The 72,089-nt window shown below is 34.5% G+C and overlaps 1 pseudogene; it reads left to right on the forward strand.

The window, feature by feature from the left end:
• The first annotated feature begins 1,968 nt into the window (after window positions 1–1,968).
• LOC105771850 (nucleotide-sugar uncharacterized transporter 1-like) lies at window positions 1,969–54,862 on the forward strand (annotated as a pseudogene).
• Window positions 54,863–72,089: the final 17,227 nt, after the last annotated feature.

A 72,089-nucleotide genomic window follows, 5' to 3' on the forward strand; every position in this document is an offset into this window, starting at 1 on the left:
TATTTGAAAAAGTAAACAATCGATGGTTTCCACTAATGAGTATAACGACATATTTTTAAAATTAAGAGGTACGATGCTTTTAAAGAAAAAGATGGATTTCTAACTTTTCTTCATAACATCTCCAGATTCGGCCATAACATTTAGGTCGGGTTTAGGGTGTTACAATTACCTATAGTGCGGAAGCCTCAATTGAAATAGCAATAGCTCTAGGAGGCAATCGACAATAGTAAATTTTGGGATATTTTTTACTTATGGGGAAAAACAATTAAAAGAGAATCGTGCTGATAACGTGTTATAAAATAAAAAGACAGAAAGTAAAGAATAAAGAAAACAGAGAGCGTATTTTATTGATCAATCGGAATATTTATAAAGCTTATCGAAAGCTTTGGTAAATAATTTTTTCCTTCTACCATATTTATTCCCTTTTAGTTTAGGTTTAATTCATAAATTGGTACTTAAATTATATTTTTCTCATCTTGGTACTAAAACTTTTTTTTCCAAATTGGTACCTCCATTAGTCAAGTCGTCAAGTCTACTTTAAAAGAGTCTTAACCCACAAATTGGTACTTAAACTATGTTTTTTTTCCATTTTAGTACCTAATTTTTTGTTACAAGTTGTACCTAAACTAATTTTCCCAAATTGGTAGTTTTGTTAGTTCAATTGTTAGTTAAATTGTTAAGTATATTTTTAAAAAATGATAACCAATTAAAAATTGACATGTGGCAAAAAGATAAAAAATGTATTATTTTCTCTTATATATATTATTTTTCTCTTTTTTTTTAGAACTAGATCGGTGGTTAAACCAGTCAAACCATCAGTTCCCAATTTGATCAGTTCATCTGGCCCGATCAATTAAATTGTTAAAAAATTTATAAAATAAAAATATTTAACATAGAGAAAATTGGTTCAATTGATTTTTTAGCTAGATTCAATCTTTCTATATCAATTAACAAGTCAATCGGTTCAACCCCTATCTCTGAACCAATACCCCCGATTGGTTCCTGATCCAACCCATCCAATTCTAAAGACGCTTGTTTTGATCTATAAAATAACTTTTTTCGATCTCGTTAGGTAGAGCAAGCAAGCAGTGATGATCAAAACAAAATAAATTGCCAGTATCTCAACCTCGAGAGAGCAAATTTCGAGCATCGTGGTGTTGCTAGACATTATAAAGGAAGAAGAAAGAAAAAATAAAAGGGAGAAATAATGCAAAAGAAAAAATGAATTAAAATAATTTTAAAAAAATATTTTTTAAGTTTATATGATATGGTTGTTTATTATTTAGCTGTAATTTTTTTAATGGATATAACATTTTGGTGTAAAAATAGATAGCAGAAGAATAGCTTAGGTATCACTTGTGACAAAAAAAGTTTAAGTATCAACTTGAAAAAAAAGATAGAATAAATTAAGTAATAATTTGTGGATTAAATCATTTTAAAATAGATTCAATTGTTTAACTAACTGTTTGACTAGTAGAGATATCAACTTCGAAAAAATTGTTTAGATACTACCTGTAATAAAGAAAAATAGGTAGAAAGAAAAACGATGTAATTTAGGTGTGGATTAAGTAAAATAATTAAGAAAAGGACAGTTTTTAATGCATCATTAAAATAAAAGGACAGTTTTTAATGCAAATAGACCTCAAAAGCAAGAAAAGAATGCATTTGTTCCACGAGAACTTGAACATCTAAATCACTTATCCAAAAACTGTTCTCCTTCACCTATGAAATATCCGAGCTTATCATAATGGGCACGACAATTTCATGTTACTTTAAAGAAGACGAAATTTCTGACAACAAATACTTAGCTTTTCCATCTTTCAAATTATTGTCATCGTTTATTCTCTGCTTAATTTATCGTAAATCGTTTTCCAGAGTTAGGTTTATATATAGTTGTACATGAGAAATGGAAATAGATAAAGCAAAGCCAGATTTTTAGACAGATAAGATCAAACATTGCGGATAATAATGTTGTCAAGGCACCAAATTCTGAATTATTTGTTAAACAAGGATTTTAGGAGAGTGCTAAAGCGCAAAGGCAGTGATGCTAGCGAAACACGTATGTCATTATGAAAATGTATTTCCTTTACTTAATTAGCCAGAACAAAACGAAGTTGAGACTTTCAAAGACGAGTTTAAACTATTAGTAACTTAAAGTTTTTTCTATTAATATAAACAATATTATGGGGTTAGAACTATGAAAATAATCATATTACAACTAAGAGTTGTACAGATAAATAATTTCAAATAATATTTTTGAATATTTTTATAGAATAATTTTGAAATTACTACTAATGTTTTATATGCATTCTAATAAAGTTATACCTATTAAATTAACAAATATATTTATTGACTATAAAAGAAAATAATATTTAAATTTATATTAAAATGGAAAAGAAAATCCTCCAAGACACGTGTTTTTTTACGAGCTGCTTTCAATGTTGAATCTTTTAGATTGTATTTGGATGAAAAATTTGACAAATAAATTTTACTTTTACCTTTTTAAAAAAAAATTTCAAACGTAATTTAATTGTTTTAAATGAAAATATTGAATTTTCAAAAATTATAAAGTATTTTAAGAGTAGAATTGAGTCACTCATTTAATTTAATATTTAAATAATAATATTCGACACATTGTCGGTGCATAAGTTTTATATACTATTAATAAATAATGATATGACATATCATTATTAAATTAAACAAAGAATATAGAGAACTTGTAAATAAATACTAATAATTTTATTTAAACATAATTAAACATTAATCGTAACTATTATAATTAAATATTAATAACTCTCGATTTAGGATCTTGGGTTCAAGGGTTTAGTGTCTTTGATTTTAGAGTCTAGGGTCTTGGATTTAGAGTCTTATTATTAATTATGTTTAAATAAAATTATTAGTATTTATTTATAAGTCTCCACTATTTTTGTTTTATTTAATGATGAAGTGTCATATTATTATTCACTGACTGTGCATGAGACTTTTACATCGACAGTGCAAAAAATCTTCTCCCTTTATTTTAATTTATATATTTTTATATGTTTATATTATTAAAAAATTATATATTTTAACAAATCTAATATATATTTTATATTATCTACCTATCTATCTATTCAAGTGTTTTAACCTTTCTGGCTATATTTTCGGCTACTCCGCTCATTTCATAAAGTATTCTGCGCGGTTTAACAATAACTATCCAATACTCAGGAGATCCTTTCCCCGAACCCATATGTGTTTCTATAGGTCTTATCGTAACGGGTTTGTCTAGAAATATGCGTACCCTATATTTTTATAGAGTAACAAATATTATTTTGAAGGTAGTATTATATTTGTATATTTATTTTTATATAGAATAATACATATGCAAAATGAGATTTAAACTTGAGACCTCATTGCATTTATAAACTCGAGTTTATCATCTCATCTAAAACACATTTGGTTACTATTTCAACTAAAATCATGTTTGAAATTTATTTCAACTTATAAATTTGTTACATAATTTTTGTAATACCCGATTTTGGTCCGGGTAAAAAGGCCTAAATAAAACAATCCAATTACAATAAAGAGGGCCCAAACCCCAGATCCAATTTTTGTTAAAGAACAGTGGCCCAATTATATGTGGCCCAAATGCCCAAAAGTTACAGAAATCCCTAGGGTTTCTGAGGAAACCCTTTGCGCCGTAGCCACAAGCATCCTCGATCTTCATACCTGCGCGTCAAGAAAAAACAAAAAAGGAAACACAATCAAAGATTCGAAAATCAAATAAAGAAACAGATTTGTTTCTTCTTTAGATTTGTTTCATTCGGCTATAAAAAAGCCATTAATGCATTGAAATACAGATCCCGAATTCGAAAATCAATAAAAAAAGGGCTATTAGTTTCGCAAAACAGAGAGTTCAAATAGGAAAAAAGCAGAAATCATTCAAAGGTTGCTATTTACAGTTCATTTATCTACTGTTAGATCATATGTTTTATTTTTTACTTATTTGCATGCAAATAAACTAAGTAAAAAGAAAGAAACAACCTTTCTTTGATTCTGAAGCGATGTGGGAGCTACCCCTGAAGATCGGTGGCCGAAAACCGAGGGTTTTTCATGATTTCTTCGCGTCTTCTAATGTTTTTTGGAAATTTTGAGCCCGAATTCGGGTTAAGGGAGGCCGAAGAAATCAAAAAGGAAGCTTTTCCCTTTTCCGACCACCGCATATGGCGGTGCCGGCGTCAAAGATCGGCAGCCGGCGCGATGGCCGATGACCGACCGATGACCGCACCCTGGCCGGACGTCTAAGGAGGGGAGAGAACTTTTTGAAGGTTTTTTTTGTTTTTTTTTAAAAACAAACTGAAATGATTTTTTTTACTAAAGTTTGGTCTAAATAGCCCTTCAGAACGGCGCCGTTTTAGGCCTGGACCAACCCGAATCCGACCCGACTCGGTCTAGGATCCGCGTGTTTTTAAGCGGAGGGGTAAATTGCGCTTTTAGCCCCTCCGCCTTTTTTATATTTTACAATGAGGTTGTTTTTATTTTTTAAATTCGTCCTTTTATTTATTTTCAATTTCAATTTAACCCTACCTAAACGACGCCGTTTTAAAGGAGAAGGGAAAATTTCCCTTCCAGCCCCTCTATGTAATTCGCGTGTTCAATTTAATCCTTTTGGTTTTATTTTTTTACGGATTTGCCCCAGATTTTTCATATTCAGTTCAATTTAGTTTTTTTATATTTTTTAAATTAATTAACTTCCATAATGTAATTATTTTTATTTTTTTATCTGTAATTATTTTTTATTTATATATATATATGTTGTTTTTATATACATATTTTTTTATAAGTAATTTTTTATATTCATATATATACACGTATATTTATTTTTACATTGTAATTATTTAATATTTTTTACATATTTTTATGTACACTTATATATTTAGTTTTTAAGTAAATATTCTTTTATATCAACAAATACGTATATATCTTTTTATTTTATTTCTAAAATGCCTAAATACTTATTCATATTTTTTAAAACATATTATATATATATGCTTATTTTTTAAATACATTATATTTTTTTATAATCCAAAGATTTACATGTAAATCCACATGTAGGCCTCTATTCTTCATGTATATATTATATGATTTCTATTCTTTATTTGTTTTGTTTTCTTTGTCCGCTATTTATTTATGTTTACATTCATGTATTTTTTTTATCTTGCTCATTTATTTGATATTTTATATGTCATTAGTTATTTTTCTTTTGTATTAATTTAGCTTGTTTACTATCTATGTTATTACACCATTGATGTATTTATTGTTGTATTTGTTATTGTGACATTCATGCACACATACAATATAACATTACGTCATCTTTTTATTCGAATTTAAAAATGGAAATTTTCAAAATATAGATAATACTCGTATTGAGGATTTTCGAGATGATTGAAGCCCTAACGTATTGGGTTTCGATTTTCTTCGTTAAATCTAACAATCAAGAATTGCTCTTGAATCAAACAAAAATAAAACTTGTGATCGGGAATTCAATATGTTGTGTCCTAACGTATTGGATGTGACACGTTGATTTCTCGAGACATGGATTTTTTTTAAAAAAAATAAAGGAAATATTGAATGTTTGGGATTTTAGGAAATTGTGCCTTAACGTATTGGGCTGCGATTTCTTCATAAATTTTAAAAAAGTAGATATTTTCTTAAATTTTATTACACGAGTTTTTTTTGGACTAACCCATTTTGTAGAGAATAAAATGTTGTGCCCTAACGCATTGGGTGTGATACTTTTTTTTCCAAAATGAGAAAGTCTTAATAAATAATTTAACTAAAGATCGTATTTTTTAACTCTCGACTTTAAGACATAAATTAATCAATTTGGTACCAATTTTTGGGCGTTACGAGGGTGCTAATTTTTCCTCGAACGTAACCGACTCCCGAACCTGTTTTTTAAAACTCGTAGACCAAAGTCATTTTTAGGTGATCCAATCACACCTCAATAAAAGATTGGTGGCGACTCCAAATTTTTATCGACAACTAATTTTTGTTTTTTTCCAAAAATAAAAATGGTTTCGACAGCTTGGCGACTCCACTGGGGACTTTTTTAAAAAATAAGAGAGTCGAGCCACAAAGTTGATTAATTTTTGTCTTATGGTCAAGAAAATATTTTTTTTAAAAAAAATCATGAGATCCTTTTGCATTCATTATTTTCTTGCTTAATTGATCTTTACATTATACATTACATGAGTTGAATGATTTTACCCTTTTAAGTGGGAGTGAGAAACTATTCCTTCGTGAGGTTTTCACCTCCGTATAGGATAGTGGATCGCTTTCGGAATACATCGGTACCTATGCCTTTGTGAGATTATCATCTCCGTATAGTCATAGGGAAAATGTGTTCCCCTGAATCGAACTTGATCTATATGAGCCTATAATGGGTGAAGATCGAGGAATCTGCTGGTTCGGGTACCTTTACTTTAGAGCCAAACCGCATATAATGATCCTTAGGAGCTTGCCTTAGGTAGAACCACACTAAACCCTAGTAGATGTCCTAATAAACGTTTTACTCTTCCTTGATTATATGCTTATATTTGATACTGACTTTTGTGTTTTATTTTGATTGCATGACATGGCATTTCATTTCATCATAAAAGGCGTCAGTTCATATTCAGTTGCTAGATAGAAAGCTTGTCATGGAAAAAGGGTTTCTTGATAAAGTGGAGGACAATGCGGCTGTCCGAACTTGGTCTGAAATAATGCAGCGAGAAAAAAGGCGATAGTTTGGCCGATGGATATGTATCGGAATTATGGGACTTTACGCGCATCAGTGTAACTCAAAACAATTTGCAAGAATTGAAGGAAATTTGGGATCAGTGGAATGACGAGGTTAGACAGCTATTTTATAATAATTATGGGGATTTGCCTTATTTGCTTGACGTGAAGGTAGACAAGCATTTTTTTCGAGCCCTCACCCAGTTTTGGAATCCTGCTTACAGCTGCTTTACATTTGGGAAGGTCGATTTGGTGCCTACGATAGAGGAATATGTGGCTTTACTCCGATGTTCAAAGTTTCAAATAGACAGGGTCTACTCGAGAGCGGTAAATATGCCAACCTTTTCAAAGAAGTTGATGAGTATAACAGGAATGAGTGAGCAGTAGGTTGCTGCACGGATTAAGCAAAAGGGGGATAGTAAGTGCGTTCCTTGGAGAAGTTTGAAAGATGCAATTCTAACACACCTAGACGTGAGAAAGAGGTTAGATATCTTTGCTTTAAGTATATACGGCTTGGTTGTCTTCCCTAAAGCATTGGGGCATGTGGATAAAGCAGTTACTGATTTATTCGACCGGCTTGATAAGAAGGTTACATCGATTCCAGCAATTTTGGCAGAAACTTTCAGGTCATTGAGTGCATGCTGAAAGACGGGTGAAGGTAGATTTATTGGATGTGCACATCTTCTACTCGCATGGTTTAACAATTACTTTTGGAAGGTGGATAAGGTTTTGTATCGGGTTTTCTCTAAAAATTATTCACCACTAAAGGAGATAGTATCCACGTCGAGGAGAGATGATATTTAGTAGGAGAAGTGGATGGCAATTCTTCAAAATCTTCAGGAGGAGGACGTTGACTGGAGAGCTCCTTAGTTGCTTCCAGATGAGATCATGTATAGGTGTGGTAATTTTGATTGGGTTCCTTTGCTTGGTATTTGGGGAGCTGTTGGATATGCCCCATTATTGGTGCTAAGGCAATATAGGTCAAGGCAGTTTATACCTGCGACTCAAGGGATAGCTGATTGTGAATTTTCGTAAAAGGATGATGGTTATAGAAATAAGATTCAAGAGATGTCTAGTGCGTGGAAACAGACTCGCCAAATGAAGAGATTAGCTGTGGGTCCGATGACAACTCCTGAATATCATGAATGGTGGGTTAGGAGGATTAACGATAATACACCTAAGAGGAATCTTTGTGAGTCGTCCCTTTTGAGTTGGAAATCATAAGACAAGATTTTGAGAGAAGAAATGTGGATTTAGAAAATAAGATAGAGCAAATGGAGGAGGAAAAGATGAACTTGAGATTGGACATAGACGTTCAGAAGCTTGAAATTGAGAAATTAAAGAAGGAGAAAAACAAGGCTGAGGAGGAGCTGGGTAGTCTGAAGACGGATTGTAAAAAGTTGCGTCTGTCAATGAGAACTGTCGGGCTGGGAAAAAATTCAGAACAGTGGCGAGCAAAAATTCAAGAAGAAAAGGACAAAGTCGATAGATGGGAACAGAAATTCCAAGAGATGCAGAGGCAAAACGAGGCTTTAGAAAAGAGTTAGTCAGAAAGCGAAAAGGAAAATGGCGAGTTGAAGGATAGGGTGATCATGTTGGAAGGATGTCTTCGTCAGTATCGAATTCGAAATCTCGCGATAGAGTTGAAAGCAAGCTTGAGCAAGATTGAAGAAATGAAGAAAAGAATCGAAGAGCTAGAAACGGCGCTGGAAAATTTTGAGATCCAGATCAAGTACTTGAAAGCAAATGAAAGTCGTAATAATGAACAGCTCTACTACTTTTAGAGTCAAGTTAGGAGCAGAGATCATCTTATGGAGGAAGCTATGGTCCAGATTCGAGAAGTAGCTGATCATATACAGACTTTAGCAGCACAGGCTGACATTCTGAGTGTGAAGTATAAATTAGAATCGGATCGGGGACAAGAATTAGCTTTGTTACTTAAAAAGATTAGAGTTTTGGGTACTAGGGCAAAGTCTTATTTGTAATTCACTTTATGTAAAGGAATTTAATTTCTAGTAAAGTTTTCTTAAATGGAATTGAATTAAAATTGACGCCTTTTTGCATTCATTTCATGCATTGCATTGCTTCATATGCATTAAAAAATACATCAAAAGATTCTAATTAATTTAAATCACTCTTCAATTAATCTGGAAACCAATCAACCTACCAAACACCGCTATGGTACTCGTTCGAAAACTAAAGACATGGATCAAAGGCTAGAACAGTTCCAGAAGGAAATGCAAGATCAGCTTCAACAACAAATGAATGAGCAGCTTGAGAAGATTCAACAAAAAATGATCGATAAAATGATAGAATCTTAGGGGAATATTATGACTAAGTTGACTCAGTTGTTGACTGGAAGAGTTGATAAAGGAAAAAGCTCTGTGCTTAATGTTGAAGAATGAGACAATGAGGGACCTGTCTATCCTCCAGACTTTACCCCCCAGCAAGTCGAGATATACCCGCGCAGGTCCTCTGTTACCGTTAAGCCTCAGCAATTTTAGGACGACGCTGCGACGCTAATGAATCTTCAGGCTGGATCAGGCTCTAACCCCAAAGCTAACCTTGTTAATCCTGCTATCCCTGACTTTGATGAGATAGCTGGGAAGGAGAAAATGAATGATGAGTTACCAAAACGGCTAGAGGAAAAGTACAAATGGCTAGAAGAGAAATTTAGAGTGATGGAATGTGTGGAGAGCTACTATGGGATGGACGCTAAAGAATTGAGCCTGGTTCCGGATTTAGTACCCCCTTACAAGTTCAAAATGCTAGAGTTTGAGAAGTACAACGGAACTAGTAGCCCCGAAGCTCATATTACCATGTTTTGCAGACAAATGACTGGTAATGTCAATAACAACCAACTCCTGATACATTGCTTTCAAGATAGCCTTACAGGGGTAGCATCCAAGTGGTACAATCGATTGAACCGTACCCAGATTAATTCATGGAAAGATCTAGCACAGGCATTTATAAAACAGTACAGCCATGTGACTGACATGGTACCTGATAGAATCACTCTACAGAACATGGAAAAGAAACCCGGCAAAAGTTTTAGACAATACGCGCAGAGATGGAGGGAGGTTGCCGTTCAAGTTGAGCCATCTCTTCTAGAAAGAGAGATGACGATGCTTTTTGTTAACACATTGAAGGCCCCATTTATTACACATATGTTAGGAAGTGCTACTAAAAGCTTTTCTGACATAGTTATGAATGGTGAAATGATAGAAAATGCTATTAGAAGCGAGAAGATAAATGTTGGAGAAAATAGCAGAAGGTCGGTCTCGAAGAAGAAGGAAAATGAGGTCAACAACACAAGTTCATATTCAAAGACGATTACCGTGAATCAACCGAAAAAAGTGGTTGTTAACCAACGAGGATCAAAAAATGGGGATCTGACACAAGGTAAAATACAAAGAAGCTTCAATTTACGCCAATTCTAATGTCGTATAGGGAGCTATATCAGAATCTATTCAATGCACATGTGGTTTCCCCTTACCATTTGAAACCTCTGCAACCTCCATACCCTAAGCGGTACAATGCAAATGCACAATGCGATTATCACGCGGGAATCGTGGGGCATTCTATATAACATTGTACGACATTCAAGAAGCTGGTAGAAAGACTCATAAGCATAGGTGTCGTTAAAGTGGATGATTCGTCCAGTACAGAGACTCCGTTACCTAATCATAATGAAAATGGAGTGAACATGATAGGAGGGAACACGGGTAGAAAAATCAAGGAAAATATTGTAGAAGTGAAGATTCCTTTGAGATGGATCTGGAAGAAGATGGTAGAAAGAGGGCTGCTTGTTTTGGATTCAGAAAGAAGCTCTGAAGGGGTAGAAAACTACTGTGAGTTCCATCATGAGGAGGGACATGAGATTCAAGAATGCACAGAATTCAGAGCCTTGGTTCAAGGTCTGATGAATAACAAGGAAATGGAGTTTTATGAAGAAGTTAAGGAGGAGGGGAGTATCTGCACATCCAAATCCACAAAGGTTCCAAGAGTAGCGCAGCCTGTGGTCATCATCTCGCGACCAAAGAATGATGAAGTGAGAACGCCAGTAATGCCAAGAATCATAATAAAAAACCTGCAACCTTTTCTTACCCAGATAGTAGGAAGGTTTCGTGGAACTACGAGTGCAATACAACTGTCCCTAGAAAGGAGACTACAAAGGACCAGGGTGTGAGTGCCGATCTAGAACCTGTGAAAAGAAAGGCCGTAATAGTGGAACAAAAAGGGAAAATAGCTGAGCCTGTGCTATCTATCAATAAATTGGTGGAAGAGGAGGAAGTTGCAGAATTCCTCAAATTTTTGAAGCATAGTGAGTATAATGTCGTCGAACAGTTGCATAAACAACCAGCACGCATATCTGTACTAGCCTTACTTTTGAATTCAAAAATGCATCGAAGTGCGTTGATAAATGTGTTGAACGAGACTCATGTGGCCAATGATATTTCTGTTGGAAAATTAGGTTGGTTGGTCAATAATATCAGTACTGATAATTTCATATTCTTCAATGATGATGAAATACGACCTGGGGGCATAGGGTCTACCAAGGCTTTGCATATCACTACACGATGCAAAGGGTATACTTTGCCAGGAGTTATGATTGACAATGGATCAGCATTGAACGTGTTGCCATTGTCCACACTTAACAGGCTTCCCATAGACAGCTCGCACATGAAGACATGCCTAAATGTAGTAAGGGCATTTGACGGTACAGAAAGAAAGGTCATGGGAAGAATTGAGATACCCCTACTGATTGGCCCAACAGTTTACGAAGTGGATTTCATTGTGATGGACATCAAACCCTCCTACATTTTTTTATTGGGGAGGCCATGGATACATTCGGCGGGAGCTGTGCCATCATCATTACATCAGAAATTGAAGTTAATATCAGAAGGTCGGCTGGTGACAATAAACGCCGAAGAGGATATCATAGCAGTTGTATCCAATGAGGCGCCATATGTGGATACTAATGACGAGTCGGTGGAATGCTCTTTTTGATCTCTGGAGTTTGTGAATGCAACATTTGTTTCTGAGGGATGCAAGATTCTAGAGCCTAAAATATCCAAGACTACAGAGATGGGTTTGCGACTGTTGGTAGGAAAGTGAGCTCTACCTAGAAGAGGATTAGTGAAATACCTGCAAAGGGGAATTGAGGTTCTAGTGCTGAAAGAAAAACAAGACAACTTTGGCTTAGGGTACAAACCAGACAAAGGACAGAGAAAGAATGAGTTGGAAAGAAGACAGGAAAGAAGAAGGTCGCGTTTAAATAGGGAGGAGATCAAATGGGAGCCAATGATAATTCCCCACATATCCAAAACCTTCGTGTTTGAAGGTATTATCCACTTTGAAATAAGGAAATCAACTGAGGAAAGCATCGAGGAGATATTGGAAAATGTGCACATCAATGCCATTTGTGAGGGTATAATGGTAGAAGGAAGTTTGTCAGACATTTGCCCTTACGAGACTGGGAGTGTTTAAGATAATTGGACTATGGAAGAAATACCTAAAGTCTTTAGAACTGTCTCAGAGTAATATTCAGAACAAACTTGTTGTTTTAGCCTAGAAATAATAAGAACTCTTTTGTGAAAAAGGCTTACATTCAAGCATCATTATTTTAATAAAACACATCTTTGCAATTCTTCGAGCAAATATTCTTTATTCTTTCTATACGAGTAAATACCTTAAATTATTCTTTCATTTATAATCATATTGCACAAATAATTGTACATAAATTCATACATTCTTTTTTAACCATATTAGGTCCTTGTATATCAATGACGTGAATGACGCCGCTACAAACACAGAGTTTTCTTTTGAACGAAACATGTGTTTAGAGGGATCGCAGGAGTTTGAAGGTGACATAGATGGTGGTTTATCTTTGTATTTGATGAGGATGGTAGAATAGGAAGAAAAAAATATTGTACCTCACAAGGAAGCAATAGAAGTTGTGAGCTTGGAAGAAGGGAAAGAGGTGAAAATTGGAACTGAGGTCTTTGCAAAGACAAGACGAGACCTCATGAAATTACTCTAAGAATTCAAAGACGTCTTTGCATGGTCATACCAGGATATGTTCGGATTGAGCACTGACATTGTGGTACACCGCCTACTGATAAGAGAGGATTGTAGACCAGTTCAACAGAAGTTAAGAAGAATGAGGCCCGATATTGTGCTTAAAATAAAAAAGGAAGTCAAGAAGTAGTTTGATGCTGGGTTTTAACAGGAAGTCAAATATTCTGAATGGGTAGCCAACATCGTTCCAGTTCCAAAAAAAGATGGAAAAGTACGAATGTGCGTAGATTACAGAGATTTGATCAAAGCAAGCCCAAAAGATAATTTCCCATTGCCACATATCGATACTTTGGTGGACAATACGGCGGGATATTCACGTTTTCCTTCATGGATGGTTTCTCAGGATACAATCAGATAAAGATGCACCCTGAAGGTATGGGAAAGACTACATTCATTACTTTGTGGGGAACATTTTGCTACAAAGTAATGCCATTCGGATCAAAGAATGCGAGAGCAACATATCAGAGAATGATGGTAGCCTTGTTCCATGATATGATGCACAAAGATATTGAGGTTTATGTTGACGATATGATTGCCAAATCCAGAACAGAGGATAAGCATGTGCAGGTCCTGAGAAAATTGTTCTTAAGACTAAGAAAGTTCCAGCTCAAACTCAATCCAACAAAATGCACTTTTGGAGCAAGGTCAGGAAAGCTGTTGGGCTTCGTAGTTAGTGAGAAAGAGATCGAGATTGACCCAGACAAGGTTAGGGCAATACGGGATTTACCATCACCACGTACTCAGAAAGAAGTTCGAGGTTTCTTAGGAAGACTGAATTATATTGCTCGATTCATTTCACAGTTGACCGAGAAATGTGACCCCATATTTTACCTTTTGAAGAAACATAATCCCGGTGTTTGGAATGAAGAATGCTAGGAAGCTTTTGAAAAGATAAAGCAATACCTATCCAATACTCCGGTGTTGTCACCACCTAGCCCAGATAGACCCTTGATTTTGTATTTAACGGTGTTCGACAATTCCATGGGATACGTGTTGGGTCTACATGACGCGACTGGAAAGATGGAAAAGATGATATACTATCTCAGTAAGAAATTTACTGATTGTGAAATGAGATATTCGCCTATCGAAAAATTATGTTGCACATTGATTTGGACAACCAAGAGGTTAAGGCAATACTTACTCTATCAAACGACTTGGCTAATTTCAAAATTAGACCCTTTAAAGTATATGATGGAATCAACGGCATTGAATGGAAGAATGGCTAGATGGCAAATCTTGCTCTCTGAGTTTGATATCGTATATGTAAGTCAGAAGGCCATCAAAGGGAGTGCGATACTAGATTTCTTGGCTAGCAGAGCTTTAGAATATTTTGAGCCTCTAGACTTTGATTTCCCGAATGAAGATTTGATGTATGTGAAAAATGCTGAAGAGGATCCCTAAGAAAACCATTCTTGGAGATTAAACTTTGACGGAGCATCGAATGCGTTAGGCAATGGGATTGGGGCAGTCTTGGTGTCTCCGAATAGAGATTATCATCCTTTCACCAATAAATTGGACTTTGATTGCACTAATAACATGTCTGAGTATGAAGCTTGAATCATGGGTATACGAGCAGCCATAAAGCAAAAAATTAAGACACTAGAAGTGTACGGAGACTCAGCATTGATAATATACCAACTAAGAGGGGAATGGGAGACAAGAGACCCTAAGTTGATCCGTTATCGGAGATTGGTTCTAGAATTGATCGAAGAATTTGACAACATTACATTCTGTTATCTCCCACGGGAAGAAAATCAGATGGCTGATGCTCTGGCCACTTTAGCCTCCATGATTAAAGTGAACAGATTAGAGGACATGAAGCCCATTCAAATTAGTATTTATGAGATCCCAACCCACTGCTACAGTATTGAAGAAGTGGAGAATGATGATCATCCCTGGTACCAAGATAGATTGCTATATGTGAAGAATCGCGAATATCCTGATCAGGCAACGAGAATGAGAAGAGGACATTGAGAAGATTAGCCATTGACTATGTCCTAGATGGAGAGATTCTATACAAAAATGGAAAGGATCGAGTACTGCTGAGATGCGTGGATGTTGTGGAGGCTAAAAAAATTTTAGAAGAAATCCATGAGGGTATTTGTGGAACACACGCCAATGGATTCACCATGGCTAGACAGATCATGAGATTCAGATATTACTGGTCCACAATGGAAGGAGATTGCATCAGTTATGCCAACAAATGCCATAAATGCCAAATTTATGGGGATAAAATGCACGCGCCTCCCTCACCTCTTCATGTTATGACTTCTCCATGGCCTTTCTCCATGTGGGGAATGGATGTCATTGGGCCAATATCGGGAAGGCTTCTAATGGACATCGTTTCATTTTCGTGGTTATTGACTACTTCACTCAGTGGGTAGAGGCAGCCACATATGATAATGTCACGAAGTCAGCAGTCAGTAAGTTTTTGAAAAAGGAGATCATATGTCGATATGGAATGCCTAAAAGAATCATATCTGACAATGCGCTGAATTTGAATAACAGCACAATAGCAAAAGTCTGTAGCCAGTTCAATATTAGACACCATAATTCATCATCGTATTGTCCAAAAATGAATAGTGTAGTGGAGGCGGCTAACAAAAATATCAAGAAAATTGTGGCGAAAATGGCAAAAACTTACAAAGATTAGCATGAGAAGTTACCATTCGCTCTTCTTGCTTACCGAACATCTATCAGGACTTCTACTGGGGCAACACCTTTTTCTTTGGTTTATGGGATGGAAGCAGACCTACCCATTGAAGTCGAAATTCCTTCTCTCTGGGTATTAGCCGAATTAAAATTGGAGGAGGCCGAATGGATCCAATCTCGGTATGATCAGTTGAACCTGATAGAAGAGAAAAGACTAAAAGCTATTCGTCATGGTCAAATGTATCAGAAGCGAATGATGCGAGCTTATAATAAGAAGGTTCGTCCTAGAGAATTTCATGAGCGGGACTTGGTGTTGAAGAAAATTCTCTCTCTACAAAAGGATTTCAGAGGGAAATGGATGTCAAATTGGGAAGGACCTTATGTTGTAAAAAAGGCTTTTTCTAAAGGTGCTTTGATTTTGAGTGAGATGGATGGTAAAAATTTCCCGAATCCTGTAAATTTAGATTCAGTCAAGAAATATTTCACTTGAAAGAAAGGAGGAATCAAAGTGAAAACCCGTGAAGGGCGCTCTGATTTTCAGAAAAAAAAAAGGAGAGGCCAAGGTGAAAACCCGAAAAGGGCGCCCTGAGATCAAATGGGATTTGAGTTGAAAACCCGAAAAGGGCGCTCAAACACTGTCAAATTGGAGCATGTGGTGATCCTGCTACACCTAAGTCAACAAGAAAAGGATATACAACGTCTTGGGGCATCGACAAAGTACTGTAGATCCCCTAAACACATGTTAAATTCAAAATGGTTCTTAGTTTGCATGGAGAAGTTCAAGCTGCGATATCCAATGCACCTAGTCTTCATATAACTTGTACCGAGTTTGTTTGTTCTTGTAAATACTTTATTCTTTGCTGTTCTTGAATACTTTTTCTTTTCAAGACACTTGCTATCAATAAATTCCTTTTTTATTATTCAAGATATGACCTGAATTAATTCATCTCTTACTCAGTTTTTTGATATTTGTGAAAGCATGTCGCATTAGAATAATGATCGATGGACTAATAAACTTTCACAAAAGAAGTTTTGCATATTACTCTGGGAATTTCTAGATAATTTAGTAACCTGAAACAGGACTATTGTTTAGAACGCACCAAGTTTAAAAGTTTAAGAGCCTAAGAAGGAAAAAGTCTAAATTAAGACTGCTTTTTCAGATTTGGTTGTCTAAATATTGAATGAGATGGCAAGAAGTCTTGATTGAGTAGGAAGAAGTCCCCTATGGAAAGAAAACTCTTCATTTGTGTATGAGCATTTGGTAGGACACCCTGGGAATGGTGTAAAAGAGTTCCGTGGTCTGCATCCTTGAATTACGATAGAAGAGGATTGAGAAGGGTCAAATTTTCCTACCCTTGGATCACAGTGGAAGGAAGATGGTACAAATTCTGCGTCCTAGTGGATTGAGCTTTGAAGTTCACAATGGGGGGCAATTTGATTAAGTGTTTCTTTGGAGATGTCAGCCAAGCAAAAGGCGTCAGCGACAATACCTTAATAAACTTTAAGAAATGATAACTTGAGTGATAATTCTCAAAAAATGACATTCTGCATTCATTCAAATGTCATTCTTACATATCTAGTTAGGAGCATCGAATTAATTTTGATCATAACATCCTAATCACTAGGCATAATTAAGTTCATAGAGTGGATTTTTACAGGTCATGTTCCCTAGAGAACAGATCGGTGGCCGATAATCCTATCTCCCTGAAGTTGCAGTGAAGCAGATTAAAACCTTGGATCTTATCTCTCTGAAGATGCAGAGAGCAGATCGCATCTAGTCTTATCTCCTTAGAGTTGTAGTGGAGCAGACTAAGTAAGCTAGTCTTATCCTCCTGAAGCTGCAGTGAGGTAGACTGAAGATGGCAAATCTTATCTCCCTGAAGTTGAAGTGGAGCAGATTAAAGCTGATAATCTTATCTCCCTGAAGTTGCAATGGAGCGGATTAAAACCTTGGATCTTATCTCTCTGAAGATGCAGAGAGCAGATCGCATCTAGTCTTATCTCCCTGGAGTTGCAGTGGAGCAGACTAAGTAAGCAAGTCTTATCCTTCTGAAGTTGTAGTGAGGCAGACTGAAGATGACAAATCTTATCTCCCTGAGGTTGCAGTGGAGCAGATTAAAGCCGATAATCCTATCTCCCTGAAGTTACAGTGGAGCAGATTAAAATCTTGGATATTATCTCTCTGAATTTGCAGAGAGCAGATCGCATCTAGTCTTATCTCCCTGAAGTTGCAGTGGAGCAGACTAAGTAAACAAGTCTTATCCTCCTGAAGTTACAGTGAGGCAGACTGGAGATGGTAAATCTTATCTCCCTAAAGTTGCAGTGGAGCAGATTAAAGCTGATAATCTTATCTCCCTGAAGTTGCAGTGGAGTAGACCCAAGAAATAGAGCAGATCACATCAAATTTGTCTTTAAGTTGCTGCAGATCAAGTTGAAGCTATAAGTCTTATCTCTCTGAAGTTACAGTGGAGTAGATTGAAGCACTAATTCATATATCTCTGAAGATGCAGTAGGAAGGAATGAGGCTACTTGAAGAAGAAGAGTATCAATATCTAGCGTGACCGGGAAAAATCCGGTATTTTTAAAGTCTTTGCACTGTTTCTGTTACACGATAACGAGCAACGAAGGGCAGCTGTAATACCCGATTTTGGCTCGGGTAAAATGGGCCAAATAAAACAATCCAATTACAATAAAGAGGGCCCAAACCTCACACCCAATTTTTGTTAAAGAACAGTGGCCCAATTCTATGTGGCCCAAATTTCCAAAAGTTACAGAAATCCCTAGGGTTTCTGAGGAAACCCTTTGCGCCGCAGCCACAAGCATCCTCGATCTTTATACCTACGCATCAAGAAAAAACAAAAAAGGAAACACAATCAAAGATTCGAAAATCAAATAAAGAAACAGATTTGTTTCTTCTTTAGATTTGTTTCATTCGACTATAAAAAAGCCATTAATGCATTGTAATACAGATCCCGAATTCAAAAATCAATAAAAAAGGGCTATTAGTTTCGTAAAACAGAGAGTTCAAATAGGAAAAAAGTAGAAATCGATTCAAAGGTTGCTATTTACAGTTCATTTATCTACTGTTAGATCATATGTTTTATTTTTTACTTATTTACATGCGAATAAACTAAGTAAAAAGAAAGAAACAACCTTTCTTTGTTTCTGAAGCGATTGAGGAAGCTACCCCCGAGGATCGGTGGCCGAAAATCGAGGGGTTTTCGTGATTTCTTCACGTCTTTTGATTTTTTTTGGAAATTTTGAGCTCGGATTCGGGTTAAGGGAGGCCGAAGAAATCGAAAAGGAAGCTTTCCTCTTTTTCGACCACCGCATACGGCGGTGTTGGCGCCGAAGATCGGCTGTCGGCACAGTGGCCGATGACCAAACCCTGGCCAGACGTCTGAGGAGGGGAGAGAACTTTTTGAAGGTTTTTTTGTTTTTTTTTTTTAAATAAACTGAAATGATTTTTTTTACTAAAGTTTGGTTTAAATAGCTCTTCAAAATGACGCCGTTTTAGGCCTGGACCGACCCAAATCCGACCCGACCCGGCCTAGGATCTGCGTATTTTTGAGTGAAGGTGTAAATTGCGCTTTTAGCCCCTCCGCCTTTTTTATATTTTACAATGACGTTGTTTTTATTTTTGAAATTAGTCCTTTTATTTATTTTCAATTTCAATTTAACCCTACCTGAACGACACCGTTTTAAAGGAGAAGGGAAAATTTCCCTTCCAGCCCCTCTATGCAATTCGCGTGTTCAATTCAATCCTTTGGGTTGTATTTATTTGCAGATTTGCCCCAGATTTTTCATATTCAGTTCAATTTAGTTTCTTTATATTTTTTAAATTAATTAACTTCCACAATGTAATTATTTTTATTTTTTATCTGTAATTATTTTTTATTTATATATATATGTTGTTTTTATATACATATTTTTTATAAGTAATTTTTTATATTCATATATATACACATATATTTATTTTTATCTTGTAATTATTTAATATTTTTACATATTTTTATGTACACTTATATATATTTAGTTTTAAGTAAATATTCTTTTATATCAACAAATACGTATATATCTTTTTTATTTTATTTCTAAAATGCCTAAATATTTATTCATATTTAAAAAAATATTTTATATATATATATATGCTTATTTTTTTAAATACATTATAATTTTTTATAATCCAAAGATTTACATGTAAATCCATATGTAGGCCTCTATTCTTCATGTATATATATTATGCTTTCTATTCTTTATTTGTTTTGTTTTCTTTGTCCGTTATTTATTTATGTTTACATTCATGGATTTTATTTATTTATCTTGCTCATTTATTTGATATTTTATATGTCATTAGTTATTTTTGCTTTTGTATTAATTTAGCTTGTTTACTATCTATGTTATTACACCATTGATGTATTTATTGTTGTATTCAGTTATTGTGACATTCATGCACACATACAATATAACATTACGTCATCTTTTTATTCGAATTTAAAAATGGAATTTTTCAAAATAGAGACAATACTCGTATTGAGGATTTTCGAGATGATTGAAGCCCTATTGGGTTCCGATTTTCTTCGTTAAATCTAACAATCGAGAATTGCTCTTGAATCAAACAAAAATAAAACTTGTCATCGGGAATTCAATATGTTGTGTCCTAACGTATTGGATGTGACACGTTGATTTCTCGAGACATGGATTTTAAAAAAAAAATACAGGAAATATTGAATGTTTGGGATTTTAGGAAATTGTGCCTTAACATATTGGGTTGCGATTTCTTCATAAATTTTAAACAATTAGATATTTTCTTAAATTTTATTACACGAGTTTTTTTGGACTAACCCATTTTGAAGAGAATAAAATGTTGTGCCCTAACGCATTGGGTGTGATATTTTCTTTTTCCAAAATGAGAAAGTTTTAATAAATAATTTAACTAAAGATCGTATTTATTAACTCTCGACTTTAAGACATTAATTAATCAATTTGGTACCAATTTTTGGGCGTTACGAGGGTGCTAATCCTTCCTCGAACGTAACCGACTCCCGAACCCGTTTTTTAAAACTCGTAGACCAAAGTCGTTTTTAGGTGATCCAATCACACCTCAATAAAAGATTGGTGGCGACTCCAAATTTTCATCGACAACTAATTTTTGTTTTTTTCCAAAAATAAAAATGGTTTCGACAATTTTTTTCACACATCATAGGTGTGCCATAATCTAGTCTAGTATACTATATTTAAGAGGTTTACTAAGTTGGTGTTACATTTCAACTGGATCCCAACTGAGTTAAATAATTATTGAAACCCCTTGCTTTTATAAAATAATAACATTACTGTGTAAATATATTTGTCATTTCAAATCATATGAAATCTAGAAAAATGTAACTAATGGAACTCGAACCTAAAATACCATAATTTTCGATACCATTATTATTTCAACTAAAACTTCATTTAGCTTTCAAATCAATTTATTATTAAATTTATTTGTCACATGAATTTGTTTTGGCCTAAATGTGTGATAATCTAATTTAATTTTAATATCATTGTTCTTTTATAATTGTTAATATTATTTGCTATCTTTACTGTTCCTAGAACTTTACTTGTACAGTCCTTTGCTCGGCTTCATGTTTCCTTAATTTCTTCTCTTTTGGTATCATTTACGAAGGAAGAGCTCTGGAAGAGTTGCGAACCTCCATGTTTAGCAATTTTTCACCAGAAAAAGCAAAGAATCTGCAGCAACGTCTTTGCACTCCTAGCGTTGCTCTTACCTTCAACTTTGTGGTTGCTATTGGTATTATATTCATGAACAAATGGGTTAGTATTCTAGTTCTCACTCTAACCTCTTCAGTCTATACAAAATATATTGATTTCTACCAAATACAGATACATAATACGTTATAAATATGATTGATGATGACAATAATATTTTTATGTCAATTTTTAAGGAATATATTAAAAATTAATGTAAAAGAATATTGATTAAATTAAATTTGATTTATACAAATTTATATCTATATACTTATAGATTAAAGGAAGGTGACCTTCCCTATGACACGTGGCACACACCACAAGCTCTTTTTTGTTTCATTTAATGAAAATGGTTAATTTCTAATTTTGGTCCTTCTAATATGTTTAAATTTGAGATTTAATCTTTATATTTTAATTTTTAACATAATTTGATCTCTATATTTTTTTAGTTTTATTAATTAATTCAAATAGTTAATATCGTTGGCTTTTCAATTAAAATATTACATGGTTATATGTAATTTGAAAGGAGATTTTTAAATCCATAAAGTTGAGAGATTAAATTTTTAAAAATAAAAGTTGGAGGACTAAATTCCAAATGTGTGAAGTATAGACACTTAGGGCCCTTTGGATGGGCGGTGCGTTTACCTATAGTTAGTGTAAAAACAACAGTTGCAGTGAGATTAGATAATGTAGTGTGAAAGAAAAAGAAAGCTAAATGCACCATTTTTTGTAAAAACGGGGCCGACTTGGATTTTGAAAAAGAAAAAGAATATGGGAGTCGCCACCAATCCTTTTTGATAAGGTGTGATCGGATCACCTTAAAAAGTGGTTGTTTTTAATAAACGATTTAATTTTATTAAAACAACGATTTTGGTCCGCGAAATTCAAAAAAACGGGTTCGGGAGTCGATTACGTACAAGGAAGGACTAGCACCCTCGTAACGCCCAAAAATTGGTACCTAGTTGATTAGTTAATGTCTTAATGTCAAAAATTTAAAACTTTGAAGAATTTTAAAAATACGATCCTAAAAACTTTCAAACAATATGGGTTGAAATTTAAGATTCTCTTGTTCCGAAAGAATATCACATCTAGCACATTAGGATACGATACTTTAATCTCTCGAAACCAAGATCACCTTATGGTTTCCAAAACTCATACTTTGAAACTTTAAGAGGGTATTTGGCCATTTGGCTAAACGAGAAATCGAAACCCAACACATTAGGGCACGTTTTCTCGAATTTCCAAACTCAAAATATTGCCTTACTTAGAAAATTTTGTTTTTGAATTATGGTGTTAATATGCATAATGGATTAATTAACATGATAATGTGAATAAAAATAATATGAGCAAAAACGAAAAATAAATAAAAAATCAAATCAATCATGTATATACAATAACAAGTGAATAAAAACTAATAAATTAAAAATGTGGACGATAAATAAATTTATAAATTAACATCAATGGAAACAACAATAACAATAAAGAAAATAGATGTTTGTATATATATATACATATGTAAGAATTATAAAATATATAACAAATACATACATGTATGTATATATATATAACAAAGTTTGAATTGGAAGATATAAATGAGTAAATAATAATAATAATAATAATTTGAAAATACGAAAAGCTAGAAGTAAATAATGAATAATAAAATGATACAATAAGATAAATATGCATATATATATATATAACTAAAAACTAAACAAATAGAATATAAAATAAAAAGAGTAATGCAAAACTAATTTATATAATAATATAATAATAATGAATAAATAAATAAATAAAAGGGAAAATAAAAACTAATAATAAATAATATCACATTTATTGATAATAAAACAAATGAAATAACAAAATGACTAAATTAAACTTTAAAACAAAATTCGGGGTTTAAATATGTAAATAAATAAAAATAATGGCCCGGAACTGTTTTATTATTTGGTTTGGTCTGGTCTATTTTGAGTGTACTGGGCCCAGGCAAAAATGGGTTATTACAGCTACCCCTCTTTGCTCATTGTCGTGTAACGAGAATAGAGCAAAGACTTCAAAGAAAGACGAATTTTGCCCGGTTTCGCCGAGTCTGGACTTATTCTAGTGCCTTTCTTCTTCAGGTAGCCTCTTTCCAGTCCACTGGGTCTTGTTACTTCGATCCATTCCACTGCATTTCAGAGAGATACGGCTTGTAGCTTCAATCTACTTTGCCGCAACTTCAAGGCATGAGGTTTGTGGTTTTAGTCTACTCCACTGCAACTTCAGGGAGATAAGACTGGATGCGATCTGCTCTACTGCAACTTTAGAGAGATAAGATATGTGGTTTTAATCCGCTCCACTGCAACTTCAGGTAGATAGGATTGATTTCTTCTGTCCGCTCCACTGCAACTTCGGGGAGATAAGACTGGATGCGATCTGTTTTACTGTAACTTCAGAGAGATAAGATCTGTGATTTTAATCCGCTCCACTGTAACTTTAGGGAGATAGGATTGGTTTCTTTCGTCTGCTTCACTGCAACTTCAGGGAGATAAGACTGGATGCGATCTGCTCTACTACTGCTTAGAAAGATAAGATCTACAATCTTCAACCTACTCCACTGTTGCTCAGGGAGATAGGACTGGTGGCTTAAATCTGCTTCCTACTATCTCGGGAAGATAAGATTCGCCGTCTTCGATCTGCTCCACTACTACTTAGGGAGATAAGATCTACAATCTTCAACCTACTCCACTACTGCTCAGGGAGATAGGACTGGTGGCTTAAATCTGCTTCCTATTATCTCGGGAAGATAAGATTCACTGTCTTTAATCTGCTCCACTACAGTTTAGGGAGATAAGATCTACAATCTTCAACCTACTCCACTACTGCTCAGGGAGATAGGACTTGTTATGATGACTTCAATCCATCCCACTGCAACTTCAGGGGTATGGGTAACTTCATTGATTTGTTCTCTGGGAACATGACCTGCAAAATCCATTTCATGAACCTATTTATGCCTAGTGTTTAGAATATTATTATTGGAATGAATCAAATTTCCTAACTAGATGTGTATGAATGATATTTTCATGAATGCAGAATGTCATGAGAATGATCCATTTTTAATGTTTGGGTTGACATTCCTCGTTGTTCATCAAGGTTTTATCATTAATGCCTTCTTGTTTAGTCGGTATCTTTGACAGAAAAACCCAGAGAAATAGTCACAATTTAGACTATTTTTTCTCCAATGCTTCTAACCCTTAAGTTGGTTAGTCCTAAATAATAGCCCTGTTTCAGGTCCTCGTACTATTTAGAAGCTTCCAGAGTAATATGCAAAACTTCTTTTGCTTGAATATTATCAGTCCCGTAATCGTTATTTCAATGAAAAATGCTTGAAAAAGATTATCAAAATGGACAAGATGAAATTTTGTTGAGAGCAAAGCTCGAAATGAATGAATAAATCAAGATAGAAATTTTTGCTAGAATACAAAACAAGAATAAATTAATCAAGATGGCGTATTTTGTCAAAAATACAAAAAAATGAATAAAATGGAAATAGGTGCCCTAGATATCGTAGCATGAGCTTCTCTGCCCCAAACTTCTTGAGGACCCTTATGAACTTGATATGTGTTTAGAAGTCATAGAAGACTTTGTTGATGCCCCAAGATGTAACATCTCTCATTCTTATTAATTCAGAGAGAACAAAACTATCGCATGCCCCACCTTTGATCAAAATTTGAACTGCCTATTCCTGGGTTTTCAATTCAAAACCCCTTTGGTCTCAAGGCGCCCTTTGCGGGTTTTCACCTTGGCCTCTCCTCACTCTCTTTCTTTTTTTTTAGGTGAAGTACTTCTTGACTGAATCTGAATTCACGGGATTAGGCATATTCTTACCATCCATCTCGGTCAAAATCAACGCTTCTCTAGAAAACGCTCATCTAGAAAACGCTTTCTTTACCACATAAGGTCCTTCCCAATTTGGCATCCACTTTCCTCTAAAGTCTTTTTGTATGGGGAGGATTTTCTTCAGTACCAAGTCTCCTTCGTGGAATTCCCTGGGACGAACCTTTTTGTTGTAAGCTCGCATCATTCTCCTTTGGTACATTTGACCATGACGTATAGCTCGTAGCCTCCTTTCTTCGATCAAATTCTGTTGATCATATCGGGATTGAATCCATTCCGCTTCATCTAGTTTCAGTTTTGATAAAACTCGGAGGGAAGGAATCTCTACTTCAATGGGCAAAACTGCCTCCATTCCATACACCAATGAGAAAGGTGTTGCCCCGACAGAGGTTCTGATAGACGTTCGATAGGCAAAAAGGGCAAATGGTAACTTCTCGTGCCAATCCTTATACGTCTCAGTCATCTTTCCTACGATATTCTTGATGTTTTTATTGGCCGCTTCTACCGCGCCATTCATTTTTGGATGATATGGTGATGAGTTGTGGTGTTTGATCTTGAATTGATTACAAACCTCCGCTATCGTGTGTTGTTCAAGTTTAATGCATTGTCGAAGATAATCCTTTCTGGCAACCCGTACCGACATATGATCTCTTTTTTTAGGAATCTACTGACTGATGACTTTGTAACATTAGCGTAAGAAGTGACCTCTACGCACTTAGTAAAGTAGTCAATAACTACGAATACGAAATGATGCCCATTTGAAGATTTTGGCGAGATCGACCCAATGACATCCATGCCCCACATAGAGAAAGGCCATGGAGAAGTCATGACATGGAGAGGTGATAGGGGCACGTGAATCTTGTCTCCATAAATTTGGCACTTATGGCATTTATTGGCATATTTGATGTAATCTCCTTCCATGGTGGCCCAATAATATCCAAATCTCATGATTTGTTTGGCCATTATGAAACCATTAGCATGTGTTCCACAAACTCCCTCATGGACCTCTTCCAAGATTTGCCTGGCCTCTACAGCGTCTACGCATCTTAGCAGCACCTGATCTTTTCCTCTTCTATATAAGATCTCTCCATCTAAGATATAATCATTGGTCAGCCTTCTCAATGTCTTCTTTTCATTCTCAGTTGCCTGGCCAGGATACTCGCGATTCTTTACATATCGCAATATGTCATGATACTAGGGGTGATTATCCTTTTCTTCTTCATTGTCAATTTGTAACAATGGGTCGGAGCCTCATAAATGCTCATTTGGATAGGCTTCACATCCTTTTGTTTATTTATCTTGATCATAGAGGCTAATGTAGCCAATGCGTCGGCTATCTGATTTTCATCCCGTGGGAGATAACAGAAGGTAATGTCATCAAACTCCTCAATTAATTCCAGGACCAATTTTTTATAATTAATCAACTTGGAGTCTCTTGTCTCCCATTCGCCTTTGAGCTAATAAATTACCAATGCAGAATCCCTATACACCTCTAACACTTTGATTTTGCGTTCAATGGCTGCACGAATTACCATGATGCATGCTTCATACTCCGTCATGTTATTTGTGCAATCAAAATCTAATTTTCTAGTGAATGGGTAATGATCACCTTCAAGAGATACCAAGACCGTCCCAATCCCATTGCCCATAGCATTCGAGGCTTCGTCAAAATTCAGCTTCCAAGGATCGTCTTTTTGAAAGTCTTTTTCTGCGGTTACAACATACATCAAATCCTCATTCGGGAAATCGAAGTTTAGTGGCTCATAATCGTCCAACGCTGTACTGGCCAAAAAGTCTACTATTGCACTCCCTTTTATTGCTTTCCGGTTCATATAGACTATATCAAATTTAGACAGCAGAATTTACCATCGGGTCATTCTTTCATTCAGAGCAGTCGACTCCATCATGTATTTCAGAGGGTCTAGTTTAGAGATTAACCAGGTTGTATGGTACAACATGTATTGTCTCAATCTCTGAGTTGTCCAGATCAGAGCGCAACATAGTTTCTCAATTGGCGAATATCTTGTCTCGCATTCAGTGAACTTCTTACTGAGATAGCAGATCGCTCTTTCTTTTCGTCCTGACTCATCATGTTGGTCAAGCACGCATCCCATGGAATTTTAAAATACTACCAAATACAGTATCAGTGGTTTATTTGGGCAAGGTGGCATTAGCACTGGAGAGTTGGACAAGTAATGCTTGAATTTTTCAAAAGTTGTCTGACACGCTTCATCCCATACACCTGGATTGTGTTTCTTAAGGAGACAAAATATGGGGTCACATTTCTCAGTTAATTGTGAAATGAACCGAGCGATGTAGTTTAGTCTCCCTAGAAAACCTTGAACTTCTTTTTGAGTATGCAGTGGGGGTAGTTCTTGTATAGCCTTTACTTTGTCTGGATCAATCTCAATTCCTCTCTCATTGACCACGAATCCTAATAATTTTCCTGATCTGGCCCCGAAGGTGTATTTTGCTGGATTTAGCTTTAGCTGGAACTTTCTTAACCTTATGAAAAATTTTCTAAGGACTTGCACATGTTCCCCTTCTGTTCTAGACTTTGCAATCATGTCATCGACATAGACTTCTATCTTTTTGTGCATCATGTCATGGAACAAGGTTACCATGGCTCTCTGATACGTTGCTCCCGCATTTTTTAGTCCAAACGACATCACTTTGTAGAAGAATGTCCCCCACATCGTTATGAAGGTGGTCTTCTCCATGTCTTTAGGATGCATCCTAATTTGGTTGTACCCGAAGAAACCATCCATGAAGGAGAACAGTGAGTAACCGGTCGTGTTGTCCACTAAGGTATCAATATGGGGCAACGGGGAAATTATCCTTGGGACTAGCTTTGTTCAGATCTCTGTAGTCTACACACATTCGTACTTTTCCATCTTTTTTAGGAACAGGGACTATGTTGGCTACCCATTCTAAATACTTAACCAACTGTAAGAAACCAACATCAAACTACTTCTTAACTCCGTCTTTTATTTTCAACAAGACATCAGGTCTCATCCTTCGGAGTTTTTACTGAACTAGTTTACATTCTTTCTTTATGAGGAGTCGATGTACCACTATATCAGTGTTTAACCCGGGCATGTCTTGATAGAACCATGCGAAGATATCTTTGAATTCTTGAAGCAACTCAATAAGATCTCGCTTCGTCTCTGCGTCAATGCAAGCTCCAATTTTCACTTCTTTTCCCTCCCCTAAGCTCACAACTTCTATCGACTCTTTATAAGGTAGGATCTAATTTTCTTCTTGTTTACCAGTCTTAACAAATCAGGAGATAAGTTATAGCCTCGATCATCTTCAAAATACTGAGAATCCTCTATACTTATGTCTTACTCAAAAGGGGACTCTGAGTTAGTAACAGTGTTGCTCATATCATTAATATCTGGGGACCTATTATTGAGGTGAAGGAAGGTTCAAAGAAAAAGAATCTAAGAATAATTATATACACAATATGTTTATGAAGGAAGGTTCAAAATGAGACTGAATGATATATTTTATTGAAATAAGATTTTAGACATATGGCTTTTACAAAAGATTCTTGTTGCTCTCAGGCTCAAAGCAACAAGTGTGTTCTGAATATTACTCTGAATCAATTTTAAAAGTTACGGGGATCTCCTCGGTAGTCCAATTATTCAGAACACTTCCCGGCTCGTAAGGGCGAATACCTGATGAATTCCCTTCTTTCATCTCTTCCTCGTATATTGCATTGATGCTCAGATTCCCCAATATTTCTTCTGCAATTCCCTTTCTCGACGTCATCGGCTCAGAGTGAATAATTCCTCTTGATACAAAAGTTTTGGATATGTGAGGGATTATCATGGGCTCCCATTTAATCTCTTCTCCATCCAAACACGCTTTTCTCCTTTCTCGCTTCTTCTCCAACTCTTTCTTTTTTTGCTTTGTATCTGGCTTATATCCTAAGCCAAAGCAGTTCCATTTATCCATTAATCTGGGTACCTCCACCCTCCCTTGGAGGTATTTTCCCAGTCCTTTTCCAGGTAGAGCCCCTTTTCCAGCCATCATTTGTAGGCCCATCCTTGTTGTTTTGGATATTCTGGTGTGGGGATCTTATTCCCTTCAATAATGAAGGTTGCGTTTACAAATTCCAACAATCGGAATGAACATTCAATTGCTTCTTCTTCTGTCCCTATATACGGTGCGTCACTAGTTACAGCCACAATGATATCCTCCTCTGTATTGATCGTCACCAACCGACCCTCTGTTACCAACTTCAACTTTTGGTGCAGTGATGAAGGTACTGCTCCTGCTGAATGAATCCAAGGCCTTCCTAACAAACAATTATAAGAAGGCTTGATGTCCATTACCAGGAAATCTACCTCGTACGTGCTTGGGGCGATTAAGAGGGGTATTTCAATCCTTCCCATTACTCTTCTTTCAGTACCATCGAACGCCCTTACTATGTTCTGGCACATTTTCATATGCGAGCTGTCCATGGGCAACCTACTCAGGGTGGATAAGGGTAAGACGTTTAGGGCTGATCCATTATCAGTTAATACCCCTGGCAACGTATACCCCTTGCAGCGGGTTGTGATATGCAGAGCTTTGGTCGATCCCATGCCTCCCGGTGGTATCGTCTTTAAAGAAGATAAATTTATCAGCGCTTATGTTACCAACCAAAAGATTCAACTTGTTCATAGAGATGTCATTAGCGACGTAAATTTCATTTAATATTTTCATTAATGCGCTGCGATGTACCTCCGAGTTTAAGAGTAACGCTAATACCGAGATACGAGCTGGCTGTTTATGTAGCTGCTCTACGACACTGTATTCACTGTGTTTCAAGAATTTTAGAAACTCTCTAGCTTCATTCTCCGTTACTTGCTCGTTGACAGGTGATTCAAGTCGGACCGCCTTTTTCTTCTTCTGTTCGACCACCAAGGCTTTTCCTTTTACAGGTTTGACTTTTGACATTGCTAGGTCGTAACGCTTTCCACTACGTGTGTAGAAGCCATCATCATTGCTCTCTTCTGCGAGTCCCTCCTCTGAGGCACAGACCTCTCTTTATTCAAATCCCTTGATCTCTTCATAAAACTCTACCTCCTTATTATCCATCAAATTTTGTACCATGGTCCTGAACTCTTCACATTCCTGGATATTATGACCCTCCTTGGCATGGAACTCACAGTATGTTCCTGCCCCCTTTAGGCCTTTTATCCAAATCTCGCGTGATTAGACCCCTACCTACCATCTGTTTCCAAACTCATTTCATTGGGCTTCTTACCTACATCACGTCTGCCTTAATTCTCTTACTTCTACCCTCGGCTACCGTGTTTACCCGTTTGTCGGAATGATTAGGTACGTTGGGTCCAGAAGGGTCATCGAGCTTTATGATACCCATTTTAATAAATCTTTCACCCAACTTCTTGAACACGGTACGATTTCCAATCGAATGCCCCGTTATCCCTGCATGGCATTAGCACTGGGCATCTGCGTCATACCACTTAGGGAACGAGGGTTGCATGGGTTTCAGATAAGAATGGGCTACCACATGTGTATTAAACAGATTTTGATACAGTTCCCTATAAGTTATCGGCATAGGCGTAAACTGGGGTCTCTCTGACATCGAATTAGGATCCTATCTCGGAGGGCCTTGATGACTGGTTGCTACCGTCCTTATTGGGCCAACGGTAATTGTATTTGAATATCCCTTGTTGTATGCACTCACATTATTCACCTCGCCTTCTTTCTTCCTCGAGACCAGTCTTTTAGAGTTTTCCCCCGCCTCTATTTTACCACTTCTTACAGCATTTTCGATCATTTCACCTATCAGCACTATGTCCGAGAAGCTCTTAGTGGCACTTCCCAACATATGGTTGATGAATGGGGCTTTTAAAGTATTGATGAAAAGCATTGTGGTTTTTTTTTCCAGAAGAGGCGGCTGGACTTGAGTTGCCACCTCTCTCTATCTCTGGGCGTACTGCCTGAAGCTTTCATTTTGTTTCTTCTCCATGTTTTGTAGTGTGATCCTTTTGGGCGTCATGTCTGTTACGTGGCTATATTGTCTCATGAAGGCTTGCGCCAAGTCTTTCCATGAGCTAATTTGAGCACGATTCAACTGGTTATACCATTTAGCCGCAACTCCGATCAAACTGTCTGGAAACAGTAGATTAAAAATTGATCATTATCGATATATCCCGTCATCCTTCGACAGAACATGGTAATATGGGCTTCAGGACAAGTCTCATTATACTTTTCGAATTTTGGCATTTTAAACTTAGTCGGAAGAACTAAGTCAGGGACCAAACTCAGGTCTTTGGCATCGATCTTGCAACGGTAATCAGCAATTTCCATTGCTTTGAGCTTTTCCTCTAACCACCTACAGCTATCTTCAAGTTGCTTCGATAAATTAGCCTTTGCCTTCCCTACTTTCGCTACATCATCCAGATTAGGGACAACGGGGTTGGTTGGATTATCTCCTGGGTTAGAACCTGAGCCTGTGTGAAAGTTTATCGGTGCCGAGGCGCCAACTTGGTATTGAGCTCTGATGTGAACAGGCACTCTTTATGGACATATATCCAGTTGTGCCTGAGTGTTCGTTGGGGCGAAACCTAGAGGGTAAACAGGGTCCTCATGGTCAATCCCAGAATTGGTTATAAGGCTCTTTCTTTTGTCATTCCCTCCAGCCAATAATTGTGCGAGTTGGCTCATCAAAGTCTTTTGGGATTCTAGCACGTCCTGTTGGATTTTATCCAATTGTTCTTGAATCTTATCTTGCATTTCTTTTTGCATTTGTTCCAATCTTTCTAACCTTTGATCCATTGCCTTTGTTTTCTTTCTTGTGCCGTAAGGATGTTCCAGGATAACTGAAAAAAATTTATTCAATTAGGATCTTTTAATGGTCATTAATGCATATGATGCAATGCAATGCGTGAAATGAATGCAAAAAGGCGTCAATTCTAATTCAATTTCATTTCGAAAATTTACTAAAAAAAATCTTTACATAAAACATATTACATATACAGTTTTGCCCTAATGCCCAAAACTCTAATATTCTTAAGTAGTGAAGCTAGCTCTTTCCCCCGGTTTGATTCCAGTTCATATCTTACACTTAGTATGTCAGCCTGCGCCGCCAAGGTTTGTAAGTGGTAAGCTACCTCCTGAATCTGAGCCACGGCTTCTCCCAAATGTGATCTCTGTTTCTGACCTGGTCTGAAAAAAGCAAAGCTGTTCATTCTGACGATCTTCATTAGCCTCCAAGTACTCGATCCGGATCTTACAATTTTGCAATGTCATTTCTAACTCTTCTGTTCTTTCTTTTATTTCTTCAATTTTATTTAAGCTTGCTTTCAATTCTATCACAGAGTTTCGATTTCGATACTGATGGAGAGAGCCTTCTAACTCAGCCACTTTATCTTTTAGTTCGCCTTTTTCTCTTTGGTTCTCTGATAAACTCTTCACTAGAGCCTCATTTCGTGTCTGGAGCTCTTGGAATTTCCTTTCCCATCTATTAGCCTTGTTCTTTTCTTCTTGAATCTCTTCACGCCATTGCTCCGAAGTTTTTCCCAACCCAGCAGTTCTCATCGATCGGCGCAACTTCTTATAATCTGTCTTTAAGCTATCTAGATCCTCCTCGGCCTTGGTTTTCCCTTTTCTTTATCTTTCTGCCTCGAGTTTCTGAATATCCGTATCAAATTTCAAATTCATCTTTTCTTCTTCCATTTGCTCTATCTTTTTTTCTAATTCCGTATTTCTCCTTTCAAAATCTTGCTTTATAATTTCCAATTTAGAAGGGACAACTCGCAGATGCTTTTCTATAGTCTGGCTGTTTTCATTACCTGGCTCGGGGATATTGTCATTGACCCTCTTACTTCACCATTTATAATTTTCTGGAGTTGCTATTGCTCCTACGGTAAATCTTTTCATCCGGTGAATTTGTCTCCAAGTGCTAGACATTTCTCGAATCTTTCTCTTGTAGTTATTATCCTTGTAAGAAAACTCACACTGAGCCAGCCCCTGTGTTGCTGGTATGAACTGTCTTGATCTATATTGTCTTAACAGCTCCCCAAATTCCAAGCAAATGAACCCAGTCGAAGTCCCCACACTGGTACAAAATCTCGTCAGGTACCATCCAAGGAGCTTTCCACTCAACATCTTCATCTTGGAGATTTTGAAGGACTGCCATCCATCTTTCCTCTGTAATGTCATCACGTCTCGATGTCACTGCTAATTCTTTTAATGGAGAATAATTTTCAGAGAATACTTGATAAGAAACCTTATCCACCTTCCAGAAGTGTTTGTGGAACCAAGCCAACAGAAGCTGTGCACAACCAATGAATCTTCCCTCACCTGCTTTCCGATATGCACTTAAAAATCTGAACGTCTCAGCCAAAATTGCTGGGACAGGTGTGACCCTACTATCAAGTTGATCGAACAAATCTGTAACTACTTCATCTATGTGTCCTAACGCTTTAGGAAAAATAACCAGCCCATAAATACTCAAAGCAAAAACATCAATCTTTTTATTTGTATCAGGGTGTGCCAAAATCTGATCTCGCAAACTTTTCTAAGGGATACATTTGTTTTCCCCTTTTTGTTTGATCCGCGCCGTGACCCATTACTCGCTCATTTCGATGATTTTCATTAGCTTCTTTGCAAAAGTTAGAACATTGGCTGCTCTAGAATAAACTTTATCCACTTGAACTCTCGGACAATGAAGCAAAGCCGTATACTCCTCCACAGTAGGCACCATGTCTACTTTCCCAAAGGTGAAGCAGCTATAAGCAGAATTCCAAAACTGGACCAGAGCTCGAAATAAATGCTCATCTACCTTGATGTCGAGCAAATACGGCAAATTACCATAATTACAGTAAAATAACTGTTTGATTTCATCATCCCATTGGGCCCATATTTCTTTCAACTCTTGGAGATTATTCTGAGTTATGATAATACAAGTGAAGTCCCACAATTCTGATGTGTACCCCTTCGTCAGACTATCACCTTTCTCGAGTTGTATTTTTTCTGACCATATTTGGACAACCGCATTATTTTCTACTTTATCAAGAAATTTGTTTTCCATGATGAGTTTTCTATATAGTAACCAAATGTGAATCGACGACTTTTATAATGTAATGCCATGTAGTCAAAATGCCATGCAGCCAAAACAAAACACCACAAGTTAGTATCATGTACCACAATAAGATTCAATACAGATAAGAAATAACAAAGCACCTATTTGGGTAATTATTAGGGTTCGGCGTAGTTCTACCTAGGGCAAGTTCCTAAGGTTCACTATATGTGGTTTGGCTTCTAAGGCAAAGGTACCTGAACCAGCAGATTCCTCGATCTTCACCCATTATAGGCTCATGCGGACCAAGTTCGGTTCAGGGGAATACATTTCCCTATGGCTGCACGGAGATAAAATTCTCACAAAGACATAGGTATAGATGTATCCCGGAAGCGATCCACTATCCTGCACGGAGGTGAAAACCTCACGAAGGAGTAGCTTCTCACTCCCACTTAAAAGGGTGTGACCTACGGTCATGCAATGCAATGTGCAGAAATATCAAAAGGCTTGAACCAAAAAAGCAAACATATTAAATACCATAAAAATACGATAAAAGGATCGTAATTTTAAATCGAATTTACAATTTTCGCAAAAAAGACAAGAACTAATCAACTTGTGGCTTGACTCTCTTATTTTGTCCCCAGTGGAGTCGCCAAGTTGTTGACACCATTTTTTTGTAAAAACGGGGCCAACTTGGATTTTGAAAAAGAAAACGAATACGGGAGTCGCCACCAATCCTTTTTGATAAGGTGTGATTGGATCACCTTAAAAAGTGGTTGTTTTTAATAAACGATTTAATTTTATTAAAACAACGATTTTGGTACACGAAGTTCAAAAAAATGGGTTCGGGAGTCGGTTACATACGAGGAAGGATTAGCACCCTCGTAACGCCCAAAAATTGGTACCTAGTTGATTAGTTAATGTCTTAATGTCGAAAATTGAAAACTTTGAAGAATTTAAAAAATACGATCCTAAAAACTTTCGAATAATATGGGTTGAAATTTAAGATTCTCTTGTTACGAAAGAATATCACATTTAGCACATTAGGATACAATACTTTAATCTCTCGAAACCAAGATCACCTTATGGTTTCCAAAACCCATACTTTGAAACTTTAAGAGGGTATTTGACTATTTGGCTAAACGAGAAATCAAAACCCAGCACATTAGGGCACGTTTTCTCGAATTTCCAAACGCAAAATATTGCCTTACTTAGAAAATTTTCTTTTTGAATTATGGTGTTAATATGCATAATGGATTAATTAACATGATAATGTGAATAAAAATAATATGAGCAAAAACGAAAAATAAAAAAAATCAATCATGTATATACAATAACAAGTGAATAAAAACTAAGACATTAAAAATGTGGACGTATAAATAAATGAACATCAATGGAAACAATAATAACAATAAAGAAAATAGATGTTTGTATATATATATACATATGTAGAATTATAAAATATATAACAAATACATACATGTATGTATATATATATAACAAAGTTTGAATTAGAAGATATAAATGAGTAAATAATAATAATAATAATAATAATAATAATAATAATTTGAAAATAAGAAAAGCTAGAAGTAAATAATGAATAATAAAATGATACAGATAAATATGCATATATATATAACTAAAAATAAACAAATAGAATATAAAATAAAAAGAGTAATGCAAAACTAATTTATATAATAATATAATAATAATGAATAAATAAATAAATAAATAAAAGAGAAAATAAAAACTAATAATAAATAATATCACATTTATTAACAATAAAACAAACGAAATAACAAAAGGATTAAAATAAACTTTAAAAAAAATTCAGGGTTTAAATCTGTAAATAGATAAAAATAATGGCCCGAGACTGTTTTATTATTTGGTTTGGTCTGGTCTGTTTTGAGTGTACTGGGCCCGGTCAAAAATGGGCTATTACACATAATTTTTTTCACACATCATAGGTGTGTCATAATCTAGTCTAGTATATTATATTTAAGAGGTTTACTAAGTTGGTGTTGCATTTCAACTGGATCCCAACTGAGTTAAATAACTATTGAAAACCCTTGCTTTTATAAAATAATAATAGTACTGTGTAAATATATTTGTTATTTCAAATCATATGAAATCTAGAAAAATGCAACTATGGAACTTGAACCTAAAATACCATAATTTTCGATACCATTATTATTTCAACTAAAACTTCATTTAGCTTTCAAATCAATTTATTATTAAATTTATTTGTCACATGAATTTGTTTTGGCCTAAATTTGTGATAATCTAATTTAATTTTAATATCACTGTTCTTTTATAATTGTTAATATTATTTGCTATCTTTACTGTTCCTAGAACTTTACTTGTACAGTCCTTTGCGCGGCTTCATGTTTCCTTAATTTCTTCTCTTTTGGTATCATTTACGAAGGAAGAGCTCTGGAAGAGTTGCGAACCTCCATGTTTAGCAATTTTTCACCAGAAAAAGCAAAGAATCTGCAGCAACGTCTTTGCACTCCTAGCGTTGCTCTTACCTTCAACTTTGTGGTTGCTATTGGTATTATATTCATGAACAAATGGGTTAGTATTCTAGTTCTCACTCTAACCTCTTCAGTCTATACAAAATATATTGATTTCTACCAAATACAGATACATAATACGGTATAAATATGATTGATGATGACAATAATATTTTTTATGTCAATTTTTTAAGGAATATATTAAAAAATTAATGTAAAAGAATATTGATTAAATTAAATTTGATTTATACAAATTTATATCTATATACTTATAGATTAAAGGAAGGTGACCTTCCCCCCTATGACACGTGGCACACACCCACAAGCTCTTTTTTTGTTTCATTTAATGAAAAATGGTTAATTTCTAATTTTGGTCCTTCTAATATGTTTAAATTTGAGATTTAATCTTTATATTTTAATTTTTAACATAATTTGATCTCTATATTTTTTAAATTTTATTAATTAATTCAAATAGTTAATATCGTTGGCTTTTCAATTAAAATATTACATGGTTATATGTAATTTGAAAGGAGATTTTTAAATCCATAAAGTTGAGAGATTAAAATTTTGAAAATAAAAGTTGGAGGACTAAATTCCAAATGAGTGAAGTATGGACACTTAGGGCCCTTTGGATGGGCGGTGCGTTTACCTATAGTTAGTGTAAAAACAACAGTTGCAGTGAGATTAGATAATGTAGCGTAAGAGAAAAAGAACGCTAAACGCACCACACTAGAGGTAAACGCTAGGGGTGAGCAAAACTCGATTCGATTCGAAAAAAGTTTTGAATTTCGAGTTAATCGAATTATTTGAGTCAACTCAAATAACTCGATTCGAGTTTCGAGTTCGAGTTGAGTTGCATTTTACAATTCAAATAACTCGAATAATTCGAATAATAGATTAGTGTAAATACCCTTTTGGCCCCTATTAATTTTAAAAATAAGCAAATTGGTCACTCTCTCAACAAAAATTACAAAAAAATTCAAAATAATTTTTAAAATTAAAAATAATTATAAAAAAATAAAAATTTATATTTTTAAAAAAATATATAAAAATTCTAAAAAAATCTAAAATATATATAAAAAGTTGAAATTTTAAAATGTTTCTAAAATAATAATTTTAGGGACCTAATTAATGATTCAAATTTATCAAACTCAAGAATCTTATTATTATTATTATTATTATTATTATTATTATTATTATTATTATTATTTTGCTTGAATTTTTTAAATTCATATAGTTTCAAATTTATGTGCTCTAACATGGAAATAGTTATCTTGTAACAATATTTTTATTTGACATGGTTAACTTTTTTTTTAATTTAACTCGAATAATTTTACTCGATTCCACTCGACTCAAATTTCATTTCACTTGACTCAATCCGAAAAAATTTCAAATTGAGTTCGGATGATAAAATAGGACTCGTGAACTTGATTGACTAGAATTTTTTTCACTCGATTCGATCGAATGCTCACCCCTGATAAACACCCATCCAAAGGGGCCCTTATGGCAATTGTTTGAAGTGATAGAACCGGTCTTGATACTAATCTGGAGAGAGACATCAAATTGGTTGATCCGCGAACCAATACGTGCCAGTAGAATAAGGTTAAAAAATTGATTTAACTGGTTTTTTTATTTTTTAAAATATTTTATTTTTATGTTTTTTAATTGTTTATTTAATCCAACCATACAAACTAATAATCTAATAAAAACTTTACTTAAAATTTAATATTCAATTTTTTATTTTATAATTTGACATAAATAAATAATTAATCCAACACAAAAAATAAATTTACCATACTAATCTTTAACTAACACTAACGTCAAATAAGGTAGTGCTCAGATATCTTATCTCTCTTTGTACAAAAAGATTTATAATAATATAAATTCATTACTCGATAAAGAAATATAATAACTTATTAATATCCAAATAATTTTAAGTTAAAATATTGTGTATGGACCACCCCTCAACTAGTCCGGTCGCTGGACTCAAGCAATAAAATGCTACGAACAATTACCTCACAATTACAAACAATTTACAATTTAAAATAAAAAATAAATATTAAATAATCACACATGAGCATGTATAAATACATTAATGCATCTATTTCAGGTGAGTATTGAGTATATAGAAGCTTAAAAATAATTCGAGACTAAACAGAGATCAATTTGAATAAAAAATAGAAAGTTGAGAAAAATCTGAAATTAGGGGTCACACGGCCATGTGGCCAGGCTGTGTGACAGAGCCCAAACCATGTGTCCCTAAACATGGTTGTGTGGCCAAACCGTATAATAGACTATGCCCGTGTGAACCTGGGTTACACAACTATGTCACTGCCCAAGCCAAACCTGCACCAAAATATAATAGACCACACGGCTGTGTGGAGTGACCATGTAAGACACAAGACCGTGTGTTAGCCCATGTACACCTTAAGAAACTTAAAATTCAAGCCATTTCACCTATCCTAACTTAGACACCAAGCCATACCATTTGCAAATATCAATACCATTTTTAAAACACATCAAATTATGTCAAAACATGATAAATACCAATCAACCTAAGTGCCTAACCAATATGCCCATAATGGCACCTCAATTTACAAATCAAAACAACCATAAAGGATTTGATTAAACATGCCAAACTTGATCACCTAAGCATATAACCATTCGATATTTGCCTTGCATCATAACCTCACAACCTATACACAAAACTATCAAAATTATTAAGGTAAAAGTATAGTTATAACTTGACTACTACCCATTCCATACTAATATAATCAAGGCACAACATGTATCAACCAAATTCAAGCAATCATCAATCTTCAAGCCAAGCATGTAACTAACTCAATCGAGACCACATTAAGCAATTACCAAGCAACACAACTTTCAAGCCATTAACACTTTGATCATTACCAAAATACCTTACATATTTACATAATTATAAGGATATCAAGATTCAACTAGCCATCAACCAACACTCCAAACCTAAGACTCTTTAGGTACATGCCAACATTAAAATAAGAATTTCACCAACGCTTGAGTTCGAGATTCTCGTTGGATGTTGAATCGATGTACAAACTAAATAATACCTAACCTGTGCACGAACAAACGATAACGTACATCGAGTATAACTCAATAGTATTTCTATATCCAATATTAAATTATAATATAAATTATGTAATGCATGACTCAACAACAATATCTAATACAAATTAATATTGGAAAGTTGCATGTCATCATGCATCATTTAATATTACAGTTCAATTTACTTATAATAATTCAATCTAACATAATTGTAACACATATACATTTCTCCCTATAACAATCAAAATAATTTTATCACATCAATATTATATACACATTTCAAGACTTAACTCCAGTATCCTCTATTCAGGTTTCATTTATAATCAATGTCCCAAATCCATATCGTTATTTCATCCATCATACTTATATAGATATACACAATTATATTTATATATATATCACATATCAAAACATATTCAATTTCATATTTATATTATTATACGATATTTCCAAAACTATTCACTTTAATCCTTATCTCTAATAATAAATTTGATTGGATCAATTCAAATCTTTTTATTATTTATAGCTTACCTTATGATCTTCTTATGCAATACAATTTATAAATGCAACAATTGAAGTTATTCGGGTTATAGAATCACAAACCGTAAACTCTGAACTATTTATTAATGAACTTATCTTTTCCTCTCTTTAAGGAGGATTTGAGGTTGACGTTAGCAATTTTGAATTTGAAACTCTTTGAACCTAAGGCCGAATGCTCCTCCTCTCTACTCAATTTCGGTTTGCATGAAAATAGCATAAGGAAATGAGTTTTTGTTGTTTCATTCCCACTATCTATATTTTATTCATTATGTTATTTTATTTCAATATAAATTAATATAACATATATTTGTGTTAACATAATATATATAAATTATATATCATGACATTAACGACCGTCCATTCCAACTAAAAACAAAGGTATATTTGCCTTTCAAGTCCTTTAGTTATATTTTAGTTTATAATTTTATAATAATCACATTTTACCACTTAAGCGATTTGGTCCCTATACCCTAATTATAAACTAATTCAATAAAAATTTCTAACCGAAATTCAATTCGCTTCTAATATAACTCTGTAAGTATTGAATAAAAATATTTATGAGTTTGATTTACGAAAATGAGATCTCGATACCTCAATTTCCAAAACCACCGGCTTAGAGTTGATTCACTTGTACCTTATCTAACTTTCTAAATAACGAAAACTATTAAATCAAACTTCAATATAATACTGTAATACTCTTGTAAATATTAACAAATAATATTCACTGATTCTATCATCGGAAAATAGTATTTTGAAACTACTGTTTCCGACTCCACTGACTTACGGGTCGTTACAATGTAATTAAACCCCCAATTATGTTTAATATTTAACTCTATTAAAATTTTGATAAAAAAAATTTAGGTTAAAATTAAGTATAGCATGTCTTGATTTGAATGAAGCTATGGTTGAAGTTTTTGTTAGACATCCATTTGACACGAGTATGAATCGTGTTACTCTCATCTCCTACTTTTAGTATTGTATCAAAGTATAGCCTTATATAAATAAATAAAATCATGCTATTCCCATCCCTACCCTTAATATTATATCAAAGTATAACCTAATATAAATAAATTACTTGATGTTTATTTATTTATATCTTCTTTAAAGGAGAAGTTATTTTTGTTAAATAAGGAATTAAAGGTAACAAGTTAAGGTTAAAATATATCATAAGTTCATCTATTCTTTACAAATTTGAAATTTAGTTATTGTATTTTGTAGGAATTTAATTTCTCTACTTTTCAAATTTTAAAATTCAACCCAAAATTTGAACTTTATAATTTTATTAAATTCAAATTTATTATAAGATCAAAAATTAAAATATTAAAAAAATTTAAATTCTCAAAAATAAAATATAAAGATTAAATTTTAATTTTAATTTTACTAAAAAATAGAAAGATTTATGTGATATTTTAACTCAAGTTATATAGGAATTATAGCATTGAAAGTACACGGCACAGGGCAATTTACCAAAAAAAGCCAATTTTTTTTAAATTTATCGAAATGGGCTCGATATTTTTTTTAAATTTACCGGAATGAGCCCCTTTCCCCTAAATCGCGTCCATGTCAGCGCGATGTCAGGGGATGTGTCAGCAATGGGCGGCCATGTCAGCGCGCTTTGATGATGTGGCAACAAAGTGCGGCCTTGAGAGTGCGATTTGTTGCCACGTCAGCAAAGCACTCTGACGTGGCCGTGATTTGATGACGCGGCGCGTCCCTGGGGACACGATTTAGACCACACGTGAATAGTACAACGGTCAAAAATTTGACCGTTGCCCCCCCAACGGTAAAAAAAAAAATCCTATAAATACCCCCACCCCTTTTTTTTTCACAAACAAATCCTGTCTCAAATTTCCTTTCAATTTCCTCTCAATTTCCTTTCAAATTTCTCTCAAATTCATATTTAATCTCAATTAGCTCTCAATATCCTTTTAAATTTCTCTTAAATCCCTATTTTCAAATAATTTTAAAAAATTTTGATTTTTTGATGATGTGGCAACAAAGCGCTGCCTTGAGAGCGCAATTTGTTGCCATGTTAGCAAAGCGCTCTGACGTGGCCGCGATTTGATGACGTGGTGCGTCCCTGGGGACTCGATTTAGACCTCGCGTGAACAGTGCAATGGTCAAAAATTTGACCGTTGCTCCCCCAACAGTAAAAAAAAAACCTATAAATACCCCCACCCTTTTTTTTCCACAAACAAATCCTCTCTCAAATTTCCTCTCAACTTCCTCTCAATTTCCTTCCAAATTTCTCTCAAATTCATATTTAATCTCAATTAGCTCTCAATTTACTTTTAAATTTCTCTTAAATCCCTATTTTTAAATAATTTTAAAAAATTTTGATTTTTTTAAATCGAAAAAATTACTCTTAAATCCCTAATTTTTAAACCGAAAAAATTTGTACAATTTCAGTAATGGACGGAGGATTGACTCTTCTTGATAAGCACTACATATCCGTGGAACAAATGAAGATGGTAAGTGTTAAATTTAATTTTTAAATATTATTTAAGATTTTTTATTTATGCATTTTTAGATAATTATTAATTTATTATTTGTTATAAAAGTCTGTAGATCGGGTATTGGAATGCAATATCCAGAATATGCATGCTCCTCCATCACCGTTGCGGGAAGCGGGTTTTTGGCACGTGGCGACGGTAGGCCGGGAATGCAAGGTTGACCCGAAACTAATCAGTGCGTTGATCGAGAGGTGGAGACTCGAGACGCACACATTCTATCTTCCATTTGGAGAGTGCACTGTCACTTTGGAAGACGTCAGCCTGCAATTGGGATTGCCGGTGGACGAGTACCCAGTCATGGGGTCTGCCCTATCTAGCGATTGGCCAGCGGTGTGCTACAAGCTTCTGGGCGCTATTCCGGAGAAAATGGACGGAGGTAAGATCAAGATGGGCTGGTTACGAGACACATTCCCAGATCCGGATGAAGATTCAACTGAAATAGAAAGAATCTGATATGCTCGGGCATACATTCTTCAGTTAATTGGAGGTTATCTGATGCCGGACTTGTCACGGAGCCGCGTACATCTAAGATGGCTGCTGAAACTCGTTGATTTTAGAGCAGCCGGTGAATTGAGTTTGGTGTCTGCCGTCTTGGCCATATTATATCGGGAGATGTGCGGGGCGACGCGACCGAAGAGAGCAAAAATCGGAGGTTGTCTGTCACTATTGCAGTCATGGGCACGTTTTCGCTTTTCATTTATACGTCTTTGAGTGGACCACCCATATACATTCCAACTCATAACGAGGTAAATTTTATATTAGATTTTACAGTTATTATGTAGATATTTAAAAATAAAAGTATGCTAAAAGTTTATTTAATTAGGTGGAACCATCCGGTAAATCATGCTCGATTACCTACCAAACTTGAAGATATATGGCTTCTATTAGACAAACAGTCAGAAGCACATGTAAGTATTAAATAAAATTGATATTTCCATCATTTGCTAGTCGATTGGTAATTAGTATTTAGTATTTAGTATTATGTATATAACTAATATTTCTATAATGTTCATATAGTTTCAATGGACACCATACGAGGATCCGACAATTTGGGCAGTAATTTCGGATGAGTTCTTACAAAATCGAAACGCTTGGCACGTGAAAGTCACGTTGATCAACTACGCGACCGTAGAGCCGCACCAGTCGGACAGAGTGCTACGATAGTTTGGATGTAGACAACCGATTCCCGTGGAACCTGAGGTGTTTGACGATCAACACAAAGTTGACCTTCGACAATTGAATACGGATTGGCCGAGATACTGGTTCGAGTATATGGAAATGTGGGAAGATCGGTATGAATATATACCTATTCGGGAACCAATCATCGTTCCGGAGTTAGCGTGCTTCCGAAATACATGCCATGGTTTAGGATCCATGGCAAGCCGTATTTACTGACGCCAGAGGAGAGGCAGTGGCAAATACGTGTCCAAAGGGAAAGGCGCGGGCCTCTAAATCCAAGACGAGGAGACGACGACGCTGGCCCATCAACGAGGCCCAGACATTCACCCGGCCCATCATCAACGGCCATGCAATCACCAGGCCTAACGAGAGCACCGACACAGTCACCCGACCCAGCAGTTCAACCGATGATACCCATGCAACCGCCTTTTCAGATGATGCCAGGTGCGTTTCCTAGCCCTTTTATGTATCCTAACCCTTATATGTATCTTTTTCCCAGTCCTATGGTAGGTTGGAGCCAATGGCCCGGTTCAGCTCCATTTCCTGTTACGCCGAGTGGACCGCCGATGTATAGGCCAGCGGCGCACGAGGGATCGCAAGAGGGGCTATCGGGGAGCTCTTCTTTTTACCAATCCCCACCATCGTATGGGTTTCAAACACCGTCGCCGTTGGTGATGCAAACACCTCCACATTCACTATTCTTTCAAGGTGGATCATCGTCCCAACTCCGACAACCAGATGCCCTACCGGAAGAACCAGAATCCCCACCGGAGGAACCACAACCGCCACCGGAAGCTGGACAAAGAAGGAATCCAGCGCGTAACCGTCGACGGCCGCCATGTGGCACTGAATCTGGTGGGCACGAAGATTGATTTTTGTATTTAAATTTATTTGTACAAATATTTTAAATATTTTGATATTATTTGATGTAATAAAATAGAAATCTTATTGAGTTGTTACTTAAAAACCCTAAGCTAATTTATTAAAAATTTATAAATTTATAATTTATAATTAAATGCATAATTTAAATGACAAACCACAAACCCTTAAACTAAAAACCCTAACCCTAATCCTAACCCTTAACTTAAAAACCTTAACACTTAAATCAAAAAGGGTAACCCTTAACTTAAAAACCCCAAACCCTAAACCTAAAAACCATAAACTCTAAACATAAAAACCCCAAACCCTAAACATAAAAACCATAAACCCTAAACTTAAAAACCCCAAACCCCAAACTTTAAACCTAAAAACCTTAAACCCTAAACTTAAAAACCACAAACCCTAAACCTAAAAACCCTAACCCTTAACTTAAAGACAACAAAACCTAAACCTTAAACTTAAAAACCACAAACCCTAAACCTAAAAACCTTAAACCCTAAATTTAAAAACCCTAAACCCTAAAACCTTAACTTTAAAACCCTAACCCTTACGTTAAATATAATTTGATAATTCTACTAACCATTAATACAATTATAGTTAATATTCTTACATTCACATAATGTTAGATTTGAAAAAATGTTTTGACTGGTATTAACAATTAATAATTTGATATAATTTGATAATTTTACTAACAATTAATACAATTATCAATAAATAATTGAAAAAAATATAATTTATTTACAATTACATTCAACTATTCTGATTAGGGCATGATTGACTTGTATGTCCTGGATTCCTACACCATTCGCACAACTTCTGTTGACTGGTTGTTTCTCGGATATCCATATTGTTACGTATTCTAGTTGAGCAAGGTCGACCCTTTGGTTTACGACGTAATTCTCTATCCAGTAACAGCTTAAAAGGAGCAAGAGATACGAGCGGCCACTTACCTTCATCTGGGACCAGTGGGAAAACGTGTCTCCAGACGCTGTACATGTTTTCTAATTTGTACACTTCGTCCACATAGCTCATCGGATCTAGACGGAGATTCTGACAAGCTACAATAACATGAGCGCATGGATAACGAAGTGCATCAAATATCCCACAGTCACAAGTCCTATTTCGCAAGTGTACACGATATTGCCCGCCAACAACACCTTGGTGCGGTCTGTCAAACTCTGTCACGCAAAACCATAAATTGTCTCGATCGTGACATACTGTGTGCATGGTGTTTGCCCTCACCTTGGCCTTGTTAATTTCTTGAACTACCTTACTGCACCATACATGGCCTCCCTGCATCTGGCCTGCATAACTTGCTGCTTGCTTTAGAAATAGCGCCGCCAAACGAAAATGTCTCTCGCACAACCGATGTTATCGGTAGATGGCGCGTTCCTTTAAGAATAAAATTCATGCATCCAGCCAGGTTCGACATCATATGGCCATATCATAGGCCACTGTCGTATGCATGTGCCCACAATTCGAAACGTATGTTACAAAGGTAGTCCGCCCCTTCTCCGTTAATTGAACGTAAAATTGCCAACATCTCGTGAAAACGATCTTTATTTATTTCATACCCTGCTAATATAAGTTCATAGCGAATATTACATACCACTTCTACCAATAAAACTAATTCAAATTAACAAACGAAATAACACAGATATAGACTAAATACCCATGTTGGTCACTTGTCGTCATTCGCTCTTAAATGGATATTACCTATAGTAGTTCGAAGCAACGTGTCTTAGGCAATATCTATGGTGTGTGTGCTGCCATAAGCTTCCCTGTTGATCAAATGCATCTAGTATATCGGCGCCCCGATCTGAAATAACACAGATATCAGGTTGGGGACACACATGCCTCCTTAACCTAGAGAGAAAGAAATCTCAGTCATCAGACGACTCCCCCGTTGTTATTGCAAATGCAATTGGAAGAATTCTCCCACCGCCATCCTGTGCCACTGCAAGCAATAGCCGATGAGTATACCTACCGAACATAAAGGTACTGTCAATTTGTACCAATGGCTTGCAGTATGGAAATGAGTCTCGACATTGCATAAAGGTCCAAAACAAGCGTTTGAACACTTGGCATCCAAGTAGCAATCAGCCGTTGTAGTACGTATGTTTCGTTTCAAGGTCTGTGATGGCACCTGGGATGTATCTCTCTAGCACCTGACACCACTGCCATATTTCATTATATGAGGCGTCCACCCACTATGTATATTCTCCAACGCCTTTTGCTTAGCTATCCAAGCCTTGCGGTAAGAGGGCATGTACCTCATTTGTCTACGAATATTGGCAATTAACACCAGCATTGAACTCCTGGGATCTGCTTTTACTTTGGGCAGTATCAAGCTAGCTAACATAGCTGAATCCATCTTGGGATGATCTTGTGAAACACTTATAAATGGAGTACATTAAATAATGCAACATTACATAATAAAAGTATTATTCAGAAACCGTCAATACTGTACCTGCAGCACATGTATGTGGACCTTTTTACTTTTTAATCTCCCACAACCCTGTCCTTTTCCTTAACGAGGCGTAGATCTTCCATGAACATGTGTCATGTTGCACCGCACACTTCGCCTCAAACTTATCAGATTTGGATTTAACGACGTGGTAGTTAACGCCGTTTTTGATGCTATGTTGTTTCAAAGCACCAATAAAACTATCCTTGTTGGTAAACTGATTACCAACTTTAAATTCACCTGAATCTACCCCCGACCTTGTACGATCACGCAACCGGTGTAGTAGATCTAGAAACTCTAACGCATCATCTGCAGATAGATCGACATTATGCATGTGGGCTGGAGGTGAGTATGCTCTGAATCGTGGATTTTCTTCTTCATCTGTACTCTTTTCAGCATCTTCAGGTTCTGTTGGAATAGGCTCCGGTTCAGAAAATAAGCCAACGTCTGTACCATCGGGCCCGGGCTCTCGAGGTGGATCCACATCGGAGTCATCTTCTAACCCACAATCATCTGTAGCGTACGAGGTCCCCTCACCGGTTGACGTCGTAGGGAGTACATCATCCCTTCTTATGAGCATTTCATAACGTCCCCAATTGGATGTTGATTGCCACCCACTAGAACTTGATGCCGTTCCCCAGTACATATTTCCAGCATCAAACATCGAGCCACCGACGTACATGTCCCATCCATCGACAGAGTGTCTTGCAGGGGATGTGCATTCGACACCGCTACCAAACATGGGCTGTTCCGTATTTTGTAACACGCTAACCTAGTGTCGGCTAGGGGTCGTGTATACATCTCGAACACCGGTCACAAGTACATCATTTGGAGATGTAAATTGTACATATAACTCAATATGAAGTGCTCCACTAGCAAGATGAGTCTGCACCATTGCCTCCAAGCTACGAGAACCTTTTATGTCGAACGAGTCATATGTCACCGAATCAACGGATCACCACCGCAACAAATCGTGTCCACGTCAGCGCGCTTTGATGACGTGGACACAAATCACGCTTCCAAGGACGCGTTTTGTTGCCACGTCAGCATAGCGCACTGACGTGGATGCAATTTGCTGACATATCCACTGACTTCGCACTTTCGTGGACGCGATTTAGGGGAAAAGGGCCCATTCCGGTAAATAATAAAATACCAGGCCTATTTCGGTAAATTTTAAAAAAAATGGCTTTTTTTAGCATTTTGCCCCACGGCACACTTGAGTTATGAAGTTACACAACCAGTTATGTTATTTTGTTTCCAGAAGCTTCATTTCCGCTTTTTCTACGTCTGTTTCTTGGTTGTCTTCCTCGATTAATTTGCTTCGTCGCTCTCTCCTCCTCTCGATTTTTATTTTTTCATTGCCATAACCAGTTACAACGGCAGCCTTCTTTTTCTTCTTTTGTTGAAAAAACTCTCTTCCCGTTTCGGTCTGTGTCTGTTTTGGCACACTCGAGTTGGTCAAGTCCAATTTTATTTTATTATTATTTTCTTCTTCTTCTTTTTTCCTTTGTTATTCGTACAAAAGAGACAAGTGCCGTATCCGTATTTCATAGGTTGATTTGGAACGTTGGAGCTTGCATTCTGGCTGAGTAATAGTAGTAGTACAATTAATTACTTTTGTTATCGTCTATCGTTTACAGATGCTAAAGAATGCGGGCTTCCACTTCCCCGTACTGAGTTTTATTCATTACGTAGTAACTTTGGCATTGATAGCCATCCTGAATGCATTGTCTTTGATTCCTCCCTCTCCTCCATTAAAGTCGGCTCCTTTATTCACTCTTGGACTAGTTATGTCTCTTTGCACTGGCCTTGCTAATGTCAGCTTGAAGTATAACAGGTGATAAGGTGTATATATATAGTATACTACCTACTTACCTACGCGTGAATCTTTTATTGTTTTGCTCGCATAATTGCTTTTCTTTGTTATTCGCAGCGTTGGATTTTATCAGAGTGGCTAAGATCACTGTTACGCCTACAATCGTTCTGGCAGAATATCTATGGTATAAAAAGAAGGTTTCTTTCCCCAAGGTCAGTTGCTTCTTTTCTAGTGTAAAAACTTTGAGAGAAAATGACTTTATGTATTAACAGGCCAAAAAGAGTCGTTGTGTCCCCAACGCCTTTGTGAAGATACTAGCTAGTTGCTCACAGCTGCAAACATAAGCGGTTTGAATATGTCCATGTTGAATCTCATCACAAATAAAATGACAATCAATTTCAATGTGTTTTATTTGCTCATGAAACACGAGATTTGCACTAATATGTACGGCTGCTTGACTATCATAATACAACAACATAGGATCAGAGTGAACAACACCAAGAGACAACAAAAGACCCTTTAACCGTTTCAGTTCACACACAGTTGTAGCCATGGAATGATACTCTACTTCAGCAGAGGATCTCGACACTGTATGTTGCTTTTTAGTCTTCCAGGAAATAGGAGAGGGCGTAACAAAGTACCCAATGAGAGATCGTCGTGTTAAAGGACAACTTCTCCAATCAAAGTCACAGTAACCTTATAGTCATAGATCACAATTAGCTCGTAGAAGCATTCCTTATCCAGGACTTCCCTTCAAATAATGAACCACGCACAAAGCTACTTCCCAATGAGCTTTCTTTGGTTGATGCATAATTTCCGCCAAGATATGAACACTGTAGGATAGCTCATGTTGAGTGAGAGTCAAGTAAATCAATCTTCCGACCAATCACTGATACTTCTCTGAATCTGCCAAAACAACACTGTCTACCAAGGCTAAATGATGATTTTGTTTGATGGGAAAACTAGATGATTTAGCACCCAATAGCCCAGCTTCACTAATAATATCCAAAGTATATTTGCGTTGGCAAAGAAAAATACCTTCATGATTCCGTGCCACCTATACACCCAAAAAATATTCCAATGTCCCCAAATATTTCATGTGGAAATAGTGGCATAAATAATCTTTAAACTTATGAATGACAACACTATTATTTCCCGCAATAACAAGATCATCAACATACCAGTATACTCAATTGTATATTGTCCTAATTCAAAGTAAATAGTGAACAGTCAAGCTGAGATTGAAGAAACCCATACCGGTTTAAAGTAGTTGTCAACTTTGCAAACCAACACTAAGGGGCCTGTCTTAAACCACAAAGTGATTTATGTAATCTACAGAGTTTGCCATCCTGTTGAGTGACAAAACCAGGATGCATCTTCATGTACACCTCTTTTTCTAAATTTCCATGCAAGAATGCATTATGAACATCCATTTGATGAAGTTCTCATTTCTTTGCTGCCGTCACTGAAAGAAAAGTACGCATGGTCACCATTTTTGCTACTGGAGCAAAAGTCTCATTGTAATCAATTCCTTCTATTTGATTACTGCCAAGAATCACCAATCGAGCTTTATAACGTTCAACCGACCCATCTATATTATATTTGATTTTGTAAACCTATTTACCCCCTATAGCTCATTTTCGCAATGGTAAATCTTCTAAAATCCATGTCCCATTAGCCTTAAAAGCCTCAATTTCTTTCATCATAGCTTCTTTCCATCAAATATCTTTTATGGCCTAAACATATGAGGTAGGCTCTATTTCGACTGTCATAGCTGCTAAGAAAGAACGATGTTTTGGAGAAAATTGGTCAAAATTTACATAATGTGCTATAGGATAGGAGATACCTAAGGACATGATTGGTTTGGATGAACATGTAGAGGGGCTTATTTGTTGTATAGCATATTTCACAAAATCTCGCAGTCGAATAGAAACTTTTTTTTTCTATGACCACGCCGAAGTTGTTCTTGAAAAAAGTCACCCGAAACTTTAGTGACACCACCTATCGTCGTTATCACATTGAGTCACAGTTGAATTCTCAAGTACTTCACTTTCTTCATCCTTATTCAAGTCACCATCATCATGATTGGTAATACCGAAAGGAGCACTCTATACTAGATCTGGTTGTGCACCCTCCTTACTAACATCAACATATGGAAATTCATATTCAGAGAACACATCTCTTGATACAAAATACTTTCCTGTATCAAGATCATAAACTCTCTACCTTTTTTTCCAGAAGGATATCCTACAAACACACAACGTTGACTTTTACTAGCAAGTTTGTCTTTTTCCTTATTCAAGTTCCAAGCATAACAAAGACATCCAAAAGTTCGAGTATGATTATAACTAGAAGGTTTACTAAACAAGATCTCATAAGGAGTCTTTCCTCCTAATAGTTTAGAAGGTGTCTGATTGATCAAATATCCAGCAGTCAAAACACATTCTCTCCAAAACTTGATAGGAAGATTGCCCTGAAATCTTAAAGCTCTAGCCACATTTAGTATATGGCGATGCTTCCTTTCAACACGCTATTCTGTTAAGGTGTTCCTACACATGAAGTCTGATATAAAATTTCATTTTTAGAAAAATAGTCTTTCAAGCATGCAAATTCAGTACCATTATCAGTTCTAACTACTTTCACATCTTTATGAAATCGTCTTTTAGTCATAGTAAAGAAATTACGCATGACAAGACCTACTTCTTTTTTTCAGTCAACAAATATATCCACACACCCCTAGAAAAAATCATCAACAATGGTCAAAAAATATGAGGCACCACAAGAAGCATTAACACGATAAAGTCCCCACAAATAACAATGAATTAATTCAAAATTTTCATTCTCTTTAATGTCACTAGAAACAAAAACTTCCCTTATTTTCTTAGCTCTCAAACAAATGTCACATGGTTTATTCTTCACCAAACTATTATTAAGTTTAATTTGAGGAAGAGATTCAACTATTTTTGCAGACGGATGCCCCATCCTCTTATGTCATACTTCAAAGGAATCTACATGACTAACCTTGCATGCTTGGACTGATGCTATCGACTTCAAACAGTAAAGCCCCTTTGCATTGTTCACCCGCTCCAATCACAATCCTCGAGGTGCAATCCTTTATAACACAAATTTTATTAGTAAATTGGACATCACAATTAGATCCATCAACCAACTATGACACATATATCAAATTGCAATTCAAAGTTGGAACATAAAGAACATTGTCCAATTTGATATGTTTTCCCAAACAAACTGATCCCTCATTCAACACCATTACCTCTCCACTATTACGAAAACCAATTGACATACCTCAATTTCTTTGAAATTTTTTAAACATTCTAAAGTATCTGTCATATGTTGGGAAGCACCCGAATCAATGATCCAACTCAAATTACTCTTACCATTCAACTTTTCGCTAGTACCTGATTTGCATGTGTTCAACAAATTGAGAAAGAGTGTCCATTGTTCAACTATCAAGGCCCTAGAAGTTGAACTTTTTCCTGTTATTGCCACTCATGATGATGGTTGCCCAATTACATGAGTTGTATTCACCTTTGGCGTATTACTACGTCCTTGCCCTACACTCTGTCCCCCTTGTCCACATCCAGTCCCCTTGGATCAGTCACCCCACCATTTTGGATATCCAATGAGTTAGAAACAAGTTTCAGAATCATGTCCCTTTGTTTTTCAATATGAGAAAACAATTGATTTTTCTCTTGTTTCTCTTTTATACTTTCGGCCTCCTATCTTGGTCTGCACTGCAAAACTCACAATTTCTCTATATTCCTCATTCCTTTGTGAATTTTTTTAATGCGTTCTTCTTGGCCCACCAACGAGTATGCCTTGTTTAAGTTTGGCAATGGATCTGTGCTCAAAATATTGGAACGAATAGCTCCATAAAACGCATCTTCCAACCCTATCAAAAATTGATGAAGCCCTCTTCTTCTCGTTTCTTGTCGAGTTCAGCTGCAATATTACAATTGCATTTTTCACAACGACAGATGGGAATCTGGTCATAATTCACGAGTTCTTCCTATAATTGTTTCAATTTCCCATAATAAGTCACAATTGGAAAATCTCTCTGTTTGCATTTGGCAAGTTCTACCTTGATTTGCTGAACACGAGGTCCATTAGCAATAGAGAATTGTTCTTTGATATCCTCTCATAAATCTTTTGCAATCTCCATATAAGTTATAGTAGATCGCAAGGTTGGCTCGATTGTGTTGAGCATCCATGAAACCAGCATAGAATTTACAGTCCACCAATCCTCCAATTTAGAGGAATAATCATCAGGTTGTTCAATCATTCCATTAATAAATCCGAATTTCTTCTTGGCCCTTAACGTAGTTCGCATTGCTCGAGCCCATTCATCATAGTTGTCTCCTTTCAGTTGCACCTGAGTAATTATATTACCAAGATTATCGCTCGAAGTCAACACGTAGGTGGATGTAGGTTTCTTTCCCTCATTATTCATGACTATTTTGTTTTTCTCTGGCTCTTGATACCATATAAAAACTTTGAGAGAAAATGAATTCCTTCTACCATATTAATAGACCAAAAAGAGCTATATATATACATGATAAGCAAGGAAAATAAATCACCTAATAAATCTATGTAAATTGCTAACTTCTAGAATAAAATCCCTAACTTCTCTCCTAAATATATTATTTACATATTTAACATATATTTGCATATCTAAATATATTCCCTGGTTTCTTTCCTTATATCTAGCCTTATTTGAGTCAAGCAAGCATGCTTCAATGGAGTTGCCAAGAATGATCCTTAAATATATGTGATAGCTAGCTGTGGAAATTAGGGGAAACTAATTCTTTTTGAAGGAAAAATGTAGCGTCTTTTTGCTGGTTGTTGCACTTGCAGTGGTATCTATTGGTGCTGCAATTGCTACGGTGACAGATCCGCAGTTCAACCTCTTCGGTGCATGCGTAGCATTGTCTTGGATTATTCCAAGTGCAACAAGCAAGATCCTCTGGTCCAGTCTGCAGCAGCGGGAGAATTGGACTGCCTTGGCGTATGCTTTATTCTCCTACACATATATTATATATATTGGTCTGCCTTGGCATGTACATATAGGTACATACATAGCTAATTAAGCAAGCAATAATATCGTAACTCAAGTTGCAGGTTAATGTGGAAGACGACACCAATCTCTTTGATTTGCCTGCTTATTATGATTCCCACCTTAGATCCTCCGGGGGCCTTCTCCTACAGTTGGAATTATATCAACACGTCCATGATTTTAATCTCTGGTGTTTCCGGCTTCTTGCTTCAGTGGTCAGCAGCTTTGGCTCTTGGGTAAGATTCATTGGATTCCATTTCTTCAAATTACAACAAATAATAAAACCTTTTTGACAATTATACGTATATGTACGTGTAACTGGTAATGCCTGTGATTATATATGCTGAAATTTCAGGGCAACGTCAGCCATCTCCCATGTGGTACTCGGACAGTTTAAAACATGGGTCCTGCTTTTGGGAAATTATTACATCTTCGGATCAAATCCAGGCACCACCAGTATCTGCGGAGCTTTTGTAGCGATTGCTGGTATGTCATTTTACACGTACCTCAATTTACAAAACGGGAAGCTCAAATCAGGGAAACAGTCTCCTCGGAAGGTCCACGACCAAGAAACCAAGGATATTAACGTCCCTATGCTTTTAATGGGCAACCTATTTAATTTTCATGGGATATTTATCTCGGAATGATGAGAAAATTACACCGTCAGTCCACCAATCTTTTCTGCTGACTTTATATTATATATCGTGTTACCAATTTTAATTGTATTTCTTCTGATTACACAAGCCTGAATAGGGAACAGCTTCTGTTCGGAAAATAAAATCTATATACATTCCTAGTACTTCAGCTTATATATAGGTAGTGTTCGCCGGCTAAAAAACTAACGACAATGCTGAGCCTTGAATTATTATGTTTCGTTTCTTAACCTCATAAACATTAATTTTTTCGAAGTTCATAATTGTATCTTTTAACCTATTATCTTAAAATTTAAATTCAAACTCTCTCTTTAAGAAGAAAATATATCTTATCACAACACCTAACACTTATTTATCACTCTTTTGCTATTTTAGTACCCACACATATGAACTATTAATGTTTCCAACAAACTTTTTATGTGCTAAATGTGTGCTTAAAAACTCACAAAATCATAGATTTGTTTTTGAGTTGAGCCACCCATTCAGAAGGCTTGCCCAAAAAGTTAGAGGGTTTGGATAAAAATTAAGACCCCAAAAATAGACTTGAACAAAAAATAAGACTCATTTTTTTAAATGAGTTGGGCATCGAGTAGGACTTTTTGGCCTGACCCGGCCCGATAAGCCTAAACTTTCTTATCTATTGATGTTTGTTATTGTTTTGCTGTCATTTTATTATTATATTGCTACTATTTTATTCTTAGTGTTTAGATATTATATAACTCTTATTTTATTATAAATTTTACTATTATTTTAAAGACATTTGCTTGCTAAATTGTAACTATCTTTTCTATTTTTAATAAAAATTAAATATTTCTTATATTTTTATTAAAATTTAATCATTTTTATAAAATTTATTGATTTTTATTTTTTATCATTTTTTGCCACATGTCACGCCGTGGTTGTGACACATGGTGAATTTAACTATCAACTGTTAAAGTTAACAGTCAAAGGGCCTTTTTGATGCATTTTGGCAATTGAGTGTGTAACACCCTACACCCGACCCGATCGTTGAGCCCAGATACCAAGATGCCACACCACCGTCACACATCACATGTATTACAATGGTCTCATTATTAAAGATATGTCTTCCTTTTTAGCATTTGTACAGGTTATGAGTTAGACTTACTCGAATCATACTTAATACATACTAAACATACATCAAATAGTCTTATAAATATAATTAAACATGCATATGGTTCATTTAGCAAAATCCCAAAACAAGTAACGTAGGTATCGACACTGAAACAAATGTATCGATATTTCCATGAAATGGTATTGATATCTATTGGAAAATCGGTACCAAAATAGTATTATGTTTCTCGTCTAAAAATAAAAACCCAAAAAATATCGGTACATTTATTAAATTATCGATTATTTTACCATGAGTATTGATACTCATGATAAGGTATCAATATCAAATTACAATACTGACTTCCTGCACAACGAAATATCATAGGGGTATTATTTTTAAAACCCAAATATTGATACCTCTACTCCAGACACAAAAAAAGCAACATAATAAGACAAATAGTCCATTCCAAACATAAACCATTCAACATGCAACTTTCACCATATCAATTAAACGTTAAAACGAAAATAATAATAGGTTCAAACATCAAGAATAAGTCTAAGCAATAACCAACATATGACAATTTAAATCTTTAAATCCTAAGAACAAATAAGCTATGGAAACATTAAAAATATCATGGTAAATACCAGCAAAAAGTCTACCATATTGCATTTATTTCCTAAAAACATCAACAACTAAATCAACACCTACGAATTGATAAAAAAAAGGCTTGCTTGGATCACCCCTCGGAACCACACCCCTTGGAACCACACCGCTCACACCGAGACGCTACTAATATGCAATGGTTTAAAAGGAGTGGGTGAACTTAACAAGCTCAATGAATGTCTAAAACAACTACCATGCAAACAGTTCATCAAGTATTAGCGAACATCCATTTAGCATAGTTACAACATCTGAACTTTATTTTCATATTACTTGTTCATGCATCTTTCAGGGATTCTTTACATAATAATCACATATCATTTAAGCATATATCACAAAACTCATAAAAATTTTTAAATATAACTTGTCACTTGAGTTATGAGACATAAAAGTGGGCTCTATCACACACATCAGATACACAGATCTCCAACACACCAAATGACTCATAGAGTCAAACATATCCTAAAAAATGAAGCATATAACTAACACTCTCCATCACACCAAACATGTCTTGTTGAATGGAGCTTAACTCACATTCCTTTATCTCTCCAACATATCTCAAGGCCTCAACGCCCAAACCATATAACACATATAGGTAAGTACTCACAATCCTATGTCATGTCAACTATATCCAAAGGTCTCAAGGTTCACAAGGCCAAAATATCCATTATTAAACACACATATTACTTTCCAATTATCCGCTCACTGTCACTACATATTTACATCATTAGCACAATATTATCACTATCACTTAGCATGTATGACATGCCTACATATACACTTTCACAATAGTAACCATGAACATATAACACATGTAATAGCATCTCATCTCAATCCACATTTTCACAATAACAAAAACACATATTTCACAAGTTAAAAATAAGTACAAGAAAGTTTACACTAGAAATTTAGAGTAGGGGTTTAGACTACAACTAAATTCCCAAATACTGCATTGAATCGTGTCTACAGGCAATTATTCCAAACACTTACTAATATGCTTTTGTCGAAATGTCGAAAGCCCAAACTAGCATTTCCTTAACTCGTAGAAGGTTCTAGTGAATCTAAAGCTTCAACACAATAATTCCCACAATATTACTATCAACATTCAACTAAGGATTCATTTTAAACAATCAAAATCATAAGCTCAAACTATGTTATTAAGTAACCAGAATCTTTGACATAGTAAACTTGATATCTAAATATCTCGATCTATACTGAATCGTTTTATGTAAAACTGATTCCATTCATCTATTTATTCACCTACAACTAATTCTCAACCTTTAAACTATGCAAAACTACTCAATTCATGGTATCAACATTTTTCGACAAGTTATGATTACTTTCACGAAAATTCATTAAAACTCAATAATTCTTTAACGAAACTTCAATGTAAGTTTAGAAACTTTCTAATCATGTCAAAACTAATTGAAAGACACTTTGAAATCATGTTTTTATTTAAAATCCCAAAATTCAACATTAATGACCCAATTTTCGGCCTTTTTTTGTAACAAGTGATTTAATGGCTAAAAACTCAGTTTTAAAGACTAGATAACATTTAAAACAAATAGAACGGCTAATGGTTACCTTTGAGGGAAGAAAAATGAGCTTTTGGTCGAAAACCCACAAGTTGAGAGATAACACAATAAATGTTGTCTTTAGGTGTTTTTCTATGGAATTCTATGGAGATTTAATGTTATAAGGATGAAAGAAATCAATGGAATTAAGTTTGAGAATCAAAACTCGATGAATAGGAGTTTGGGATGCAAAGGACGGCATAAGAATCAGAGAGAAGAAAACTAACATGAAAATAAAAATAGGTGGGGGAAGATATAGGGTGTTTTAAAGTTTTTGGTTTAATTGCCTTTTAAAAACTCACAATTTAGACCCTTTTACAAATCAGTCCCTATTTCAAAATTGAAAACCTTTTTAACATTATTTTCAAAAATTGATTGGATTTTCTAAATACCATAAACAAAAAAAATTTCTGAATACCATGCTAACAAAATTCTCAAGCACATTAAAGCTATAATCCCTAAAATACCCTTAAAACTCCTAAGCCTTATTTTAGAGTATTATAAAGTGCAAAAAAAAGTAGGGACTTAATTTTCTTTTTGAAAAAGTTTTAGAGTTTTTTTGATGCATTTTGATAGTTCAAGTATCCAATTGAGTGCCAAAAAAAGCAAGAGTTTAATTGCCTTTTTTTTAAAAAAAGTTTGAGGGCCTTTTTAATGCATTTTGAAAGTTCAAGTATCCAATTGAGTAAAAGCAGGGGCTTAATTTCTTTTTTTGAAAAATTTTGAAGGCTTTTTACACCCTTAAGCCAAAATTTTAATTAAAAAGTGTTAGATAATTATTTGGTACATTAACAGTGGAGATTTTTAATTCCAGAATATTGGTCAAAAATTTGGCGCATGTTTTAAGTTATATTTAAAAACTAAAAAAAATGTTAATTGAATCTTAGCTTAGTTAGCATCATTGTTGTGGCAACATATAGAAGGACGTGGGTTCAAGAGTGGTTAAACGCATATTATCCTCCATTTTTTGGGTTTAGAGTTTTATGAGTAGTGTTAGAAATTGTATCAGGAAAAAAATAATGTAAATACGTCATACATACACAAACATATCAAATTTATATAATTAGGATCATAAACATGTAGAAAATACAAATAAGAATATATAATATAAAAATGATATAAACATCTAAATTCCAATGAGGGATTCTGGGATTAGATTTTAGGGTTTTGGTAAAATTTTCAAAAATCTTAGGAGTTTAGTGAGATTTTTTTTAAAATTAGGGGTCTAATTAAAACTTTTGTGAGATTAATGAGAATTTTCGAAAATTTTAAGAGAGCTTAATTAAAATTTTCAAACAAAAAAATTAAAAGTTATACTAAGAATTTTCAAAATTTTGAGGTGGCCTAATTAAGATTTTCTTAAAATTTCAAGGGAAATATCAAATTTTCCCAAATGATCTACCATTACTACATTCTATACTGAGCCCATAATTTTACTTAATTGATAGTTAATTAAGGTACAAGTGTAACGACCCTAAAGTCAGTGGTGTCAAAAAATGAGATATCGGGACCTCGTTTCCGTAAACTGAGCCCATAAATATTTTTACGAAATATTTAAGGGGTTATTATATAGGTTAATTGAATTTTGGATAGATAAATTTACCGAATTAGTGACTAATTAAGGTACAAGAATTAAATCGTAAAAGTGGTAAAAATTAATCGCTAAAGATTTTTAGTTGTTAAAAGGCATATTTAGTAATTAAATAAAGGTTACATGACAATGAACCATTATGTAAATAAGTGGTCAGTTGGTGGTGTTGTTAATGATTATTATTAAAATTTATATTTAAAACTATTAGTATAATATATTAAAACTTAATATCCAAAAGCTATCATCTTTGTTTTTCTCTTCCATCCACCGATTGCACTAAAAGAGCTCGAGGAAGCTTAGCTTCAACTATTCGCTCTCTTGCATGGTAAGGTATACAAAGCTTGTTTTTCATGAATTTTGTGTTTTTGTGATCATTAAAGCTCGGTTTAGCTAATTTGGGTATTAGTTTTCAAACTTGTTAAAGCTCATAAATGTTATCATTGATGAATGCTTGAAGTTTTGTTGTTAAAATATTAGCTTTTAAGCTTAGATATGAAAGAGAACTAGTTTTTAAAGTGATTTTTTTATTTTGAATATAGAGAGTAAATTGTAAATATTTCAAATTTGCTATGAAATTATTGTAATTATAGATAATATAAGACTACAGAAGGATGCAATTGAGATCAATTTTGAAATTGAATCTCAAATTTGAAAGTTATAACAATTTTGGTTTTAAGGACTAAATTGGATAAAATGCAAAAATTTAGGAACTTTTGTAAAATGATAAATTGGCTGATAAATGGAATATGATGAATTGAAATTTAAAATATTTAATAAATTGATATTTTATTATGACTGATCGAATAGTATTGGTATGAATTTGATTGATTAGCAAAAATCGAGGATTAAATTGGATAATTTGTAAAGTATGTATGATCTTGTAATTGAATGTGATTTGGATAGAATTTGATATTATACCATTATTGAATTATTATTTGTAGCTAAAAACGATACAAGATCGTCGAAAGGGAAAGGAAAGGCGAAAGTCGACGACGAGTGACGTTAATTTCCTATTTGTATTTCTATACCCCGAAACTAACTTAGTTAATGTATATTCATGATATACTGCATTATACAATATTTAGGTAAGCTATTGAGTAAAATATTAGGGTTGGAATTAAATATCAAGTCAGGGACTAAATTGAATAAAATAAAAAGTTACGGGACTTATTTGAGTCATTAGGTATTTTGCTATAAATAGAATGTTTAAATTTTAAGTTGTGTAAGGTATTAACTAGTTATATGCAAGTAAAGGTTTATTTGTGATATTAATGTTTGGTGCCTAGATGTTATCTCAAATAATCAAACCAAAATTTGCCAAGAGGGGGGTGAATTGGCTTTTTAGAATTTTGTAGATCCTAGAGAATAAAGATAGAAAAATTAAATATAAGAATTTAGAGTGGTTCGACCCCAATACCTACTCCACTACCTTAGCTTTTCACTACTAAATATTTTCCCAAATTCACTAATTTCACAACCTTTGAGGACAAGGTTTAATCTTACAAACTCCTTTAAGGTTTCTACCCAAGCCTTAAGACATTAACCCTTACAAGATCAAGGTGTTTCCCAATTAAGCACAATTATAAAGAAGAATGCTTGAGTTGATAGAATAACAATGAAGCTCACAAGTGTATGTAAGAAATTTAAAGAAAATTTTAGCACAAAGGCTGTTTGATTGATCTTTAAGCTTGAATATTCTCTCTTGTTATTGTAGGACCTTTTGAAACTGGTATTTAAGCCTTCTAATTCATTTTCAACCATTGTGGTTTTTGAGGAAATAAATAGAGTTGTTGGGGATGAAAATAATCAGTGCATTTAATTCACTTGCAACAAAAAGCATCGGTACTTTTTCTACCAATATCGATACTATTAGCATTTGATGTCTAATTTAATGATTGTTAAAGATAGTTTACAACGATTCCAAAGATATTTTATCAATACCCAGTAAAAGGTATTGATGTTTTTAATGGGTATCGATACTTTTTTTTATTGTTCAAAAGTCTTAAAGTCCTATTGCAAAATTGGTATCGATATCAAAGATGGTATCGATCAAAACACAATAGGTATCGATATATTTTGAAAGGTATAAATACTTTTTGCTTTTGTTAAATTTTTGTTTCATGTTAGTAAGCAAGTTTGATATCGATATAGAAAATGGTATTGATAAAAATTGTAAGAGTATTGATACTTTTTGAAAAATATCGATACTTCTAGTAGGGAGTAGTTTTCAATCGATTTGAAAATGTTTTAATTGAGTTAAATAGTTTAAAAATGTTTTTGAACTTTGTCCAAAATATTTTAAGTGTTTAAAACATTTTCTAAGATATTTGGAAGTCTTGAAATGATTTTTATGCTTTAAACATTATAATTTCTTTGTTCAAAATAAACTTTATTCAAACACATATTTATTTGTTATATCAAAACAATTTATAAAATAAAGCTAGTTTAACAATCTCCCCTTTTTAATATAACAAAACATTTTGGTAAATATGTTTTCAATTTGTTACCCCTTGCTAAAGTTCAATTTGAATCAATGACTTGATTTTATGAAGTGAAAAAAAACTGGTCACTTAGGTGTTGGTATTAAAAGATTAGTCATAAAAAATAATTAACCAAAGACCAATTAAATTTACCTTTCTCTTCTTCCCTTTTGTTATATCAAAAGTAATCAATTAAAGCTTAAGAGAGAGACTTTGTTAGTACAAGAATAGAAATTGAAAAATTTGAAAGTAAATAACTAACATTAAACTTTCAAGTATCTTTTAACAAAATACCAAAATAAGCATTAATGTTCTAACACATAAAGATAGGTAAAATGTGCAATGAAAATGATTATAATGCACGAGGAAAAAAATGATATGCACTCTAGTCTTCTTAAGGTGGAGGATGAAGGAATTGAGAGAAAAGATACGCTATATTTTCCTCCATCCTAGACATCCTAGAATCTAAGCCTTTAAAATCATCCCATAAAGATCTAATCACTCCAAGAATTGTTAGCATGTTAGATAAAATTTATTTTTCTTGTGTTGGAGTAGAAGAAGTGGCATGGATAGGTGGATAAGAGTTGGCTCGGGTGGAGGAACATCGTCTTTCTATTCTTCAATGTCTTCATCATCAACCTCTTAGGGATTGGGTTGGTCATCCTTGACCAAATTACTAGTAAGAGGATCCAATTTGAAGCCAACACGATGAAGAGCAACAAAACTAATAGGTTGAAGTTTAACGGACAAGGGAGGATCGACATGGGTAGAGATGTTTAGGCGGGTAAAGATATAAGACAAGTACATTCCAAAAGGCAATGTGATATTGCTAGAGTCCTTTTTGCCAATGATCTTGGTAATGTCAGTAAACAAAATTAGAGCAAGATCGAGACGCCTATTATTATGAAAATAATCAATCCACCAATAATTGAAGGATCGAAGAATAACATGTTTTGACATTGGACGCAATATCTTTGTGATAATAAGGTGCATAACTTGATTGTGGGCATTTAGCTCGGATGCATACAAGCGTTGAACATTCAAGGCCGAATTGTAAAGGCCTTTCTCATTTGATTTATCGCTGGAAGGAAGTTTTAAAAATTCTCCAAAGTTTTCTAAGGTGAGACGTATAGGTGTTTTCATAAGAAAAGAGTTAATGTCAACCATGGTCTCACCCGTTTCATCATGTTCGAGTCTAGCATTCGAATAAAATTCTCAAACAAGATTAGCATACGTTGGTGAACGAATTTTAAAAAAGTCAATCCAAAGTCATTCAGCTAAAGTTTCAAGAAATCAAAAATTAATTTTGGCTAAGAAATCAAAATCAAGTGTCTATGAAACGTTAACTTTGTGTTTAGAAAAATAATGGTTAAAACGGTAAGAATCATTTTCATCTCTAAAGCAATCATTAGAAGAAATGGTTTGACCACCAGATGTATGGACTGAAACAAGGACGTTTCTTGATGGGCATTGTAACTACCTAGATTAGAGAAGTGTAACATCCCGATTTTAGTTAAATTGAAACAATGGTTTTGGAACCACAAATTCAAGGTCAGAAAATTATTTTAATATTATTTTTTTATTTACAGCATGTGATTATATATGTGTGAAAGTTTCGTAAAAAAAATTTATAGTTTGAATGTTTAATTCGGTAAAAAAGACTAAATCACGTAAAACGTAAAAGTTGTGTTCTATAAGCTAAAGGTGTCTAATAGTTATAGAGCATTAAAGTAAATGTCCTTAAGTGGTAAATAGACTAGAAATGAGATAGTGGAAGATGTTGGCTTGGAAATTGTGTAATTATTAAAGTTTATAAAGGTTAATTAAGTAAAATAGTAATTAATGTTAAAATAAACAAACCAAAATTATCATCTTCCATTACCATATTCCACTAATTTTTAGAAGGGAAAGAAGCCATTTTTGTGCTAAACATTCGGCCAAGCTTGTAAGCTCAATTAGGTATGTATTTTTGTCTCGTTTTTGATGATTTTTATGTTTTTGAGATCGTTGCTTCGTGTTCTAGCTAGCCCATGCCCTAATTTTTGAATTGGTTGATGAATTTGTGAGTTGCCATTGATGATAGCTTGATGTTTTTGAATGTTGATGAAGAAAAATGAATAATTGTTGATAGATTAATATGTTTTGTAAAGTGATTTTTGACAAAAATGTCAAATAGGGATTAAATTGTGAAATATGCAAATTGAGTGGTTGAAATGTGAAATAAATGAAAGTTTTTGGCTGCTAGGTGCACTATAGTAATTTGGCCAAGCATGGGTCTTGTTGAATTTTATAAATTTTGCGTATTTGTGAAATAGGGACTAAATTGTAAGAAATGTGAAAGTTTAGGCCAAAGTGCAAATTGGCTTAAATATGTGTTTTTAGACTTAATTGAATGATTATATGATTAAATGGGTTAATTCTGAATACATATAGATCAAGAAAAGAGGAATTCGGAATTAGATCGGGGGAAGGCAAAATTATCAAGTAATCAATCTGATTCGTCAATTCCAAGTACGAGGTAAGTTCATAAGTAAATAAATGTTTTTTGAATTTTAATTTATATGTTTTATACGTTGCCAAATTTGATTTGTATATAGATATACATTGTCGAATTTGAATTGTTTATAAATATACATTGCCGAATTTGATTGGTATATGGTTATACATTGTCGAATTTGACTTTTATATGGATATACATTGCCGAATTGATTTGTATGTAGATATACATTGTTGAATTTGATTCGTATATGGATATATATTGTCGAATTGATTTGAGCATTGGATGACTAGTTTCGTGCATGAATTGATTTAATTACGAAGTCGAAAGCTCCGAATGAACCTAAGTAAATAGATTGGATATTGATGTCATGATATTAGGACCTCCGAGGTGTGATTTTATGTAAGACCATAGCTGGGCTATTACCATCGATTTGAGATTTCGTGTAAGAACATAGCTGGGCTATTGGCATCGATTTGAGACTTTGTGTAAGACCATAGCTGGGCTATTGGCATCGATACGAGATTTCCATGTAGGACCATGTCTTGGACATGGCATTGGTACGATACATTATGTATGAGTTTACGTAAGTACCCTTAGTGTTCCAAGTGGTTCAACGGGTAATCCAAATATTATGTCAAAGAAAAGACAATGTTTGATCATGTTGAAATGATACAGGTATGTACGAAAAATTCATGAGTAATGAACTCGATGTATATTGGACATTTTAGCAAGAATGTATATGAGTAAGTCATACTTATGAGAATGATCTTGTGATAACCTTGTGATTATATGTCTATACTTATGAGGTATAAATATGTGGTAAATTTGATTAATGAATGTGTGAGGCTTTTAGGCCAAATTAAATTGAGACATGATATATTTAAGTCTTTGTTGTTGATGTATAGGTGAAATTGACAAATGAATGGCATGTAAATATATGATAATGATTAGCTATTGGAATAGCTAGTTATGAATATGCTTTGGTGTTATGTGTGACGAAATAAATGTTAATACAAAGAAATCATGAAAGAGTAAAATTTGCAATAAAACAGTTTTGGACAATAGCAGTTGAATAACTTTAAAAATTCACCAAAAATTGTGGGAATCGCATTAGTGGTTGAATAAGACATAGAATTAAATATTATTGAGTTTAGTTTCACATAGAAGAAATGATGTAAGAAAAAGAATCTCATATTATGAGATATTTGAATTTTTTTGAGATACGGTCAGAATAATTTCGAAATCCTTTGTTCTGAATTTGGAAAATCACTAAAAATTGTATAAAAAGAAATATGGGTTAGAATTTATATGATTAAAATTCTTAATGAGTCTATTTTCAAGAGAAACAAACGGGGATATGTTCCGAATCCTGTACTAAGAGATAATTAATTTTTAGAGAAGAAATGTCAGAACTATCAGATAGCAGAATAGGGATGACTTTGAAGAATTAATTGTACTTATTAGCTAAACCAAAAATTTTGAAAATTTTATGCTAAGAATATATGTGAGTCTAGTTTTGGGAAAATGAAGCAGATCTTAATTTCGAGTTCCGTAGTGCAATATATAAATGATTTAGTGGCTATGACTGGAGTAGACAGCTTGATGTGAAATGAGTAAATAGTGGGACTATGTGTAATTGTGATTGTATTATCTTGAGAACATATTGTGAGGATTGGTAAAAGCATGTTAATAGGTTGCTTATTATTTACATACCAACTTACTAAGCTATATAGCTTACCCCCTTTCTTTCTTTTTCCTATAGTGTCACAGATACTAGCTCGGGTTGGAGATCGTCAGAGATTCTGTCACACTATCAAGCTATTGATCGATATCAACGTATTCAAGCATTTTATTTTTATGACATGTATAGGGGCTCAATCATTTTGTGTATGAGTTATTATGTTTTGGCCAAATTTTTTGGCTTGTAATGGTTAAAGGTTTGACTTATGTGTGGCCACGTAACTTGGCTTATATTGGCTAATTGGTTGTAAGCCTATATATATATATATATATATTAATTATATGTCAAAGTTTGGTGATGTGAGTTATGTTTGCATGATACATGATGAGTTGTGGGACCCACATTTGTTGATGACGTCATAAGCAGAGAGTTACACCGGCTGAGGACACGGGCGTGTCTCGAGCCACATGGGCGTGTGGCCCTCCAAAATATGAAAATTTTCTTAGTGTTCCAAAGTTTTCGATTTAGTTCTGAACCACTTCCAATGTATGTTTAGGGCCTCGTAGGCCATGTGTATAAATAGTTTTAAATTGAATGAAATTTTATGGCCCGGTTTTGTATGGTTGCTTGTGTTAAGACCAGTAATGCCTCGTATCCCGTCCCAACGTCAGACACGGGTAAGGGGTGTTACATTTAGTGGTATCAGAGCTACGGTTTAGTTGGTTCTTAGACTAACGTAGCGTATGTGAGTCTAGCTATACATGCCATATTATTATTTGTGATAGTGTGATATCTCCCGACTCTGATGAAATTATTTTTTTGAGACAGAGATGCTTTCCAACCGAGCTATCTTCGAAAGCGCTGAAAATGATACTAAGATATAAGAAAATGTGTTTGTGACGAGTCAAAACTTGGAAATGTATGAATAAGAGTTGATTATTTGTATGTGACGATGTACAAAATGAAATACTTATAAGTTGAGGAATATAGGAAAGTGAAATTAAATGAAAGTTTATATTTTGATAAGCTCATCTATGTTTGCTTGGTAATCATATGATGTTATGTGTCTAACTTGTTTGATTAAATGAATGTGATAAGTGATCTTATTCAAAATTGAATGAATATGTGTTTATGTACACTTGTTTGAATAAATGCAACCGGTAAGTTTATGTAACATAAATGCGTATGTTAAATTGCCTGAGGTGAATTATGTGCTTGTGATGATATTATGATGATGATGAATGTTAAGTCACATGTGTGTATATATGAGAGTTGAGTTAGAGGCTTTACGACCTCACCTCCTTACCAATGTGGTATTTTATAATGAAAATTTCACGAGAATTATGTTGAATGAGCTCTCAAGTGAGAAACAAAAGGGTTCAGTAGTTGATTAACTAATAATGTGGTCAGAGTTGAGAATAGTTTGACAAGTGAATACAGTTTTGGAAAAGATGCCAGGTCATTCTAAAGATCATTCAGATTTCGCGATGTCACGGTTACAGAAAAAGTTAATCTTGGCTAATCGATTCATTAAGGTATGATATATAAATTATGTATTTGTTAGAATTTCTTCTGAATTAATTTCCGTTAGTGAACAGAAGAATATAAGATTAGTGATGACAGAAATAGTCAGAGAAATGATATTTGAATCGTAAAGATGTCTGAGGGAGATATTTATAATTGAACAGATTATGATGATCTCTCTTGAGTATTTTTATATTCACTTATCCTCAGAGATATAAGTGATTGTTCGTTTTCTGATGATATTATTACCGTATGAAAATGTTAGCTGATTATAATGTTAGATGAAAGTACTATTGGTCTAGTTGGTTAATGATTAGCATATCTTATCTCTCTGGGGTTCTATTCTGTTATGTTTGGATAAAGATTGATGGTGAAAATTTATGTGAGGCTATTCTTCTGTTTCCACTGGACATTGTTTTGTCTTATGTATATTTGGAAAATATATTATCTCTGTTTCAATTAATACCAGAGTGTGTAAGCATTGTTTTCTTCTGGATTCCTCTAAGGAATCATTAAGATCTTTATTATTTTCCTATGAGTTATGTTTTCAATCTTTTAGTATGATATCACATCTTGGATTTCTTTATCTCGGTTTTCTTATCATCCTTATTTCCTAAAGTAACAATCATGGCTTATCTTAAAGTGTGTTCTTCGGCTTGTGATAGCTATGTTTATTATAGGTGTAATCCTAGTTCGATTAAAGGAACATGGTGATTTTGGTATCAGGATTTCTCTAAATTTTGTGAAACGAATTGACATCAGCAAAGGTATACATAGTGAAGACTCAAATTCAAATTCTATAATGGTTTTCTTTTCTCAGGTAAGTCCGATTAAGGTAAATGAGTTCATTCCGGATATTTTGTTTCATTGACCTAATACAACTGTAAGGATCTTTGACTAGCATGTTATAGGAATTATAAAAGATTATATGTTTGACTTGTTTAACAGTTTGAAGAAAGAAGTATTTTGGTATGTATTATTCGATACTTGAGATCAACTCAGTTGTTTTGTCAGAGGAAGATGGTCTGTTGAAATGTAGTTTGAGTTATATGTGTGTAAAGTATCCTCAGGTATGATAATGAATTTTGGGTATTCACGAGTGTGTAGACGGACAGTCTAAATGAAGAATTGGTAATCTTGAAGGCATGATGTAGAAACATATTTATCAGATTTATTCTAATTGAATGATGTTATTATTATGGGTTAAAGTAATTCAGATTGATAAAGTTATCACAATTGTGAAAGTTTGAATGGTCGGTTGCATGTTAGCAAAGTTGAATCAGTTAAAGGTATTATTAACTGAAGCGTTAGTTCTAGGTTCAGTTTGAATTGAATAAAGAATTCGTGATTTTTTTTCAATAATGTACTAATGAACAGATTAGAATATGTGTAGTTATCAATTTACCTCTAAGAAAGCAGATATAGTTACGGATAATTGAACAGAAAATCCTTGTTTATTTTATAAGTGTTGATTGCATGAGTCACCCTATCTGATGTTGGTCTGATTCTAGCTGAATTAAAAAGGCAAAGTGATGTTTCCTCTACGAGTTTGAGAAGCTTATAAATGTGTTAAGGAATGGTAGTCTGAATGAGTTCAGAGTGAATCGACTTCGATTTTGAATTTCAGAAGGAACCTGATATTTCTGATTCTGTGTTTAGATGTTAATTTTTCAACGGGCAAAAGCCGAATATCAAAAGTATTCAGGACTGTTACAGTCAGTGATGGCACTAGAGTGAGAATGAGATAGAGTTACTATAGGTTTCATATCTGGATTTCCATTATCCCCGAAAAGGAAGATGTTGTCTGGAATGTGGTTGATCGTTTGACAAAAAAAAATCTGTATAGTCATTTCGGTATGTACAAGTTCCTTATTTGACAGATCAACTGTGTTATATGTTTCTGGGGTTGTTAGTTCTCATAGAGTGCTAGTCCCCATTATTCGGGTTGAGATACAAGGGTTATATCGAAATTATAGAGAAAACTATAGAAAACTCTGAGTACACAGTTGCATCTTTAGATCGATGGTAAGTTTGAGAGAGTACTTCAGATCTTTGACGATACGCTCCGTCATTATGTTAAGAGTTCAAAGATAACTGGGAAAAAGGGATATATGAGGTTGAATTGATTTGTGATTCTAGGAAATAGTGAAAGTGATTCATGAAAGTTGGAAGTAACTTCAAACCGACTTATGTGGTATATCGACTCGAAACTTAAGGGTATTGAATTTCAGATAGACGAAAAAGTGTTTCTGAAAGTATCGCCTCGAAGATGATTCTTCGATGAGCTATAAGAAATTTCGAGTAAACATATCCAAACCTAAATTCTGGTAAGATTTTCGGGGGAGAAAATCCCAAAGGGGGAGAGTTGTAACATCTCGGTTTTAGTTAAATCAGAATAGTGGTTTTGGAACCATAAATTCAAGGTCAGAAAATTATTTTAATATTATTTTTGGTATTTAAAACATGTGATTATATGTGTGTGAAAGTTTCGTAAAAAAAATTTATTGTTTGAATGCTTATTTCGGTAAAAAGGACTAAATCGCGTAAAGCGTAAAAGTTGTGTTCTATAAGCTAAAGGTGTCTAATAGCCATAGAACATTAAAGCAAAGGTCCTTAAGTGGTAAGTAGACCATAAATGAGATAGTGGAAGATGTTGGCTAGGAAATTGTGTAATTATTAAAGTTTATAAAGGTTAATTAAGTAAAATAGTAATTAATGTTAAAAATAAACAAAACAAAATTATCATCATCTTCCTTTACCATCTTCCATCGATTTTTAGAAGGGAAAGAAGCCATTTTTGTGCTAAACATTTGGCCAAGCTTGTAAGCTCAATTTGGTATGCATTTTTATCCCGTTTTTTATGATTTCTATGTTTTTGAGATCATTGCTTCGTGTTCTAGCTAGCCCAGGCCCTAATTTTTGAATTGGTTGATGAATTTGTGAGTTACCATTGATGATAGCTTGATGTTTTTGAATGTTGATGATGTAAAATTAATAATTTTTGATAGATTAATATGTTTTGTAAAGTGATTTTTTGGCAAAAATGTCAAATAAGGATTAAATTGTGAAAAATGTAAAATAAATGAAAGTGTTGGGCTGCTAGGGGCACTATGGTAATTTGTCCAAGCATGGGTCTTGTTGAATTTTATGAATTTTGTGTATTTGTGAAATAGGGACTAAATTGTAAGAAATGTGAAAGTTTAAGGCCAAAGTGTAAATTGGCTTAAATATGTGTTTTTGGACTTAATTGAATGATTATATGATTAAATGAGTTAATTTTGAATACATATCGATAAAAAAAAGAGGAATTCGGAATTAGATCGGGGGAAAGGCAAAATTATCAAGTAATCGATTTGATTCGTCAATTCTGAGTACGAGGTAAGTTCATAAGTAAATAAATGTTTTTGAATTTAAATTTATATGTTTTATACATTGTCGAATTTGATTTGTATATAGATATACATTGCTGAATTTGAATTGTTTGTAGATATACATTGCCGAATTTGATTTGTATATGGTTATACATTGTCGAATTTGATTTGTATATGGATATACATTGCCGAATTGATTTGTATGTAGATATACATTGCCGAATTTGATTCGTATATGGATATATATTGCTGAATTGCTTTGAGCATTGGATGTCTGGTTTCGTGCTTGAATTGATTTAATTACGAAGTCGAAAGCTTCGAATTAACCTTAGTAAATGTATTAGATATTGATGTCATGATATTAGGACCTCTGAGGTGTAATTTCGTGTCAGACTGTAGCTGGGCTATTGGCATCGATATGAGATTTCATGTAAGACCATAGCTAGGCTATTGGCATCGATTTGAGATTTCGTGTAAGACCATAGTTGGGCTATTGGCATCAATACGAGATTTCCATGTAAGACCATGTCTGGGACATGACATTGGTTCGATACATTATGTATGAGTTTTCCTAAGTACCTTTAGTGTTCCAAGTGGTTCAACTGGTAATCCAAATATTATGTCAAAGAAAAGACAAGGTATGATCATGTTGAAAGGATACAAGTTTGTACGAAAAATTCATGAGTAATGAACTCAATGTATATTGGACATTTTGGAAAGAATATAAATGAGTAAGTCATACTTATGAGAATGATCTTGTGATGACCT

The sequence above is a fragment of the Gossypium raimondii genome, chromosome 6, assembly GCF_025698545.1.
Source record: "Gossypium raimondii isolate GPD5lz chromosome 6, ASM2569854v1, whole genome shotgun sequence".
NCBI classification, from domain to species: Eukaryota; Viridiplantae; Streptophyta; class Magnoliopsida; order Malvales; family Malvaceae; genus Gossypium; species Gossypium raimondii.